The 72089-nt window shown below is 43.7% G+C and overlaps 1 non-coding gene across 1 annotated transcript; it reads left to right on the top strand.

The window, feature by feature from the left end:
• The first annotated feature begins 38906 nt into the window (after positions 1-38906).
• LOC114806754 lies at positions 38907-39044 on the top strand. Its single transcript, XR_003754816.1, has one exon. It is a non-coding gene; the product is annotated as a small nucleolar RNA SNORA7 (small nucleolar RNA).
• The last annotated feature ends 33045 nt before the right edge of the window (positions 39045-72089 follow it).

Below are 72089 nucleotides of genomic sequence, written 5' to 3'. Positions count from 1 at the left end.
CGCCAAGATCCGCCCTTTCCTCTCCACCCAAATGGCAGTCTTACTGCTACAGGCTCTCGTAATATCCCGGCTAGACTAATAATAATAATGTTGGTATTTGTTAAGCGCTTACTATGTGCCGAGCACTGTTCTAAGCACTGGGGTAGACACAGGGGAATCAGGTTGTCTCACGTGAGGCTCACAGTCTTAATCCCCATTTTGCAGATGAGATAACTGAGGCACCGAGAAGTGAAGTCACACAGCTGACGAGTGGTGGAGCCGGAATTCGAACCCATGATCTCTGACTCCAAAGCCCATGCTCTTTACACTGAGCCACGCTGCTTCTCGTATCAGCCTTCTCTCTGCTCTCCCTTCCTCCTCTCTCGCCCCGCTCCAGTCTATTCTTCACTCTGCTGCACGGCTCATCTTCCTGCAGAAACGATCTGGGCATGTCACTCCCCTTCTTAAACAACTCCAGTGGTTGCCTATCGACCTCCGCTCCAAACAAAAGCTCCTCACTCTAGGCTTCAAGGCTGTCCATCACCTTGCCCCTTCCTACCTCTCCTCCCTTCTCTCTTTCTACCGACCACCCCACACTCTCCGCTCCTCCGCCGCCCACCTCCTCACCGTCCCTCGGTCTCGCCTATCCCGCCGTCGACCCCTGGGCCACGTCCTCCCGCGGTCCCGGAACGCCCTCCCTCCTCACCTCCGCCAAACTGATTCTCTTCCCCTCTTCAAAACCCTACTTAAAACTCACCTCCTCCAAGAGGCCTTCCCAGACTGAGCTCCTCTTCTCCCTCTACTCCCTCTACCACCCCCCCTTCACCTCTCCGCAGCTAAACCCTCTTCTCCCCCCTTTCCCTCTCCTCCTCCCTCTCTCCCATCCCACCCCCTCAGCACTGTACTCGTCCGCTCAACTGTAAATATCTTCATCACCCTATTTATTTTGTTTAATGAGATATACATCACCCTGATTCTATTTATTTGCCATTGTTTTTATGAGATGTTCTTCCCCTTGACTCTATTTATTGCCATTGTTCTTGTCTGCCCGTCTTCCCCGATTAGACCGTAAGCCCGTCAAAGGGCAGGGACTGTCTCTATCTGTTGCCGAGTTGTACATTCCAAGCATTTAGTACAGTGCTCTGCACATAGTAAGCGCTCAATAAATACTATTGAATATTGAATGAATGAATGGTCAGGGATCACTTTGATCAACTCTGCTGTATTGTTCTTTTCCAAATGCTTAGTCCAGTGCTCTGCACCCAGTAAACACTCAGTAAATACCCTTGATTGATTATCAATTGACCAATGAAAAAAGTGAGTGTTTCTTGATAGTTGGTGATTGAGTGATATTAGAGTGTCTGACATTGAGGATAGAGTCTTGGAGATATATATATACGCACACACAATATATGTACAGAATTTGGAAAGCTCAAACTGTATGTGTTGTGGGGAGACCTGGAAGGAGCTGGAGGCTAGAGTGGGGCAGTCACAGGCAGCAGCCTAAGAGAGAAAGATGCACAAATGCAGGGAGATGGGAACTGGACAGCTACTGGCATGGCACAGAAGAAGACTCAGATTGCAAGAAGAACCACAGGAAGCCATCTTCTCCAGAAAGTATCATAACCTTATTGCGTGCAGGGAATGTGTCTGTTATAGTGTTGTGTTGTACTCTCCCAAGCACTAAATACAGTGTCCTGCACAGAGTAAGCACTCCATAAATATGATTGATTGACTGATTGCTTAAAACCAAGAACACAAGAGAACAAAGAGAGTGCCAGGGACAATCAAGCAACAATCAACCAGTGACAAGGTGGCTCCCCAACTCTCCAAATAAAATACACCTCATGAACACCCCTGATTGACCCAAAATGCCCACAGGTGTGGAAACCTGCCTCCAGGGCAGAACTGGAGGGGGCAAGGGATAATAGAAGGGGTAAAAAGTGGACTTGGGGGACTAGTGGGAAGCTTGGGCTCCCTGAACTTTGTGCGTCTCCCAGGCTGGGTCTCTCGCAGCCCCTTGGTGAGCCTCCTGACCTCACTGAGTCAAGGGGCACCAAAATTTCTCTCCCCAGAAAATAGCATTGCTTTGGATTCCCTATATCACTCTGTGAGTAACTGTGCTGGGATGCTACAACTGAGGGACCCTTTGTTTGAGGGTTCTCTTACAGTGAAGGGTATTTTTGTGCAATATTGAGGACAGGCTTATCCAGTGGAGAACAAGATGGGCAGTCCTTCCATTTTCCACTGGACCACATCCAAGGGGTCAGCACTGTGTGGCTGTTCCTGATCCAGGATGGTGGGAAAGCTGAGTTAGGGTGGGTCTGGATGGTGTCCAGATCGGACTCCACATGGCACGGCAGGTCTGCAAGTGGGTCAAGGATCAGGTTGTTACCAAGGTTCGCTCAGCTCATTCATATTTGAAGGACAAGGTTCCCACGGTAGGAAGCAGGACACAGTAAGGACAAAGGTGAAGGTCAGGGATGAGCTGGATCATGTTTGCAGGACAAGACACCCCATGGCAGGAGGGAGGACATGATTGGGAGCAGTAGTTCAGGTCAGGGATTGCTCAACTGGATCACGTTTACAGGGGCAGGGGCCCCTGTTGTGACGAATAGTATTCGTCGTAAGATGGGTGACTAAAAGGTTTCAGGGTATATTCTTTCACTTTTTCATTTTCCTCCATCAGACTCAGCCAGTGATGGATAGAGTCTCCCTTCAGGAAGAACAGATGTCCCCAGTGCTGCTTATCACGATTCCAGAGGCATCAAAGCAGCTGACTCGCAGAGCCATGACTGCTGGTGCAGGAGGGTCAGAGCTGCAGCAATAGGGACCATATGGACAGCACCCAGATTCTCTCTCCTTCTCCTACCTTCACCCCCAGCTTCTCCCGTAGCTTTTCCCTCACCACTGCAGTGATTCGCCGAGGAGGAGATCACAAAGGAAATAGATTCACAGCCTACCTGTGCCCTGGACCCTTGCTTCCAGATTGGGAAAAGAGGAAATATGTGAAAATCCTGGGATGACAGAGCACAAAAATAATTGTGGTATTTATAAAGTGCTTATTATGTGTCAAGCACTGTTCTAAGCATAATCAGGTCCTACGTGGGGCTCACAGTCCAAGTAGATGTGTGAACAGGTATTGAATCCCCATTCTGCAGAGGAGAGAATTGAGGCATAGAGAAGTTAATTTTATTTTGTTTTTGTTTTTTGGGGTTTTTTTTACAGTATTTGTTAAGCATTTACTACGTGGCAAGAACTGCACTAAATGCTGGGGTAGATACAAATTAATCAGGTTGGACACAGTCCATGTCCCAAATGGGATTTACAGTCTTAATCCCCATTTTACAGATGAGGTTACTGAGACAAGAAGAAGTTAAGTGACTTGCCCAAGGTGACGCAACAGACAAGTGGTGGAGCCAGGATTCAAATCCAGGTCATTCTGATTTCCAGGCCCGTGGTCTTTCCACTGGACCATGCTGCCCAAGGTCACACAGTAGACAAATGACATCAGGATTATAAGCCAGGTCCTCTGACTTTCAGACCCATGGTCTTTGCACTAGACCATGCTACTTCTCTGGGATCTGCTCCTCCCAGAAAAGAGGATTTAATAGAAACATAGTGAGGTTTCCTGGAGGAGCAAGTGTGTTTTCCCAAAAAAGTAGAAAGTTCACTGTGACAGCCAGTTTTTGAGAGCACCCGGGTCAACGGTCGGGTGAGGAGAATATGCAGAAACAAAAGGGGTGGACCATTTCAAAACTCAATAATGTCAGCCTTCCCCCCAACTAAGCCTTCCCTCAGAACGACTAGGAAGTACAGGAAGTAGGCCTCCTGGGCCTCTGGTGGGAATGTTAATGAAGCCGAGAAGGGCAAGAGGCTAGCCAGACAGGAGAGAAAGTGGAATGGCAAAGGATCTCTGCAAATGATAGAACTGACCTGGGAATATCTGAGAATATCCTGGAGGTGGAAAGCTCGCACAGTAACTAAGCTTTGGAGCTAGAATCTTCTATCACGTTTCCAGGTTCTCCATAATGTCCATACCATGCTTCTGATTCTTCATCTTTGCAGCCCTTCTCGGTTTACAAGGCCCGGCCTGCCCTACCACATTCAGACAAAAAATTGGGGGCCTAAACCAAAAAACAATGAAGAGATTGAGAAGGGAAATACCCAGAACTCATGATCTTAATTCCCAAGGCCAGAGGCTCATCTGGGAGACCATTCCACTGAGCAAAAACTTTCCTCTCCTCTCGCTCTATGCTGGTGTATTGGGTGGAACTACTTATCCTTCTCAAGAGCCAATTCAGGCCTCCAACTGCTAGGTGTATCCAGGAGGGTCACACAATCTGAGCACTGAACTGGATGGACAAGTAACTTGGATCAACTTCACTTCCAATAGTCCTGCAGTTTGCTTTTCCTCCCCGGGTATGTCCAGAACCTGAATGAAGCAAACACCAAATGAATTTTTTCACATCACAGTGAGCCCATGAAAACTTGATCCTGAAATATTCCAGCCTCCAGCCCTTCTCCCAAAATTGTCCAGGGCTCATCACCCACCGCCTCCCTCTATGGTCACTATCTGGAGCTGTCCTGTGGGGTTGCAGGGCTGTTTAATGAAGTGTTTCATGTGTCCCCATTCCATATCAACTCCGAATCACTGCTTCCTGCCCAACCTTGTAGCAAAAAATAGCGAGGTCAGAAGCTCACTGATGTTTCTGCCCCAAGGCCACGTTCCCAGTAGATATGCTGGTGTGCAATCGATCATTCTATGAAGAAATATCGGCTGTCACAAAGGGAAAGAAAGGATTGGGCATTTCTCATGCTGGACCATTGGCTACAGTGTGGCTCTCCCCTCAACAAGAGACTGCTGTCTAAGGAAAAGCAGCACGGGCTAGCGGATAGAGCATGGGCCTGGAAACCAGAAGGACCTAAGTTCCAATCCCAGCTCCTCCACTTGTCTAGTGGGTCACCTTGGACAAGTCACTTTACTTCTCAATGCCTCTGTAAAATGAGGATGAAGACTGTGAGTCCCATGTGGGACATGGACTGTGCCCAACCTGATTATCTTGTATCTACCTCAGTATTTAATACAGTGGTTGGTACATAGTAAGCCCTTAATGAATACCAATAAGAAAAAGGCAGTAGGCTTGTTTGGCAGTCCCGGGAAGAGAATGCCAAGTGCTATTAAAAAATGGAGGACATGGCAGTCCTCTCTACAGTGATTGCTTGGCTGGTCTTTCCTCCCGTGGCTCTCCCCCAAGTCTTTTCTCTGTCCCTCTCTTTCCCGGACCAGGATGGTCACCCCCGTGGGTTGCCCCTACTGTAGTCGGCCGTTGCTGTGAGCAGCTCCTGCTGGCTCCTGATGCAGATGTGGGCCACTTCACCTCTGACTGCCAACAGAGGTGGCAGTCAGAGAAGAACTAGAGAAGCAGTGTGGCTCAGTGGAAAGAGCCCGGGCTTGGGAGTCAGAGGTCATAGGTTTGAATCCCGGCTCTGCCACTTGTCAGCTGTTTGACCATGGGCAAGTCACTTAACTTCTCTGTGCCTCAGTTATCTTATCTGTAAAATGAGGATTAAGACTGTGAGCCTCACGTGGGGCGACCTGATTACCCTGTATCTACCCCAGAGCTTAGAACAGTGCTCTGCACATAGTAAGCGCTTAACAAATACCAACATCATCATTATTATTATTATTAACAGAGCTCCCTTTATCTTTTACTTTGACATTTTTTCCCTGCCAGAACAAATACCTCCACTCCCCACAGCCCCACAGCCTTTTCCACACATCTGACCCCTCTGGGCTTTACCTCTTTAACGGCATCCCACCTCATCACAAGACACTACCCGTTTCCCTCTAATGGAAGGGTTCCTTCATTTTTAATATAGGCCATATTTTTCAAAGAGTTATTTTGCACAGAACATCTTGTGATAACACAGATACCATAACACACAAGATTTAACAGACTTTAAGGCACTCAATCAGCTCTTTGCATCCTTCTTATCCACTCTTCTCTTCAAATACATTCCAGCTCACATTCATTATTCTACCTTTATTCAACCTACTCACTGTCTCTCGTCCTCATCTCTCCCAATGCCAACAATGTCCTCATGTCTGTGGATGCCCATCCTCCTCTGCATCAAATAAAAACTCTTTACCATCAACTTTGAAAGCACTTAAGCAATATTCTCCCTCCTACCTAATTTTGCTGATCTTCTACTACAATCCAACATGCACACTCTACTCCTCTCACACCAATCTATTCTCTGTACTTGGATCTCATCTATACCGCCACCAACCTCTTGCCCAAAATAACAACAATAATAATAATGGTATTTGTTAAGTGCTTGCTATATGCTAAGCATTGTTTTAATCTCCCTTGGTCCTGGAATTCCCTCCCATTTCATATCCAACAGTCCACCACTCTCCTGACCTGCAAAACCCTCCTAAAATCACATCTCCTCCAAGAGGTCTAACTAAACACCTTATTTCCTATCCATCCTCCCTCTGCGTCAACTATGAACTTGGAGTTGTACCCCTTAACTACTTTGATACTCACCCCAGCTCCCAAGATCTTCTGTAAATATTTTCATGCTCTGCTATTTCCCCTATCCCTAATCTATTTCAATATCAAGTGCTTCATACAGTGCTCTGCACACAGTAAGCCTCAATTGATACTACTGATTGAACGATGTCAATCTCCCTCTGTAGACTGTAAGCTCCTTATGGGCTGTGATTGCATCTACCAACTCTGTTGTATTGTACTTTCCCAAGTGCTTGGTACAGTGTTCTTCACCCAGGAAATGCTCAATAAATTCCATTGATTGAATGATTGATGTCCCTCTCCTTACTCTCTGGAATTCCCTCCACAATCTTCAGAGCTCTTCTAAGGCTACATCTCTTTCCAGAGAGTTTCCTGATTAATCTCTTATCTCCCCATCTTATATCCCCCAAATGCCACTTCTGAATTTTTGCATTCCTAATCATTTAAGTCCTCACAACCACCTGAAGTACTTTTGTACATGTCCCACATATTCCATTATTTACGGGAATGCATCTATCGATTCTGTTGTATTGTATTTTCCCAAATATTTAATACAGTGATGATGATGATGATGGCATTTGTTAAGCGCTTACTATGTGTCAAGTACTGCTCTAAGCGCTGGAGTAGATACAAAATCATTAGGTTGGACACAGCCCATGTCGCACTTGGGGCTCACAGTCTTGAACGCCACTTTATAGATGAGGTAACAAGGCACAGAGAGGTTAAGTGACTTGCCCAAGGTCACACAGCCAACATGTGGATTAGAACCCACTTCCTCTGACTCCCAAGCCCGTGCTCTTTCCACTAGGCAAGGCTGCTTCTCAGTATAGTGTTCTGCATATAGTAAGTGTTTAGTAAATATGATTGATTATGAACTACCAGATACACAGACCCCTTTTCCTTCTACCCCCTATCTGGAAATCACTTTTTGATTCTGTTTTCCCTGCTAGATTGTCAGCTCCTTGAAGACAGGGTCCACATCTACTATCCCTATTGTATTCTCCCAAGCACTCAGTATTGTAATCTGCAAAGAGTAAGCACTCAAAAATATCATTATTTGATGGTTCTCCTCTTATATTTCTAGCCGTTCATTCTCGGTCTCCTTTGCAGGCTCCTCCTCCCCCTCCCATCCTCTAACTGTAGGAGTTCCTCAAGGGTCAGTTCTCGGCCCTCTTCTGTTCTCCATCTACACTCACTCCCTCGGTGAACTCATTCGCTCTCACTGCTTCAACTTTCATCTCTATGCAGATGACACACAGAACTACATCTCTGCCCGTCTTCTCCCCCTCCCTTCAGGCTCGTATCTCCTCCTGCCTCCAGGACGTCTCTACCTGGATGTCTACCCGCCACCTAAAACTCAACATGTCCAAAACTGAGCTCCTTATCTTCCCTCCCAAGCCCTGTCCTCTTCCTGACTTCCCTATCACTTTGGATGGTACGACCATCCTTCCCGTCTCTCAAGCCCGCAATCTCGGTGTCATCTTTGATTCGGCTCTCTAGTTCACCCCACACATCCAATCCGTCACCGAGACCTGCCAGTCTCATCTTTATAATATCGCCAAGATCCGCCCTTTCCTCTCCACCCAAACAGCTAGCTTACTGGTACGGGCTCTCATAATATCCTGGCTGGATTATTGTGTCAGCCTTCTCTCTGATCTCCCTTCCTCCCGTCTCTCCCTGCTCCAGTCTATTCTTCATTCCGCTGCCTGGCTCATCTTCCTGCAGAAACGCTCTGGGCATGTCACTCCCCTTCTTAAAAACCTCCAGTGGTTGCCTATCAATCTCCGAACAAAACAAAAACTCCTCACTCTAGGCTTCAAGGCTCTCCATCACCTTGCCCCGTCCTACCTTACCTCCCTTCTCTCTTTCTACTGCCCACCCCGTAGGCTCCAATTCCTCTGCTGCCCACCTCCTCACCATCCCCCATTCTCGCCTATCCCGCCATCGACCTCTGGACCACGTCCTCCCACTGACCTGGAATGCCCTCCTTCCTCACCTCCACCAAACTAATTCTCTTCCCCTCTTCAAAGCCCTACTGAGAGCTCACCTCCTCCAAGAGGCCTTCCCAGACTGAGCTTCCCCTTTTCCCTCTGCTCCCTCTGCTGCCTCTCTGCCCCCCTTCACCTCACCTCCCCTCAGCTCAGCCCCCTTTCCCCCCCTTTCCCTCTGCTCCTCCCTCTCTTCCTTCCCCTCCCCTCAGCACTGTGCTCATCCACTCATTTGTATATATTTTAATTACCCTATTTATTTTGTTAATGAGATGTACATCCCCTTGATTCTATTGTTATTGTTTTTGTCCGTCTGTCTCCGCCAATTAGACTGTAAGCCCATCAATGGGCAGGGATTGTCTCTATCTGTTGCCAAATTGTACATTCCAAGCACTTAGTATAGTGGTCTGAACATAGTAAGCGCTCAATAAATACTATTGAATGAATGAATTGTAAGGTCTTCAAAGGCAGAGACCATGTCTACTAACCCTACTCTTCCTTCCCAAGCACATAGAAGGTGCTTAACAATTACTACTGATTGCTTGGGATCTGTCCTGCATGCAGCAATGACTATTTAAGACATGACGGAGGTTCATTTGATGCCTATGACCCAGTGATGTCATGCTCTTCTCTAGATTTGGAAGGGCAGTAGTTGTGAAATTTTAAACTGACTTTCAAAAAACAATATTAATCCTTTTCCTCCCCTTATCTAATCTTCAGTCCGAACCAGCAAAAGTTCACAATGTTCTAAAGATTCATAAACACTCGGTCCCTGCTTCACCCACCTTCCACTCCATCAGGGGACGGTGAGACCTTGACCCCATGATGCCCAACAGGAAACTAGGAAAGGAAGATGAAAGGGAAGCAGAGAAAGAGGAAGGGAGAGGAAGAAGGAGGGAAGGGAGGAAAGATGGACCAGGATTGTCTGGCCCGTGTGTGCTGGCTTGAGCTAGTGACTGCAACACCGGCACCGGTGTTCTGCCAGCTCTGCTGTGGGTCTGGTAGAAGAGCCCAGCTCTGGGACACTTCTGGCTTCTTGTCCTACAGAATTTCGCATAAAACTATCCAGTGGAAGCACCCGTTAGATGTGATTATTGGTCTGGGGAAAGCCAAACATGGGAAGTTTAGTGCTTCTTGTCACTGGACCAGAAAGCATTCAAACATCTACACAAATTTTCGAGTTGTGTGGCTCTGGAGTTGTGTGGGACTAAAGTTTCCTTTTGGCCTATTTTGGGGATCAATCAATCATTCAATGGTATTGAGTGTTTACTATGTGCGGAGCACTGGACTAAGCGCTTGGAAGAGTATAATACAAAAGAGTTGGGAGACACATTCCCTGCCCACCCCTAGTTTACAGCCTCAAAGGAGATACAGATATTGACATAAATGATTTATAATATATAATTTAAAGAAACATAAATACTGTGGGGGTGAGGCAATTATCAAATGCCTGAAGGTCACAGATAATAATAATAATAATGTTGGTATTTGTTAAGTGCTTACTATGTGCCAAGCACTGTTCTATGCGCTGGGGTAGATACAAGGTAATGAGGTTGTCCCACATGGGGCTCTCAGTCTTAATCCCCATTTTACAGATGAGGTAACTGAGGCACAGAGAAGTTAAGTGACTTGCCTAGGGTCACAGAGCTGACAAGCGGGGGAGTCGGAATTAGAACCCATGACCTCTGACTCCCAAGCCCGGGCTCTTTCCACTAAGCCACGCTGCTTTCAATCATAGATCCAAGTGCACAAATGATGCAGAAGGGAGAGGGAGTGGAGGAAAAGAGGGCTTAATGGGGGAAGCCCTCTTAGAGGAGATGTGACTTTCTGGATGTGTCTAATAAACCATATTGTGGCAATTTCCCAAGTGTTCCTTCCTCTACCTGGTCTTTTTTCCCTCTCCCGCCTCCTTTAATAATAATAATAATAATGTTGGTATTTGTTAAGCGCTTACTATGTGCAGAGCACTGTTCTAAGCGCTGGGGTAGACACAGGGGAATCAGATTGTCCCACAGGGGGCTCACAGTCTTCATCCCCATTTTACAGATGAGGTAACTGAGGCCCAGAGAAGTTAAGTGACTTGCCCAGAGTCACACAGCTGACAAGTGGCAGAGCTGGGATTCGAACCCATGTCCTCTGACTCCAAAGCCCGTGCTCTTTCCACAGAGCCACGCTGCCTTTCTGTCCCTTCGTGATCTGGCCTTGCTGGAGCCCTGTCATAGCAGCCTTCCTCAGGGTGAAGGGATTGTTTCTACCAATCTGCCTTAAACTCTCTCCCTAAATTCACAGAGCTCCCCTTTGTTTTCAAATCTTTTGAACTATGACTGTTAGGATGATATTGAACATTTAATTTAGTACAAATTATAGATTATGACACTGATTTTTGTAACACAGCAATTAAGGCCACGTGTTTCTAGGGGAGGCAGCATACAGTTCTCATTCTCATCACCATTTAATGAGCTATTTGGAGAAGCATGGAAATACGATGATTTATATTTAATCAAAATACACCACAAAACTAGGTAACCTACTCCTGAGAGTGTCACTTCTGACTCTACATCAAGAATATTCAAGTCATATATTCGTTTCACATAAAGAGTTAGCAAGTGGCTTTAAATTATTTTAAATTTCATTGTTTCAACCGTATGATGCAGATCAATTGTCAGCAAGTGTTTGGCAATGTTCATTCAGTAAATTAGGAAGAAGCCAGTTTCCCAGAACATTCAGGGAAACCAGGAAAATGAATGTGGCAGATTTCTAGAATCCCACAACCCAGATGGAAATCCTGCATGCCAGTTCCACCCAGGGAGCTCAGTGTTCTCTCAATATTGTACAGAGCCATTTGGTCTAACCTCTTCAGTCCCTAATGCCCAGGATAACCATTTCCCTAATCGCCATGGTCTAGTGAACAAGCATGGGCCTGGGATTCTTATCTCAGCCCTCCCACTTGCCTGTTGTGTGACCTTGGGCAAGTAACTTCTCTTTGCTTCAGTTTCCTCAACTATAAAATAGGTATTTAATACCTGTTCTCCTTCCTACCTAGACTGTGAACCCATGTGGGGTTATTCTAACCCCATTTAGAATAAAACTTGACACAAAGTACCTAATAAATCCAAGCGGTATTTTCATAGGCAGAGTCGCTGCATTTCTCAGAAAGGTTGGCTTGGGGGAAGGGCCATCCTGCTGAACTTGCCCAAGCCATCAGGGTTATGGACGAAAACATAAACAGCTGAGGATTGCAGCACACTGGGGAAAGGGGTGGGATCTACCCTGCAGGAAATCGGGCCTTGTCAGAGCCTGGGTTACTGGGGCACCTGGCTTGGGGCAGCAGGAAGCCAGGGTCCTAACATGAATAAATTGATTCGGCTGCAGAGCATACTTCCAGCAATGGGGTGAGTTGGGGCTGCAAATGCTGAGCAGCAGGCTTAAACCTGTTCTTCACTGAGGCCATAGACCTATATCATTGCTCCAGTCAATCAATCATATTCTGTGCACGCTTATTGTGTGCAGAGCACTGTACCATGCAATAGATTTGATCTATGCCTCATCCTCACCCCCACAGTATTTATGTACGTATCTTAAATTGTATATTATAAATCATTTATTTATGTCAATGTCTGTTTCTCCTTTTAGAGTGTAAGCTCGGGATGGGCAGGGAACGTGTCTGCCAACTCTTTTGTATTATATTCTTCCAAGGGCTTAGTGCAGGGCTCCGCACATAGTAATGTAATAATAATATCCCTGCCATCTTACAGTCTTCATCTATTGGTGCATTTCTTAATCAGGCCATGGCTTTTACCGAGCATTTACTGTGAGTGGAGTTTATTTACTGTGTCGCTCGCAAAGCCCTTTATGGTTTCAGGTGCCTCTTGACACCTCATATTCCAAAAGCCTGTGCTCATGGACACAAGCCCCCTCGGACTTGCTCCACCCCAGGATGATCTGACTGCTCTCGTGATTTCTCCTCAGTCCACGACTCTTTCCTATTGAGTGGCTTCAGTTGACCTATGTTGGTCGCCCTCCCAGCTCACCCACAGTTCTTCAGTTCACCATACAGCGTCTGCTGAGCTTCCTTCCCATTGTCCATCACCATTCTCCAGTAACTTGTCCTGCAAAGTGGCCGCGGAGAGCACTGACCTAATGCTGATAGGGAACCGAGTCTCCCCATGACAAAGCTTGTCCTGCCACTGGACGTTGAGTAGGACCCACAGAGGTCGGTGGGGAATCTGTTCAACAAGTTAAATGTGCCATGACCTGTTGTGAGGCTCCCTGAAATGGCCAAGTTCAAGGTGCCTCCAGAGCCAGAGTCTGATCTCCCTGGAACTAAGGGAAAGGATCATTACTAATATTAGGCCCATTAGGCCAGTCCAATGAGGCACACAAGTAAGAATGTGATCATATGGCCTAGGCCTAAAAGAATGCTCTGGAGTGGACCTAAGCAATACTTAATGAGCTCTGCATTTCCTTGTTAAGCATTGTGTGAAGTCCCCTTAGTCACCTAGAGGGAAGTGGGGAGGAAGCTTGAGGTTTTGCTCATAGCTGAGTGACCTTAATCAAGAGCGGAGGAGTTCAGGATTGACTAGAGGCTATCACTGAGGCAGCATAAATTCTGCAGGTATATTTTGGGTTCTGCTTTAAGTAGTTACACAAATACATCCATCATGTGTGCATGCACACACACACACAAACGAAGTAAGAAATGAGGTACAAACCCAGTGGAGACACTCAGCAGGGGTTAATTCATTCATTCTTTCATTCAATAGCATTTAATGAGTGTTTACTATGTGCAGACCACTGTACTAAGCTCTTGGAATGTACAATTTGGCAACAGATAGAGACAATCCCTGCCCAGTGATGGGCTCACAGGCTAATGACAGCTCTTGGAGGCAGATGACCTTCTAAACTGCCCTCTGCAATATCCCATTTCAAAATACTTGGAGAAAGACATCACCAAAAGGGAAAAATGGAAAAATGAAACTAAAATAATTATACACAGCTCCACACCCACAATGCAACATGCACCCTGTCACTCCGCCTTAAACTTTTTCTCTTCAAGGGGAAATAGACCAGAACATTTTTCATCAACCTCTGGTCTCTGTGATTTGGTTTCTCAGGATTGCCCAAAGATTGCATCATCAACACTGATGAAAATAGCTGCCTTGCTGAGGAGCTATTGCTAAACGAATCCTGTGTAGAATAAGATTCAACCAGGATATCAGTGCTGGGGTACATACAGGGCTTAGTGGAAAGAGCCTGGGTTTGGGAATCAGAGATCATGAGTTCGAATCCCAGCTCTGCCACTTGTCAGCTGTGTGACTGTGGGCAAGTCACTTTACTTCTCTGTGCCTCAGTTACCTCATCTGTAAAATGGGGATTAACTGTGAGCCTCACGTGGGACAACCTGATGACTCTGTATCTCCCCCAGCGCTTAGAACAGTGCTCGGCACATAGTAAGCGCTTAACAAATACCAACATTATTATTATTATTACAGGGTAATCAGGTGCCTGTCTTACATGGGGCTCAATGTCTAAGAAGGAGGAACAACAGGTAGTCTCCATTTTATAGATGAGAAAACTGAGGCACAGAGAAGTTAAGTGACTTACCCAAGGTCACACAGCAGACAAGTGGTGGAGATGGGATTAGAACCTACTTTTGACTCCCTGGCCCATGTTCTTTCCACCAGGCAACACTGCTTCACAGCTTAAACCTTTCCTCTCCTTCCCACCCATCACATGTTTTAGAATTGTTCAATCAAGCAATCAGTCATATTTATTGAGTGCTTACTGTGTGCAGAGTACTGTACTAAGCCCTTGAGAGAGAGCAGTGTGGCTCAATGGGTAGAGCACAGGACTGGGAGTCAGAAGGACTTGGATTCTAATCCAGATCTACCACTCATCTGTTGTGTGACCTTTGGCAAGTCACCTCACTTCTCTGTGCCTAAGTTATCTCATCTGTAAAATGGGGATGAAGACTGTGAGCCCCATGTGGGACAGGGACTGTTTACAACCTGATTATCTTGTATCTACCACAGTAGTACAGTGCTTGTTACATAGGGCTTAAGAAGTACCATAATTATTATTATTATGTACCATAATTATTATTATTATTCAGTGTTTAGGACAGTGACAGCATTTAGTAGAGTGTCTGGAACATAAAAAGTGCTTAATATCTTAATCATTATAGTTATTACCACATAACAAAGAGGAACATAGTTATGTTACCTGCCCACAACAAGCTTACAGTCCACCTATAGTTGTTTTTCCATTTTGCTTGGTTTCTATGCCTCGTCCTTGCCACACTCCTGATGCCCACCTCAAAGAAGCTTTTCCATAAGAGAACGTAATGCTATAAAGTTGAAACTGATGAGAGGTTATGCTGAAACAGGGTGGATGTAATCTTAGAAACATTAAGTGATTTTGGTTGAAACTCAAAACCCCCCAGGAGTCGAGGACAGCCTGAATAGACATATTTTGGTAATCTTGGAAGAAGGAAGTGCAACTTCAGGGGTTTGGGAGGAGACTTGGAAAAGGGGGATTGGCATTCCAAAATAAATGCCAGGTCCCCTTTATTCTGGATTCCTGTTCTGGATTCCTGGTGACTCACTCTTATTTCTGAATAATGTTTGGAGACTGTAACTAAGAAAATGAACAGAAATTTTAGCTTCATATCCTCTATCTGAAGCCAATTTGAAATGCAGAATACACCGATCTCCCAAGTCTGAAGGGGAGTGTTCAAGACTAGGGTTAATGAATGCACTGTTCCCCCAGATGTTCCATCTGTGTTCCAGAGCAGGAGGACGCTGGCTCCGAACCAAATCCAATTCTTATCTTCCCGTAAGACAGTACCAGACACTCAGATTTCATCAGTATAACATCTGAGGCACCAAGACAGTGGATCATGGTTGGATGAGCCTATATTCAATCCATTTTACTCAAGACAGGACAAATAAACTATGAATCAAAACACTCAGTGACTCATATCAAAGGAATAAATTGAAAGTCAACACTTGTCCTGCATATAATCTAGCTGAAAAAGAGTTCATAGTCAGAAATTTATCACATTAAACACCACTGCTGCTGCTGTTGTGTTGCTCTGGTTTCTTATATGAATCTCTAAATGCTTATTTGAAATTCTGAAGGTCCTGTTAAATCTCTTTTTTCCCCCCACTTGGGAATGAGCAGTCCCTCTTTCGGATCATGGAAAAGAGCAGGGAAAAAAGAACCAGAAGTCATGCTGATTTTACTTTGTAGCTGCATGCAATTATTTTACTAAGTAATTAGCAGAAATAGCAGGGTGGTCATCGCTATAGTAGGAGCCAAGGAAATCCTTGGAATTCTAGCAGTCCAGGTCCCTGGCCTCACAGGGGCTAAAATCCAGTTGGGGAGGCAAGCAGTCAAGAAGATGAATTTACAAGTAGAAAAGAATTTATGTACATAAATGAAAGTGATCAACATAAGTTAATATATAAGCAAGTTATGAATGCACAACTAAGCATGTGTCTGGGTTCTGAGGATTAACCAAGATAGAGGCGGGAAAGGGAAAAGGTTCACAAGGGTAGATAACCTAAACTCCAGGACCTTCAGCCCCGGATCCCCTCTGGATTCTGCAGAGGTCCCTCTCTCCTCCGGCTCGTGGACCACCCTCCTACTCCTCCCCAAGTTCACAGTAGGTACAAATGATGGGGAAAAGCCATATGTGGAAAACCGGAAATGTTGTGGTGATTTGTTCAGGCACTACCCTGTTTCAAGACAGGGGTAATCAGAGGTCTACCGTTCTGAGCATTCTGAGTCCACCCCAAGGTAAACAGAAAACTATTGTTTCCAAGTCAATATAGTGCCTTGTGCATGGTGCCCTCTGTTTAGATGATTTAGAATTTATTCCTGAGGTGATGTGAGGATGCTCTGCTCCTTTTTTTTCTTTTTTTCTAATGGTATTTGGTAAGCACTTACTCTGTGTCAGGCATTGTATTAAGTGCTAGGGTAGGGAAGATACAAGCTAATCAGATTTTCACAGTCCATGTCCCACTTAGGAGAAGTAGCCATGACTTAGTGGAAAGAGCACGGGTTTGGGAATCAGAGGTCATGGGTTCTAATCCTGACCCTGGAATTCAGACTGTGAGCCCTAGGTGGGACAACCTGATAACCTTGTTTTTACCCCAGCGCTTAGAACAGTGCTTGGCACATAATAAGCATTTAACAGATCCCACCGTCATCATTATTATTATTATTTGGGGCTCACAGTCTTTATCCCTATTTTACAGATGAAGTAACTGAGGCAAAGAAAAGTTAAGTGACCTGCTCAAGGTCACACAGCAGACAAATTCATTCATTCAGTAGTACTTATTGAGCGCTTACTATGTGCAGAGCACTGGACTAAGCGCTTGGAATGGACAATGGAGGAGTCCAGGGCCATGCTCTATCCACTAAGCTTTCTCTTTGAAATTGTCCTTCGAACTGTCTTCGATAGTTTTGCTCTGGCTCCTTAGAGTACATCTGCCTCAGCACTGCTGGCAGTAAAGTGTTCTTCTTGGCTTGCCTGTCCATGATTCGCATGCACGCAAACACAGACACACACACAAACACACACACACTCTTTTATCTGGCACATGGTTTCATCGACCACAGGCACCTGACAGTGTGAGTTTGCTCATTATCAGCCACATCATTCTCAGTCCAGCACAGGAAGTGAGTGGCAGTCCATCCTGCCAAAATGGCAGCAACTGTTCTGGCCAGTAAAGAGACCAAAGTGGAGTGCAGGGCTTCAAGTGGGTCCCCAGTGCCCTGCGATCTTGGAGGTTCAGGGGGCTCAGGGACTCAGGAGACTTGGGGGTCCAGGAGAACGGGAGCCATGGGGATCATGGTGCACGAGGGCTCACACCCCTTGGCTAACAGCCTGGCATCTCTATTTCATCCAAGAGAGCCCATCACCACCACCACCACTGTAACCACAGCCCCTAGCAACCTGCCACAACGGGGGTTTGTTGCAGTTGGAAAGGGAGGTCCTGACCTTTTGTGGAAAAAGATGAAAAAAGAATATTTTATCAGCATTCTGAAACTCAGCTGCCACACACACGGCTGCTAATGATCAGGCAAGGAGGTCCACCTCTTCCAGGAACTTGAGAGTTTGTTGTTTTGGCCAGGGACCTTATTAGCAGCTAACTGCTGAGAGATGAGAAATGAGAGTGGGAGCTGTGCAGGTGAAGTGAGGGCTCCTCAGCCTGCATTCATCTCCATGCACTCTGGAGTTTCCACCAAGCTCTGTTTCACCAAGCAATTACTTCCAAATGAGAGTCCCAGGGAATTCTCCATCAAAGAGTGATCATTTTATAAGCTGAAACCATGTATCAAATGTTTCCTCAAAAGTACAGACCTCTTGCAAACAGTGAATATCATTTAAAATGTGAGGACCTGTCATTTATAATCCTGCTAATTACTGATAACATGTTCTCACCACTTAGAATGACAGATTAAATCTTCTAATTTATTTAATGAACTTTCAAGATTAACCAAAAGGTATTTGTGTTAGGTGCCTTGAAGGATGACACATTGTCATTAAACAATGAAAAACGACAAGGTTACTCACAAAGATAGATTCTCATTTGTATCATGAAAATAAGGAGAGATTTCAAATGTAAGAAGGAAAAAAGGACTCGAGGGAGATGGTGAATTTCTTAGGAATCTGTGTTCTTATCACTTCTACCAAGATGAATTCTAGGCAACTAGGTATAAGGGTTGTTATTCAAATTAAAAAAGAAAACTCAATTATGACTGAAAATGTCATCCACAAAGTCAAAAACCAAAACTTGATGTTTAAAAAGTCATGGTAATGGAACAATCCATGTTAGCAATAGGGCTAGAAGTGAAGTCTAATGCTAGAATCTAAAGTGGAAGCTTAATCATTGATATGGTCAGAACTTAATTGATTGATAATTTTAGTATTGGCCAACTGGATGTGTCAAGTTTAAATTATAATTGAATTATTAGTTGAATGATATCAAATATTTGTTCTGAAAGAGTATTATAGGTAAATGACAATAGTCAGAAAATTCACAAATGTGACTTTAGCCATTTCTTTTAACCAACTTCTTCACCCAATCCTATTAGATAAAATATGTAATAATGATATTTTTATGGTATTATGGTATTTTTCAAGTCCTTGCTATGTGCCAAGCAGTAGAGTAGGCCCTGGGGGAGCCTCCAGGTAATTAGGTTGGACACGGTCCCTGTACCCCATGGGGCTCACAATCTGAGTAGGAGGGAGAACAGATAGTGAACTGAGAGGGAATTTAAATGATATCCTAAAGTCACACAGGAGGTAAGTGACTCTGCTGGGTTTAGACCCAGCCCTCTGCTCTTTCCACTGGGACATACCTCATGGCTGTAATTTTCACTTCATTTTTCTACCAGTGGTCTATTCTGCCTGGTGATGCACTGATGGAATCAAGAAGCTCATACTGTCATGAAGGTCAGTGGCTATCAGCTGGACATCCAGCTGAAAATCTCCAAAGGAGTGAAATATAGTCAAGCCTTCCATTAGATCCTTCCGCTGGAATCCAACATAGATATCACATCTGACTTCTCAAACACCTTCATAGCACCACGAGACAGCTATCAATCTCTATCTTTTGCTCTCCTTCCAACATGAGCAAGAGGTTACTGACATTTGACATCCTCCTATCCTTCCCTGAGCACACGACTGAAATGACCAATGGGCAAAAAAGAATCCATGTTACAGCATGAGCCTGTAAGGGTAGTCTCCTGTCACTCACACATGCTTGGTGTGGCATTCTATCTCACCATTGGCATTAAAGTCTTATCTTAGCCTCTATTTATAGAAAACAACTTCTCTGTGAATACAGCAGTATGCCAGGTCAGTGTAGCCCAAGACCCGCTTAAAAGGTAAGACTGAGACCGCCTCCCATCCTCTACCAGGTTCTCTCTGCCTCGTGTGTCTTTCCTTCTGGTAGAAGGTGAGTCCTTAAGATGGCTAGCAGGTTGCTCCCCCACCCCATGCTTCTCCCCTTCTTCATGATGAGGACCATCCACTGTGGACTTGGGACAGAGCCTCTTAACAGCCTTATTTGCAAACAGGAGAATCTGTGCTTTGGTGGAGATCACCATGATCTTGGATCTTGCCAGCTTTAGCGGATGGGCTCATTAATGCTTTGCTGGTTTAAGCATGTTAAGCTCTGCCCACCGCATGTGACGTTTAGCATTTACTTGGCAAAAGAGGCCAAGACGACGAGGTCCTGGACACAACCAGTTTAATGGAAAAAAGCAATACATCCCATCTTGGTATGGGAGAACTGTTGACAGCAGCACATATACAAAATCTCACTTAAATTAAAGCAAGGAGAGGGTCCACTAGCACAAAGATCAGAAGGAAACTTTGAAGGATGCTGTAAATTACAACTTCCATAATGCAGCATACCAATATCCTGTTGGGAAGGAGCAATGATGGACAGATTGCCTGGTATGTAGTTCTTTTCGAGCAAAGGCTTAGGAAAGTTTGTGAGATTCAGACACAGAATCAAAAATGACCCCATCACTGCAAATATCAAATGCAACAGCTGGACTCACAGCAGTGTTTTGTTGTGCTGTCTGCAAAGAGATATGTGGCCTGCACTGGTCCTTGTGGCCAAACTAACAGACATGGAAAAGGTTGGCCGGTAGAGTTGCCTTTCCATACCAAGGATGGATTCTTTTATTGGCACAGTGGACAGGAACAGATGATGAAGTGGGAAAAAGTGATCATTCAGGCAGTCAGCCAATCATATTTACTGAGTATTTACTATGTGCAGATCACTGTACTAAATACTTGGGAGAGTACAGTATGACAGGCACATTCCCTGCCCACAGTGAGCTTACAGTCTAGAGGGTAAGACAAACACTAATATAAATAAAATTATAAACATGTTCATAAGTGCTATGGGACAGTCAGTGGGTGAGGAGGCCGCTTGTGTTGTTGCGGGGGGGATGGTCACCAACTCTACTAGAGAGAGGATGACAGATATGGATGAGGTTTCAGAGGAGGAAGTGGCTGTACTTAATGCCCTCAGTGGCTACTACTGGTCACAGACACGGTCTGTAACCCCCTCAGTGTGCTGCTCCAGGGTGTGGAGGTGCTAATTCCACTAACGATGAAGTCAATCCAGTAGGGGATGGCTGGAAACTGCAATGGGCATAAGGGCAGCATCTCCTATCAACCAGTAGCTGGACTGCAGAATGCAGTCAGCAACTCCCATGGAAGGTTGCAACTGGCCCAGGGCAGTGAAGTATCTGTAGCCTCGTGGAATCAACCCAAGATGGGAAACTCTGTGTGTGTTCCTTTGCTGGCTGAAAGTTCCCCATCACAGAATGAAACTGGGTACCTGTTCTCATACAGTAGGCTCTAAGCTCTGGAATGGCATCAGTATGGCAGACTGTAAGCTCTAGACTACAATCTCATTGTGGGTAGGGAATGTGTCTACCTATTCTGCTCTATTGTACTCTCCCGAGTACTTAGTATAGTGCTCTGCACACAGTAATTGTTCAATGAATACGATTGATTGTCTCCCCTTTTTAAACTGAGCCCGTTGTTGGACAGGGACTGTCTCTATCTGTGACCACATTGTACATTCCAAGTGCTTAGTACAGTGCTCTGCATACAATAAGTGCTCAATAAATACGAATGAATGAATGAATGAATGAATGAATGACAGGTGGACACTTCCAACTGGCAGCCGGCTGGGAAATGCTTTCTTGTCTTTGGGAGCATTTAGGACCTGGTGACATGCCCTGGCCCCCTCTCAGGATCACCTCAGAGAGTTCATTCATTCATTCATTCAATAGTATTTATTGAGCGCTTACTATGTGCAGAGCACTGTACTAAGCGCTTGGGATGAACAAGTCGGCAACAGATAGAGACAGTCCCTGCCGTTTGACGGGCTTACAGTCTAATCGGGGGAGACGGACAGACAAGAACAATGGCAATAAACAGAGTCAAGGGGAAGAACATCTCGTAAAAACAATGGCAACTAAATAGAATCAAGGCGATGTACAATTCATTAACAAAATAAATAGGGTAACGAAAATATATACAGTTGAGCGGACGAGTACAGTGCTGTGGGGATGGGAAGGGAGAGGTGGAGGAGCAAAGGGAAAAGGGGAAAATGAGGGTTTAGCTGCGGAGAGGTAAAGGGGGGGATGGCAGAGGGAGTAGAGGGAGAAGAGGAGCTCAGTCTGGGAACGCCTCTCGGAGGAGGTGAGTTTTAAGTAGGGTTTTGAAGAGGGAAAGAGAATCAGTTTGGCGGAGGTGAGGAGGGAGGGCGTTCCGGGACCGCGGGAGGACGTGACCCGGGGGTCGACGGCGGGATAGGCGAGACCGAGGGACGGTGAGGATGTGGGCGGCAGAGGAGCGGAGCGTGCGGGGTGGGCGGTAGAAAGAGAGAAGGGAGGAGAGGTAGGAAGGGGCAAGGTGATGGAGAGCCTTGAAGCCTAGAGTGAGGAGTTTTTGTTTGGAGCGGAGGTTGATAGACAACCACTGGAGTTGTTTAAGAAGGGGAGTGACATGCCCAGATCGTTTCTGCAGGAAGATGAGCCGGGCAGCGGAGTGAAGAATAGACTGGAGCAGGGCGAGAGAGGAGGAAGGGAGGTCAGAGAGAAGGCTGACACGGTAGTCTAGCCGGGATATAACGAGAGCCCGTAACAGTAAGGTAGCCGTTTGGGTGGAGAGGAAAGGGCGGATCTTGGCGATATTGTAGAGGTGAAACCGGCAGGTCTTGGTAACGGATAGGATGTGTGGGGTGAACGAGAGAGACGAGTCAAGGATGACACCGAGATTGCGGGCCTGAGAGACGGGAAGGATGGTCGTGCTATTAACGGTGATAGAGAAGTCTGGGAGAGGACCGGGTTTGGGAGGGAAGATGAGGAGCTCAGTCTCGCTCATGTTGAGTTTTAGGTGGCGGGCCGACATCCAGGTGGAGACATCCCGGAGGCAGGAGGAGATGCAAGCCTGAGTTACCAGTACTCTATCAGTCTCGGCTACAGGAAAAAAGTCAAGCAGAGGCATTTCCATTCCTAGATTAGGCAGTGGCTAGTGAGTGGCAGGCAATCTGCTACAAATCAAAACTTACCTGTGCTGGGCAGGAGCAGCATAAGAGAGTGTCAAGGGCAGAGACTAAAGTTTACTGCATGGGAGAAGGCAATGGTAAGCCACTTCCTTATTTTTCCAAGAAAATTCAATGGATATGCTACCAAAACAATTGCAGATGGAGGTGGGGTGTTCTGGGAGAGATGTGTCCATGGAGTTGTTATGGGTCAGAGATGACTCAATAGCAGAAGACAAGACAAGAAATGCCCCACCAGCCTCTGGAATCAACATGGTCCATGATGGGTCCAGAAGGTGGTGCCTGACATTGATGCTAGTTGGAGAGAGGGGTGTTGGCCAAACCTGACTATGGCCACCAATCCAGCAGAAGTGGCTTCTCCAGCCAACTGGGCCAGTGTCCCCCTGACAGTGGTTGGAACCTATTTCCCTCTGCAGTTGCACTCAGTCCCTTTAGGTCAAATCAACAGAGACTTTTCTGCCAGGCCAAAATACCCAAAATGAAGCAGCAATTTGACAAGGAACCAGTTCATTTGAGCTGAATAGACAGCCCAATTGGGTCATTCAAGCAAACAATTCCATCTTGGAGTCAAAATTTCCAAGATGATTTGTTTTGTGAATCAAATCTATTGGATAATTGTGACTTTTCATATTACCTTGTGCCATATAGCCCAGAGCTGAGAAATCCATTAAGTTTGGACCTCTCTGCTAGGTGAATATGTTACCAGGTATCTTCCTAAAGACTTAAAAATTATTAAATTGTGATTGATGATCACATGTTTATTACTAGGTTTAGTTCTATCTTTATCTCACTAATATATCTTCAAATTTATTTATGTATTTCTCCATAATAAAGTTGACTCAAAAACAGAAAAGAAAATAATTCTTAGATTTCGTATTCCTCTCAATTCAGAGTATGGGGGATGGATTTCAGGTTCCTTCCTTCCCAGTGACACCCTTCTCGTGTGTGTGTGTGTGTGTGCGTGTGTATGTCAGGGTTATCATGCCTGATTCCTTATAACATGCTCTTCTCAAAGCTTCTGCGTCAAGGTGAGGACTAACCTCTCTGTTATATTTGAGAGAATATAACAGAGTGAATAGAAATGATCCCTGCCCTGAAGAGGCTTACTTACAATCTAGCAGGGGAAACAAACACTAAAATGATCCGCAGACAAGAAGGAGTAGGAAAAAGTTATATAGTCCTGGGTTTGTGCTTAAATAATAGAGTGTGTAAAATGTGTACAGAAGTGTTCCTGGAAGCCTCAAGCACACCAAAACTGGGTCTTTTTGTGAGTGTCCCAGGCCTAGATATCAGCCAGAAATAATTTTTTGTAACAATGCTCATAAACCTGTGAGTTGTAAAGTCTCCTAGGGGTCACAAGTGTAGTCTGACACCAGCTCCGGTGTTTTTGCAAGCATGATAAACTAGAATGAGTTGAACAGTTTTTACTCTACCACACAGCACTGTTTGGGAGCTCCAACTTCAGGTGTCAGAGAGAGGGGTTGTTTTGGACACTGCCTGGTCCCAGTCTCCACGGGAACATGCTCTCCCAGGCCCATTTGGCCATTCCCAGCTGCAAAAGCAGCATTGCCTAGTGGATAGAGCATGGACCCAGGAGTCAGAAGGACGTGGTTCTAATCCCAGTTCTTCCACATGTCTGCTGTGTGACCTTGGGCAAGTCATTTCACTTCTCTGGGCCTCAGTTACCTCATCTGTAAAATGGGGATTGAGACTATGAGCCCCATCTCTTCCAGGGATGTCACGTGGCCAGATGCGAGAGCCCAGTACCGACTCATCCTGACTCACAGGCACAAGCTCCCGGGTCAGCAGCTGCCAAATCCAATCAGGTTCAGGTGTGACTCAAACAGTCCCCAGGTCTCTGGACACACAGTACCACTCCCCATTTCAAGGGTTTCAAACCATGGATAGCACAGCATGGCCCCTGGCAGTGTGTGTGTGTGTGTGTGTGAGAGAGAGAGAGAGAGAGAAAGAAAATGTGTGTGTGTGTGTGTGTGTGTGTGTGTTGGGGGTGGGGTGGGGGGTTATTCCTTGCATTCCTATGTTGAGGAAAGGGGTAGGACCTCATGAGTCCTAGCTCTTGGTGTATGTGTGTGGCTGTGTGTGAATGTTGTTATAGTCTGCAGTGTTGCAAAGACAACTCTTGGCTGTCCAGGTGTAACTGCAACAATGTGGTGGTCCCTTTGTTCATCCCAGAGGAGAAGGCAGAACAAAGACCATTTGCTCTTGTCTATGATTCTCGCCAGTGGGGGCAGCAGGGATGAGCCCATTTTGGTTGGGACGAAACTGGGCTGGGCCGAGTAAGATCCAGTCGTAGACTGGGGAGAGAGTGACCCTAGATTTTTCATCTGCCAGGGGCCTCGGAGGCAGAATTTTCCTCCGGTCTCCTCAAAGAAGGAAAGAGGTTCAGCAGACAGCGCAGCTGGAATTGAGGTGGCTGGTGCTGTTCTTCCTCTCCTGCCTCTTTTCCCCTAAAAGGGAAGGAGTGAGGTCATTGACAGGTGGGACCAGAGTAGGGTCCACCCTCCTCAACCCATCCGGGAAAATGGGACCAGCCCATACATCCCGGTTATCTGGCAATGCTCTCGTGTTTAAATGGGGCATAATTCCATAATGTATGAGTAATTCATAAAATCACATTTTGCATTTAAGTAAAACCATACTGTGCAATGTTTTGCCTAACTTCTGTCCAAAATAAGTCTACAATAATGGTTGCTTTCAGTTTCAGACTGTACAAATAAACACAAGAGATTTGTCATTAAGAGTATTGAGGAGCTGCATAGAGTACATGTGTTTGTCAATTTCATTAACCTTTCAAATTAGGTATTCAGAGTGTGCTAATGGCAGCATAACACATCATTACATTATTCAATGTAATTTCATGGATATTATGTATAGTTAGGAACGTTAGAATCTCTTGTCTTTACAGCTGTTAGAAAACCGTATACTCTCTCAAATCATGTGAGATTTGTGAATACCAAACTGCTGAATCCACAGCACAAATAATAGCCCCCACTTGGCCTTGAATTCTGATCAGGGTGCTGGGTAGCTCTAGGCAGCAGCTTCCAATGGCAACAGCCTCGTTAGCTGCCAGAAATCCCACCCCAAGTCTCAGTGCTCCCCATCACCCCTTGCAGCTCATAAGCCTGGTGGACAACCGACCTGACTGAACACTTTGCTTTGCCTTGACCCCACATCCTTATGCCCTCCTTTTCCCACATCCACGACTGGAAATCCCTATGACCTTATCTCCTCAGTTGATCCTGACATTAGCAAATGTTAATGAAATAAAAATGTAGTTCACCTGAATTCAGGTTGAAATCATTATAAAACAGAGTTTTGCTACCATTTTGAAATGAAAATCCGCTATGTAGATCAGGAAATTGAGGAAATTATGCTTGATTCAGTCATACAGCAAGTCACTGCAGAAACACAGACCAAAGTTCAGGTACCATGGCTTCCTCTCCAGTGACTTCTTCAGTGACCTTCTCTCCTATGGCTTTCTCTTCTGGCCTCTCTGACGACCTCCCCAGTGTCCTCTCCTATGACCGCACAAACGACTACCTCTCCAAGGCCTCTCTGATGCCTCTCCAATATCCTCCCTAATGGCTTCTCCAATGACTGCTCCAATGGCTTCCTCCCAATCAGTCAATCAATCAATTGCATTTATTGAGTGCTTACTGTGTGCAGAGCAATGGCCTGAGCTTTTGGGAGTGTATAATACAACATTATCACAGATGCATTTGTCTATCTCCAATGACCTCTCCAATAGCCTCCAAGATGCTCTCTCTCTCTCTCCAATGGCCCCATAAATGGTTTCTCCCAAGCACATTCCCCCTTGAACATTCATCACTGAAGTGAGCAAAAATGAAAATTAATGAAATAAAAAGGAAACAGTCCCTTCTCATTCATGACAAAAACATTTCCCATATTTATCTCCTATAACTTCCCCTTCTTTCAACACCAAATTACAGGGCTTTAAAAAGTGTCGTCGACAATATGAATTAACACTTTAATATTTCAATGTAAAACCCAAATTTATCCTAGACCTAGTTTTATAATCTCAGACCCAATCTTGGATAGGGCCAAATCACGAGCAGTTGGAGACAACAACAGCAAAAGACAACCCAGCCTGATATGCAACTACTAAAAATAGGGCAACTTGAAAATAGATGCTCTTTTTCTGAATGTTTCAAAAATCATCCTATAAGATCAGTTCATAAGAAGGTTGTCTATATAGTTTTTTAAAGACAGCACATTCTTTCCTTTATTCCACTTAATTTCTCTGCCAATTCCCCATTGCCCTTTCTGCTCTCATCAACCTTAGCCTATGTACAAAACTCTGATCCAAAATGATTCCATAATTTGGTTTTCCCATGAAGCAAAAATACTGACAGTGCCTTTACTATCCATGTTATGATTTATTTCTTGACACACTTTGTGTGACTGTGGGCAAGTCACTTGACTTCTCTGTGCCTCAGTTCCCTCATCTGTAAAATGGGGATTAAGACTGTGAGCCCCACGTGGGACAACCCGATTACCCTATGTCTACCCCAGCGCTTAGAACGGTGCCCGGCACATAGTAAGCGCTTAACAAATACCAACATTATTAGAGAAGCAGCGTGGCTCAGTGAGAAGCAGCGTGGCTCAGTGGAAAGAGCATGGGCTTTGGAGTCAGGGCTCATGAGTTCGAATCCCAGCTCTGCCACTTGTCGGCTGTGTGACTGTGGGCGAGTCACTTAACTTCTCTGTGCCTCAGTTCCCTCATCTGTAAAATGGGGATTAAGACTGTGAGCCCCACGTGGGACAACCTGATTCCCCTGTGTCTACCCCAGCGCTTAGAACAGTGCTCGGCACATAGTAAGCGCTTAACAAATACCAACATTATTATTAAATCCCCTTCCCTTTGCCTCCAAATTCTTTTCCTCACAGTGCCGGTTCTCATCTTTTATCAACCACAGTGTTTAGCAAAGTGCTTTGGCCCGTAGCAAGTACTTAATACCATTAAAATAAAACAATTTTGCACCGAGACATTGTGTTCCTAGATTTCCTTCTTTGTTGTACTCATCCTTTGGGGAAATTCTGTCTATACTGTCCTAGCTTGCAGATTTTCTTTTACTCAGAGTGAGAGCAGGGAACGTGTCTTATGTTCTCATTCTAGTGGACTTTCCCATGCACTTAATAGAGTGCACATGCAGCAAGTGCTCAATAAATACCTTTTCAAGTGCTACTATTCTTTGCAAGTCATGTGTTAGATTTCTCTAAATATTATGTAGCTATATATAGTTATAGATCGCATAATAGTAAATACAATTTCTAGCACTACTCCTCTCAGTACTCCCTGTTTCACAAGTCATATTATAGTCCTATGAATAATACATTTATAAAATATAGCTACATATTTAAATATCATATAACATAGGTATAATAGGAGTGTGGCCTAGTGGAAAGAGTACAGGCCCGAGAGTCAAAGGACCTAAATTCTAATGCTGGCTCTGCTGCCTGTCTGATGTGTGGTCTGGGCAAGTGACTTAACTTCTCTGTGCCTCAGGTTCCTCATCGGTAAAATGGGGATTAAATCCTACTCCCTCCTACTTGGATTGTGAGCTTTGTGTGGGACAGGGATTTTGTCCAATCAGATTAATTTATATCTACCCCAGTACTAAGTACAGTGCTTGGCACACAGTATGCATTAACAAGTACCATAATTGCTTTTACAGACAGAAAGATAGATATACATAGTGAGCTAGTCAGGCAACCAAACTTTAAATCCCCTTCCAGGTTATGATGGTGACCTCCACACTCCAAGCATGGATAACACTTTCATTCCCAAATTTCAGCAGAATTTAAAAGGAGAATTCTTCGTGTACAGAGAGCCTCCATCAGGTAGAAGCTGGAAAACAAGAGAGAAGGAGCAGCAGTGCTGCACGTTGAGGAGCAGCAGTGTGGCTTAGTGGGGAGACCACAGGTCTGGGAGTCAGAAAGACCTGGGTTCTAATCCTGGCCCTGCCACCAGTCTATGTCACCTTGGGTAAGTCACTTCACTTCAGTGGGCCTCAGTTCCCTCATCTCTCAAATGAGGATTAAGAGTATGAGCCCTATGTGAGACAGGGACTGTGACTAACCTGATTATTTTTTATCTACCCCAGCACTTAGAACAGTGCTTGGCACAGAGTAAGCACGTAAGTACCATAATTATCATTATTAAGGAGAGTTCAGAAGGGTGTGTTGAGACAAATGGCTGCTCAGCTATCTCCATATCACCACCCCTTCTTCAGCCCATCCAACACCCACCCCAAAGGCAAATCCCCTTAATAGGCCAGAAACTGCTTTGGAAGAGAAGCAGCGTGGCGCAGTGGAAAGAGCATGGGCTTTGGAGTCAGGGCTCATGAGTTCGAATCCCAGCTCTGCCACTTGTCGGCTGTGTGACTGTGGGCAAGTCACTTAATTTCTCTGTGCCTCAGTTCCCTCATCTGTAAAATGGGGATTAAGACTGTGAGCCCCACGTGGGACAACCTGATTCCCCTATGTCTACCCCAGCGCTTAGAACAGTGCTCGGCACATAGTAAGCGCTTAACAAATACCAACATTATTATTATTATTAAGAGAAGAAATGAGTCATTCTGGGAATTTTATATAGAAACTACTGACAAGACTATCTCTCTAGATCCTCTATCTTTACCCAAAATTCCATCTCAGAAAACTCCGCTGTGGAAAGAGGTCAATGAATGAACAGCCCTTGGTAACCCCTGCCCTTAGCCTTAAAGGCTTCCTCAGGGACCCATTAAAAACATACGAGTCCCCGCTTTTGTGAAAGAGACACAATGGAACAAGCTAGCCATCTCAATAAGCTTCCAAGATGGTGAATTGAGTGGTGCTGAGGAAGTAAAAGACATGATATAAAACTAAATAAGCAGGAGGATAGGCACACCTCCACTGAACTCTTCCCCACAACCAGCCACACAGTTTATTTTCCTTAAAAGAGATATCTATATGTAGCAACCCCAAAATGCAGACTGTAAGACTCCTAATGTGGTTATTTCATTACTGATTGCCAAATGTTTTAATCTACTTTGACTTTTCCTCCCTCTCCTGCCTCATCTGTACAGTGCAGACAAAATGACAGTCTCTCTTTAGGAACAAAGGATGAGCTTCAGCCTGAGACTCCGGGGTGGAGATCTTGTATGGAGGGGTTGATGATGGTGCCCGTGACTGGCACAGCACTACTCAACTCTCTCAGCCCTGCCCGTCTTGTTCCCGCTGGGGCCCGGGGTACAATGAGCACATAGGAGGGCAGGAGTGCAGCAAATGCAAAATATACACGAGGTCTTCACTCATAGGCAAAACCAGGTCTAGAACTCAGGCCAACAGTAGAGCTGCACTGACTCAACAGATGTCTAACCTAGCAGATTGAATGGGTAATAATGATGATGATAATAATAACAAAGGTAAGGCAAGAGCGATTGATACTATTCCTTATGTGTTCCAAAACATAGTCACAATGACAGTTTGTCCAGAATTGGTGCTAAAAATGCAAGTGATTTTTTTTAGATTTCCCCTATCTAAATTCTATCTTACTGTACATCTTCCCAACTTGATTGTGAACTCCTTGTAGGCAAAGATCATTTTATTATTGTTATTATTATCACTATTATTATATTTAAGAGCTTACTGTGCAATAATAATAATAATGGTATTTGTTAAGTGCTTACTATGTGCCAAACACTGTTCTAAGCACTGGGGTAGATACAAGGTAATCAGGTGGTCCGACGTGGGGTTCACAGTCTTCATCCCCCTTTTACAGATGAGGTAACTGAGGCACAGAGAAGTTAAGTGACTTGCCCAAGGTCACACAGCTGACAAGCAGCAGAGCCGGGATTAGAACACATGACCTCTGACTCCCAAACCTAGGCTCTTTCTACTAAGCCACGCTGCTTCTCGAGTGTATCAAGCTCTCTCTTAAGTGGTGGGGTAAACACAAGTTAATCACACTGAACACAATCCCTGTCCCACATGGGGCTCGCAGTCTAAGTACGAGGGAGAACAAGAATAGAATCCCCATTTTACAATTGCAGAAACTGAGGCTCAGAGGAGTTCAGTGACTTGTCCAAACAAGTTCACACAGCAAATAATTAGTAGATCTGGGATTAGAGCCCAGGTCCCCTGACTCCCAGGCCAATGCTCTTTTCACTAGGCCATGTTGCTTCTCCAACTGTACTGTATTGCACTCTCCAAGTACTTAGTCCAGTGCTCTGCACAGAGTGAGAGCTCAATAAATACCATTGATTGATTAGTTGTTAAAAAATTTACAGTTTTCCTTTCTTGATTTAACAGTGAGACAGCCTCTCCATTCACAGTGAGCATAGAACTACACCATAGTCAGATGCGTTCATTTCATTCACTTAGGCTTGCATTTGCCTTTCTCGCTCCAGCTCTCCCTTGCCAAGGGCCCTCTCACACATTGTCCTGATCTCAGAGAAGAGCAATCCACTGTGGCGAAAGAGGCTGTACAACACATCAAGTGAAAGGAGTTCAGAAATCCTGCCAGCTTTCCAAGGGAGGAGTTTATGTAGTCATTTCTTACATGGAGAAAGCCAAACCACCTGATGTCTGGCTTTGAGAGTAAATATGACATTCCAGAGTCATGCTATTTCCCCTGCCCCCATGCATCCACCCAACTTCTGTTTCTTTCACCTTATTGCTGTGTCCCTCAGGACAACCTCCTTGCACCTTGAGTGCCACCTGGCTATTTGTCCCCTTCTTAAAAACTACTTTACTTTTAGTTACCATCTGCTCTTTTCTGTTTGTACTTGAAAGGTCAACTTCATAAGCTTCGTGGGGAAAGCATGGAACAGGTGTTCCTGGGAAAATCATTTACTAAACCTTCTCTATTACTTAGTTTCTTCATCAGGAAAAGGTATAATTATACTTGCTTGGGAAGCTCTTTGACAAGTTCAGGGGAGGTTGCCATAGAAGCACCCAGGTGGGCTTGAGAACAGGGAGCCTCAGTGAAGCAGGCAACAGACAGGATAACTGGGCGGATCCCAATTCCCTTCCCAAGTCCTAAAGGTGTGTCCAGAGCTAGCTGAGCCTGGAATTGGCCAGAACTGACTGAAAGGGGTCAGGTGTGGAGGGATGAAGGGTGATAGGGATGAGGTTTGGAATGTGTCTCCACTCTGGTTCGCAGCTTCCTCTGGGAGTCCATTCTTTGTCCAATAAAGGAAGAAAGTTTCACTTCAGAGACAAGTAGGTGAATTTGGATCCTCAAGACATGTGGGGCCACCCCAGACCACACTAGAACCATCCCAAACAATCAGCAGTATTTACTGAGCATTCACTGTCTGCAGAGCAGTGTACAAAACACTTGGGAGAGCTCATTAGAAGACACAATTCCTGCCTGTGAGGAGCTTAAAATCCAATGGGGAGACAGACATAAACAGTTTGCTAATAGGAGATAGAAGTGTAATGAGAGATACTTCCCCATCTTCATAATTTAGGGAAGCAGCATGGCTCAGTGGAAAGAGTCTGGGCTTCGGAGTCAGAGGTCATGGGTTTGACTCCCGGCTCTGCCACTTGTCAGCTGTGTGACTGTGGGTAAGTCACTTAACTTCTCTGTGCCTCAGTTCCCTCATCTGTAAAATGGGGATTAACTGTGAGCCTCACGTGGGACAACCTGATTACCCTGTATCTACTCCAGCGCTTAGAACAGTGCTCTGCACATAGTAAGCGCTTAACAAATACCAACATTATTATTATTAACCCTTATAGAATCACATCTCCTCCAAGAAAGCATTCTCAGATTAATCTTTCTCTCCCCCTCCCTATCCCTCCAGGCCCTTTACTGCCACTTCAGCATTTCCATATCAAATATACACTTGAATCGTCACCTGCTCCCCGATAGCACTTGTGTACATATTTTTTAATTCTGCTGATTTCCTCCATCTGTGATTCATTTGAGTCTGTCTCCCCTGCTAGATTGTAAGCTTCTTGAAGACAGTGATCCAGTCCACTCACTCTACTGTACCCTCCTAGGAGCTTAGTACAGTGCCCTGCAAAGAGTAAACACTCAATAAATGCTATTGATTGATGGAAAAGTTCTGAGATGATAACTGAGGGCATGTGACCTGGGGGAATCATGAAAGTCCTCCTGGAGAAAGTGTGATTTCCAAAGGGTTTAAAACTTGGGTAGAGCTGTGGACTAGCAGATTTCAAAGGGGTGGGGGGGGAGTTTCAGACTGGAGGAAGGCATAAGCTAGAAGACAGTGGGTTGGAGATGTGAGAATTAAAAATGAGGTGCAGTGAGAAGGTGGGTTTATGGAGAATGGAGAGGGAGCAGGACTGTGTGTTGGGAGGGGTGGGGAGGTAGAGAGTGGCTGGGAAAGGAGGAAAGAGCTGATGGAATGCCTTGGAGCAAGAGGTCTGGAGTTCCTGTTTGACATGAGAGGAATTGCTAACCAGTGGAACTTTGAAAAGTAGAGCGACAAGTTCCAAATGATATTTTAGAAGGACTATTTGAATAGCAGAGTGAAGAACGGACTGAAGGGGGAGAAGCTTTCTAGGAAGGAAGACCGGTGAGAAGGCTGTTAGTAGTCAAGCTAGGATATAACAAGAACCTGGATCAGCCAGCACGGTGGCCATTTGGATGGAGAGGAATGGGCAGATCTGGCAAATGTTGTGGAGAAAGAACCAACAGGATTTGGTGATAGACTGAATGTGGTGGTTAAAAAACAGTGAAGAATCAAAACTAATGCCAAGGTTGCAGGCTTTGGAAATTGGAAGGATGTGAAAAACACTTTGACCATCTGGGGTCCTCCAAACCATTAGGGTCACCTGAAGTGGAGCAGGTCTTTCTTACCCTCTGCAGCATGAATCCTTGGTCTAGGACTGAACCAACCTTTAAGGGGGACAGAAGGAGACTGTTCCCTGAGAGAAGCAGTGTGGCCTAGTGGATAGAGCATGGACCTAGGAGTCAGAAGAACCTGGGTTCTAGTCCTGGCTCTGCCACCTTTCTGCTGTGTGACCTTGGGCAAGGCAAATCACTTCTCTGTGCCTCATTTACCTCATCTGTAAAAATGGGGATTAATACTGTGAGCCCCATGTGGGACAGGGACTGTCCAACCTGATTACCTTATATCTACCCCAGCACTTAGAACAGTGCTTGACACATAGGAAGTGCTTAACAAATACCATCATCATCATCATCATCATCATCATTATTATTATTATTACATTCCCAGAGGGGGAAATGAAATGGTACCTGATTTTTCGCTGGGGCTGTCTGCTCCTCCCAGACCCAAAGAGGATCAAGGACGGTCCGTCAGCTGCTGGGTGGCAGCTCTTGGGGAGAGTTTTAGTAGTTGAAAAAGCTATGGTGAAGGTGACAGATTGGTTCTCTTTCAGCTTTCTGCAGCACCTCTGGTTTGCTTAGAGAAGTAAGCCGCATTTGCCTGAGACGAAATTTGGGGGCAGAGGGTGGTTCTGCCATCAGATGATTCAGTGATTCCATCTGCTGAAGATCTCTGGATCTAATGATGCCCCGATCTGATTTAGTCTTCCAGGTTGAGGTGTTCTTTGTATCTGTGAAGATTTCAATCTTAGTGAATCTCTCAGGTAGGGAAAAGGTCCACCCACCCCACCAACCCTTTCACCTGTTGTTCACTTCTAAACTAGATTCTTTCATACAAATCTGAAAGTTATTCTATTGGTGAAGGGTTTCCCCTGTGTTTAGTTGTAGAAGACCCTTCTATGACTGGGCTAGCAGTATGTCCACTGTTCTGAGGAGGAAAGAATTGGAAACTGTTTACCTTTGACCAATGCTGCAAACGGTGGTATCTGTTAAGTGATTTCTATGTGCCAGGCATTTCTATGTCCCATTTTACAGATGAGGTAACTGAGGCACAGAGAAATTAAGTGACTTGCCAAAGGTCACACAGCAGACAAGTGGCAGGGTCAGGATTAGAACTCATGACCTCTGATTCCCAAACCTGGGCTCTTTCCACTAAGCCACACTGCTATATCCGTGTACGTGTGTATGTATGTATGTGTGTACAGGCAGACAACTACTGCCATCTCATCTTATTAATAATAATAATGTTGGTATTTGTTAAGCGCTTACTATGTGCCGAGCACTGTTCTAAGCGCTGGGGTAGACATAGGGGAATCAGGTTGTCCCACGTGGGGCTCACAGTCTTAATCCCCATTTTACAGATGAGGGATCTGAGGCACAGAGAAGTTAAGTGACTTGCCCACAGTCACACAGCCGACAAGTGGCAGAGCTGGGATTCGAACTCATGAGCCCTGACTCCAAAGCCCATGCTCTTTCCACTGAGCCACGCTGCTTCTCGATCTTATTCATCAGAGGAGAGACCCTAGGGCAGTGTGTGGGCTATTGGGCAGCTCCTAGCACCACTGCAGGGAGAGGAGGAGCCAACTATTATTACTTTCAATTACAACCACAATGGGCTGTATTTTATTACATCCATTATACTTAAAGCTTCTAATCTTAATTTCTCATGCTGAGATGGGGGGGGAATAAAAATTTAATACAAAGTTAGATAATGGAGGCACAGAAAACTTGATGTTGGATTCAACAATGGCCAATTTTAAGATATTCAATTAATAGGAGCAAGAATTCATTTAGAAAATTTACCGCTTTCCTAGCATAACCACATCTAGGTTACGTATCAGAGAAAACAGAAAAAATCATTTTGGACCCAGGAGGTTGGAGTAGTTCTGAATACAGCACTGAGCCAATTTGGCTTATTCATGGACATCAAGAACCCTGGTGTCCCCTTTTTCAGAAAAGCAGCTCAACTTGACAGGCAGTGCCAACGAACTGCATAAAGCAGGGGATAGTGGGTGGGCGGTATGAAAAGGTTTCATAACTGCTAACAGCAACCCTGTTGTGAACTAAACAGCTGTGAGGGAAACACAGGTGTACTAACACAACAAGGGCTATTCATGTCTCCCTACAGTGCACTGGCCAGGTTTACAGAGTGCAGCTGACCACATAAAACGTCAGAGATGGAAAGAAGCTGTTGATGATCTGCCACTGGAAGTGCAAACACCCACACTTGTACCCGGGCACACGAGAGCAGTCGCGCGTGTGCATACACACACACGCACCCTTGAAAAAAAGAGCACATATGCATCAGACACACTCATTCACATCAGCGGAGTGGCTTCTTTTTCTGGGATATTCTGTCTGCCAAAGTGGCAAGTGGTGTTAAGATGCTCTGTGCTGTTGTTGTCACTGTTCCTTTGACTGACAGAACTGATGAGCAATGCCCTTACAAGAAGTATTCACAATAAACAGTTCAAGAACATGACCCAGCTCAAAACCCACCTCCTCAGCTTCAGCACCAGACTTGAATTTTCCAGACCTTGGCAAATGCAATAAAGAGCGGGTTTATTTTACTCTATGTGGATGATTCCCAAATCTACATCTCCAGCCCTGATCTCTCTACTAGTGAAGCAGTGTGGCTTAGTGAAAAGAGCCCGGGTTTGGGAATCAGAGGTCGTGGGTTCTAATCCTGGCTCTGTCACTTGTCAGCTGTGTGACTTTGGGCAAGTCACTTAACTTCTCTGTGCCTCAGTTACCTCATCTGAAAAATGGGTGTGAAGACTGTTAGCCCCATGTGGGACAACCTGATTATCTTGTATCTACCCCATCTCTTAGAACAGTGCTTGGCATATAGTAAGTGCTTAACAAATACCATAATTTATTTTATTTATTTATTTTTTTTTACTTCTCTGCAGCCTGATATTTCCTCCTGCCTTCAGGACATCTCTACTTAGATCCTGTTGAAACCTCAAACTTAACATGTCTCAAACAGAACTCTTTATCTTTCTACCTAAACCCTGTCCTCCCCTGACTTTCCCATCACAGTAAGCAGCACCACCATCCTTCTTGTCTCACATATATTTAACATTGCAGTTTTTCTCAACTCGTCTCCGTCATTCAACCCCACATACTCAATGTCACCGAATCCTGTCAGTTCAATCTTCGTAACATTTCTAAAAACCTTCCTCTCCCTCCAAACTGCCACCTCATTAATCCGAGCACTTGCCCTACCCTGCTTTGGTTATTGCATCAGCCTCCTTGCTGACCTCCCTGTCTCCTGTTTCTCCCCACTTCAGTCCATACTTCATTCTGCTGCTCAGATTATTTTTCTACAAAAATGTCCAGTCCATGTTTCCCCATTCTTCAAGAACCTCCAGTAGTTGCCCATCCACCTCTGCAGCAAACAGAAAGTCCTTACTATATACTTTAAAGCACTTAATCACCTTGGTCCCCCTCTTCCCTGATTTCCTACCACAAACCAGTCCACAAACTCCACTCCTCTAATGCCCACCGACTCACCGAATCTCAATCTCGTTTCTCTCACAACTGACCCCTCTTCCACGTCCTACCTTTGGACTGGAACTCCCTCCCTCTTCAATTCTGACATATGTTCAATCTCACTACCTTCAAAGTCTCAGTAAAAGGACATCTCTTCCAAGAAGCCTTCCCTGACTAAGCCCTCATTTCCTTTTCTCCCACTATTTTCTGCATTGCTCTTGTACTAGGATTTGCACCCTTATTCACGCCCCCTTAGCCTCATTGCACTTATTTACCTATCTGTAATATAAATTATTTATTTACATTAATATCTGTCCTCTCCTGTAGACTGTAAGCTACTCATGATCAGCAAACATGTCTACCAACTCTGTTACACTGTGCTTCCCGAACAGCTTGGTATAGTGGTCTGCACAAAGTAAGTGCAAAATAAATACAATTGATTGATGGACTGATTACTTCAGAACTTAAAAGTGAGGATGGGAAGCCCAGTTCCCAACCATTCTTCAACTTGCTTCTAGCTTCCAAAAGAGAGTTCTCCAAAAATTAAGAAAAGATATGAATCCAGCTGCTTTGAAGGTACTCACTTCTGTAGTGAGGGATGGAAAACCTCTGTACCAGATAAGCTTCAGGGCAGCTAGGAAAGTCACAACAGCTGGTGTGTAGGAAGCTGGGACTGAAGTCCCTATGACCGTTTCCAATTTTAAGTCCTATGATACCACCAAAGAACCAAAATAAACAAAAGCATGAGATGATTCATCATTTTAAAATGCTTTTACATACCCCTGAGTCTTTAAAATGTCCCTTCAAATGCACACCTAAATCTCAAGAATACCAAAAGAGAAATGCATCCCCAGAAAAAAGTGACCAGCTCAACAAATACCCCAACTATCATTGTTATTACCATCCTTCCCAGCATCTCTCAAGAGATCATCTGGCTGTCATCTAAATATACCCCCTCTGACCCCATTCCTTTACACCTTCTAAAAACCCTTGCATCCACTCTTCTTCCCTCCCTGACCATTCCCTCTCTCATGTCTACTGCTCCTCTGCTTTCAAACATGCTCTCATGGCCCCCTATCATAAAAAACCCTCTTCCAACCCCACTGCTTCCTCCTATTTTCACCCCATCTCCCTCCCTGGTCCTCTTCCTTTCCAAACTCCTCAAATTGGTTACCTAGACAAGCTGCCTCCATTCCCCCCTCAAACTTCTACAATCCAGTTTCCTCACCTTCATGGTTTGCCTCCTCTAGGTGAAGGAGTGCTGATTTCGTGCTTTAAAGCTGGTAGCAAGGGGTCTCTGTTTGTATAGAGGTGGATGGACAACTATTGGGGGTTCTTGAGGAGTAGGGAGATGTTGATGGAATGTAGGTTAGGAAAAAATCCAGGCAGCAGAGTGAAGTATGGACTAAAGCAGGGAGACAGAGGAGGAAGGGAGGGGACAGAGGATGAGAAACAGCTTGGCCTAGTGGAATGAGTATGGGTCTGGGAGTCAAAGGTTCTAACAAATACCATTAAAGGAAAAGCAGTCAGTGAGGTAGTTGTTGTAATAATCAAGATGGGATAGGATAATTGCTTGGATCAGTGTAGTAGCAGTTTAGATGGAGAGGACTCAGCAGATTTTAGCAATGATGTTTAGGTAACCAATAGGATTTGGTGACAGATTTAATTTGGGGTTTGAATGAGAGTGATAAATACAGAACAATGCCAAGGTTATGGGCTTGTGAGACAAGGTTGATAGTGGTGTTGTCTGCAGTGATGGAAAAGATAGTGGTAGGACAGGGTTTGGATACAAAGATGAAGCAGAAACTCCTGCTCATTGGTTTTAAGGCACTTCATCAGCTGTTTCCCCACTACCTACCCTTGCTCCTTTCCCACTAAACCTCAGTTCTCATTCATTCATTCATTCATTCATTCATTCACTCAATCCTATTTATTGAGCACTTACTGTGTGCAGCCCCTCTCAAGGTTACACCTGGAGAGTTCCCAGTACGCTTCCAGTTTCGACTACAGAAGGGAGAGTCAGGCAGAGGCTTATCCATTCCATTCCTAGCTTGGGCAGTGGTTAGTGAGTGGAAGGCAATTTGCTACAAGACAAAACTCACCTGTTCTGGGCATCAATGGCATGAGAGAGAATCAAGGGCAAAAACTCAAGTTTACTGCGTGGAAGGAGGTAATGGTAAACCACATCCATATTTTTACCAAGATAATTCTATGGATACACTACCAGAAGGATTGCAGATGGAGGTGGGGCATTCTGAGAGAGATGTGTCCATGGCATCATTATGAGTTGAAGATGACTTGACGGCATAAGACAAGACTGTGTGCAGAGCACTGTACTAAGTGCTTGGAAAGTACAATACAGAAATAAAGAGAGACAATCTCTGCCCCAACAGGCTCACAGTCTAGATGGGGGGAGACAGGCATCAAAACAAGTAAACAGGCATCAATATAACTAGAATTATACATATTATATAGAATTATACATATTTATTCATGCATATATATATGTATATATATATATACTCCTCTCAAGACAACCTACTCACTGGTCTTTGTTCTCAGCTTTCTCACTGTCAACCTCTTGTTCAACAATTGTGGTATTTGTTATGTGCTTACTATGTGCTAAGCACTGTTAATAATAATAATAATAATAATAATGATAATAATAATTTTGATATTTGTTAAGTGCTTACTACGTGCCAAGCACAGTTCTAAGCGCTCACGGCCTAAGCAGGAGGGAGAACAGGTATTTAATAACCATTTGCCTGTGAGCCTGTTATTGGTCAGGTATTGTCTCCATCTGTTGCAGAATTGTACATTCCAAGCACTTAGTACAGTGCTCTGCACATAGTAAGTGCTCAATAAATAGTATTGAATGGATGAATTTGGCAGATGAGGTAACTGAGGCACAGAGAAGTTAAGTGTCTTGCCCAATGTCACCGTGCAGGTATGTAGCATAACAGGGATAAAGACCCAGGTCCTCTAACTCCCAGATCTATACTCTTTCCACTAGGCCGTGCTGCTTCTGAATTCAGGGGGTCTCATCATTTGATTCCCAAGAGCACTTCGGTAGGTTCCCCACCTACCACATCTCCTCAGTGGCTCAGACCTCTAAAGACTGTGACCAAGATGGTGAAAAATCTTTCCTGCACTCAACTAAAGAACAATAAGTTAGCCAGGTAAACCAACTCATGCTAGAAGCCTCTCCTGATAACCAGCTTGGCACTTATTTCAAAGGGACCTTCAAACATTTCAAACAGAAGAGAAGATGGGGGATTTGATAGCCAATTTCTTTATCGTGTTTCAGAACTGGACTGCCCAAACTGTTGCACACGGCTTCAAAGAGGAGCTGAGCCCCAGGAAAACGGTTAGAGGCGTATGACCGCAAAGGTAGGCAGGCCTCATGAGGCTGAGCTTGCACACCCTCTGGTTCCCTGCAGTGGAGCACGAGATGTGTATCTCTTCAACGTGTGGTCGTCTCCCTTCATTTAGCAGCAGCTAGTGGTCAGCGACGGAGAGCCACATTCAAGAGTGTAGTGAACCCAGGGACCAGCTGACTTTATGGCTACCCTCTAAGAACAAACCAAAGAAAGTCAGCGTCGCTCCCAAAACAGCAGAGACCAGTATCATTATACATCATCCCTATTGCCTCAACTGCCATATCACCACCACACACACAAACACACAAGGGCAGATAGGTCAATTGATTATGTGTTGGCAAAGAATAGGAAAGAAAATGCTAAAGGTGATTGAAGAGAGAAGGCGAATTGACAGTTCCCTGGAGAAATGTCTACCACTTCTTCAGCTATCGAAAGCAGGGCAGTCAGAGGGGATTATCTTCCCAAACTGTAGTTCTGAAAAATACTTTAGACACAAAGTAATAAGGTCCAAATCCATCCCTCTACTCACGACGGCTCCTTCCCAGAGTCTTCCATCATGGACACCTGCTAAAGGCTGCTGTCCAATTGACTGGTAAGTCAGGCCGCAAAGGGATTTGACTATAACCAAGTACCAAGCACAAGCAAATAAGCACTAGAGAAGCAGCATGACCTAGTGGATAGAGCACGGGCCTGGGCGTCAGAAGGTCGTGGGTTCTAATCCTGGGTAAGTCACTTCACTTCTCTGGGCCTCAGTTCCCTCATCTGTAAATTGGGGATTGAGACCTTAAGCCCCTCGTGGGACAGGGACCGTATCCAACTCAATTACCTTGAATCTATCCCAACTATTAAAACAGTGTTTGACATATTGGAAGTGCTTAACAAATACCATCACCGTTCTCAGAGAAAGCCATTCCTGCCCAAACGACCTCTATGGTGAAAGTATTTATATAGGCGGACTTGGGGATTCTATCATTTTGCCAGGACTTGACTACTATTTCTATAAGAAATCTCTCTTACCTAGAGGAACTCAACTCATTCAATTTAAATCAATTCTGGATGTTATTTAGCTAAATATGCAACCCTCACAAACAACAAAGGGACTTTTTAGGAAGCACAAAGAATCTCTTCATTCACTTTTAGGTATGAGGGTGCTGCTTTGGACATAGGTCTATCAACATCACCTCCAAAACTTTACTACTTCTACATGCACAGCCGTGTTCCGAACTTATGGAAGTTTACAAGTCAGATCTGAGAGAGTTTGATGGTCCATGGAAATACAGAGGTATAGTATCACTGAGTGTACCCAGTGGACAGGGAAAATTCCTGTCACCCCATAGGAGTAAACTCCCAGGAATTACAGGTGGCTCTCCTAACAGTTAGTTATTTCATAAAATTTGTGAACAGTTGCAAAATATAAATGAGATTAGAAAATGTGCAGGCCTTAGTTTATATTGACTCATGACAATTACTCTCCCACCCTTCGAGAGCAATACACCCTAGTGGAGAGAGCACAGGATTAGGAGTCAAGACACCTGGTTCTAATTCCCACTCCACCACTTGCCTGCTGTGTGACCTTGGGCAAGTCACTTGAGAAGCAGTGTGGCTCAGTGGAAAAAGCATGGGCTTAGGAGTCAAAGGCCATGGGTTCGAATCCCAGCTTTGCCACCTGTCAGTTGTGTGACTTTGGGCAAGTCGCTTGACTTCTCGGTGCCTCAATTACCTCATCTGTAAAATGGGGGTTAAGATTGTGAGCCCCACGAGGGACAACCTGATGACCCTGTATCTCCCCCAGAGCTTAGAACAGTGCTCGGCACATAGTAAGCACTTAACAAATACCAATATTATTATTATTATTATTCTCTGTCCCTAGGTTTCCAAATCTGCAAAATGAGGATAAGATACCTGTTGACCTTCTCCCTTAGTCTGTGTCCAATAAACTCAAATGGTTTCTAGTAATAATAATAATAATGGTATCGGTTAAGTGCTTACTATGTGCCAAGCACTGTTCTAAGTGCTGGGGAAGATACAAGGTAAACAGGTTGTTTCACGTGGGGCTCACTATCTTAATCCCCAATTTACAGATGAGGTAGCTGAGGCACAGAGAAGTTAAGCGACTTGCCCAAGGTCACACAGCAGACAAGTGGCCGAGCCAGGATTAGAACCCACGTCTTCTGACTCCCAAGCCCATGCTCTTTACACCAATCCATGTGATTAGTACAGTGCTTGGAAATAATAACAATACTAATAATTATAATGATAATGGTACTTGTTGAGCTCTTACAATGTGCCAGGCACTGTTATAAGCACTGGAGTAGATACAAGTTAATCAGGTTGGATACAGTCCCTGTCTCACATGGGGCTCACACTCTTGATCCCCATTTTGTAGACAAGGTAACTGAGGCCCAGAGGAGCGAAATGACTTGTCCAAGGTCTCACATCAGACATGTGGCAGAGCTAGGATTAGAACTCAGGTCCTTCTGACTTCCAGGCCTGTGCTCTATCTACTAAACCATGTAGATTCTCCAATATGATACCAGTATAATATATACATAAAACAATACAATGTAATAACAATATTATAATTATTATTATTACTGCCTAAGCCTCTTCAGAACACCATCTGGAAGATTGCAGGACTGTAGAAATTAGAAATCATAGTGGAAATATCCAGGAAAGGTAATGCCTAACAGAAAGGTCACAGGAAAGAAATGGTAATTGTTACTTTACTTAAACCTGATCTGAATCACGTTAGGCCTGGAGCAGAGGAACAAATTCCAATTTGCATGGTTAATATCTTAGGGGTTTTCACTAACGTTTTATAAGAACAGTGATATTTTTTTCTGGAATAGATTTCTCCTAATCAGGTCAAGGGGGCCTCTGGTCTCCTTTATAGTTCATTTAGGGTGTAGGGGAGATTGGGGTGGGGGCAGAAGAAGATTGGCCAGCTTTTAAATGGCCAAGAACCCTGGTGAGGAAAGAGATAGAGAATAGGAATAGAGGGAATAGACCATCCTACCTAACTCCAAGCAAGTGTCTTTGGTTCAGGCATGAGGCAAGAAAGTTACTCTGAAATTTCTATCTCTTGTCTGGGAGAATTGTTTTAGAGTGCGTCAAACATGAACGAGAAACCCAGCAGCCTATGTGCAGTCTGAGCTAATGCTATGCACTCTTTAAAAAGCATAAGTCTTGGCTCCAAATTGTTATTCCTCCCAGTTAGAAGGTGTTACTGTTGCCCAGGTTATGGTTGCATATTATGGGAGCTGCTAGAATATCTATTAGAATTACCATTTTTTATAGATTCATGAATCCATCCAAAAATGGCTTTAGGCTCATACTTGGCATACATTAAGTAGTGCTTGGTGGCAAACTGTTTGTAACGTACCTTTAGTTTTAATTAGTTTAGCATTTTAATTTTAAGAAAGGACTTGAAAACTTCATAAGCAGCATTTTCCATTTGTGAGTTGTAATCTGTGCCATAGTGTTATATTAAAATCATTTCTGGGGTGTTAATTATTAATTCTGTTAGAAATATTGTAAATGTGAAAGGCCATTGTGACTCATGGGGCCTCATTATGGCTCTTTCCATTGAAAATTGTATCAATTCTAGTTTCAAGTGACAGGACCATTTAATTTCTTCAAATTAGACATCTTTATTTCACACAGAGCCTTTGATCCAAGAGAATGTATTGGCTATGATGGGCCTCAAGACTCATTTTTATTTTTCAAAAAGCTTTTTTTCAACTATGTTGCCTTTGTAGGATTTGATCCATGTTTAGAAATCAAATAAATCCAATTTTTCCTTTTTGATTCCCCATGCGATTGTCTCACAGTTTGATGACAAGAGAAAAATACAGACTAAAAATCCAGCACATGCATCTGCACCTAACTTTATAAACCAAGACACCAAACATGAAGCACATAGAAATGCGCCTTTTCTCTCTTTCTATTTGTAACAGAGTGCAGTAGCTTTCGCAAAACAATCAAATCGTTCCAAATCTGGGGAAAATACACGTCAAATGCTTCATGGCAGAAAAAAAGCCATTTTAAGATAACAGGAGAGGAAAAAGAATTTAAGGGAAATTATCACCCTATGAGTACTGACTGATGTAACCTTTCTTGTGACTCAACTTCTTGCAGTACTGCAAATGATGGCAATAAATAAGCCTACTAGGAATAGATAAGAAATGTGTCGCAGAATCAACAGTAACCAGAAGGACAAAAGAGCCTTGTCAAAATCCACCAAGTTTAGAATTTCCCCCAAAATTGGAATTTGGTGAAAAAACATAAAATCCTTGTGAAAATGAACCTTTGTCCATAATCGGTGTGTTTGAATCCCAGATCAAAAGGGAGGTGAAGGTTTCGTCCCAGTTTGTCACTACTCAACCAGGCTGATCATGGGCATTATAAATCAAAGAAATCCACAAGAAGAAAGCCATAAAAACATTAAAAATTAGATGAACTAGCAAAGAGTAGAGGCCAAAAGTCAGAGCAGTTCATCAATTAATGTCAGAGGTGTTTACTGACCATTTACTGTGTGCAGAGCACTGTACTAAGCACTTGGGAAGAGTACAATACAACAGAGTTGGTAATACAACAGAGTTCACAGACTTGCATTAGCTAAGAGGAGTGGAGGGCACCCCAACTAAGAGGAGCAGAGGCCACGAGGGGAGAAGCAGTGACCTAGTGGTTAGATTCTGGGCCTCTGAGTCTGGAAGACCTGGATTGTAGTCCTCTCTCTGCCACTTGCCTGCTGTGTAACCTTGGGCACTTTCTCTGTGCCTCAGTTACTGCATCTGTAAAACTGGGATTAAGACTGTGAGCCCCATGTGGGACATGGACTGTGTCCAACCTGACGAGCTTACATCCTCCCCTGCTCTTAGTACAGTGTCTGGGATAAAGTAAGTGCTTAACAAATACCATAAAAAAGGGAAAACCTAAGGAAAAAGTCCAGAAATATTCAGCTAAGTTCTCTGTGGACAGGGGGCATGTCTCATGTTTCTGTTGTAGATCTCAAGTGCCAACTTAGTCCAGTGTGTCCATTCAGTAAGCCCTCAGTAAATATCAGTGCTTCTACTTCTATCACTAACCCCAAGATTCCTATGAAATATTCCCAAGTCTAACGTGCATTCTAATCTAATCGATTCACTTTCACTTGGGGAGTAAACCACTTGTGCTGGGAAATAAGCAACTTCTAAAGGATAAGCAGCATGGCTCAGTGGAAAGAGCCCGGGCTTTGGAGTCAGAGGTCATGGGTTCGAATTCCGGCTCTGCCACTTGTCAGCTGTGTGACTGTGGCAAGTCACTTAACTTCTCTGGTCCTCAGTTACCTCATCTGTAAAATGGGGATTAAGACTGTGAACCCCACGTGGGACAACCTGATTCCCCTGTGTCTACCCCAGCACTGAGAACAGTGCTTAGAACAGTGCTCTGCACATAGTAAGCGCTTAACAAATACCAACATTAAAGGATATTTACGTTCGCTTTCTATGAATCTTGTAAAAGGAATCATGAGGAAATCCTCAAATGACAAAACAGTCCCAATCTTCTTCTCTCTCATTATTTTCTTTGACTATATGAGCTCTCATTTCAAATTATGTTATGAGATTTTATCAACATCTGTTGATTCATTTGCTAATTAATGATTCAAGGCATACTCAGGAAAACTCAGGGTGCAATATTCAGTGACAGCCAGTTGATAATTACAAGCTTTTTTCTCCTCATAAACCTTATGAATTAAAAATCATTTTAGAACTGCCACTCATTGTTAGTTACTGAGTTTACATTTCTGAACCAAATGGACCATTCCTTTACCAAAGTGGGCAATAAACCATTACTTAAAAGTAGGGGTAGACAGAAAAGCAACAATATAACAAACATTTTCTGTTTTTTATCGAATATGCACGTCCTCAAATGTAGCCTTTTTCCAATGGTGTAGGTCATGGTAAAACTTCAAACATAAACTTACAGATGTCCTTGCCCTTCTAACTTGTACTTGAAACCACTTTTCATCTAAACATGCTACCTCAAACTGTCCTGGGAATTGGGTGGGCCCTTGCTGTGGCAGATATAAAGAGAGAACCAAGGAATCACTAATCATCAGTCATCATTATCACCATCATCGTTGTCTTCATCCTTTGTTATTATGAAGCATTTTCTTTACCACACACTGGACAGCAAAAAGATCAGGACACAGGCAAAACTAAGTAGATGTTTTCCAATTATTTTCTGTGCATGCTCAGACGTATTTATGAATTAGTTTATATAGACCTTGATATCGGCTGAAGATCCATTTTTGCTGACTTTTGCTTTTATTGCATTTATCTGTGTAAAACCCGTGGGTCCCACATTGTCCCTTTCAGTCACAAATGCCCATATTCTACTTTAATTGTATACTCCTAAGCACTCAGTTCAGTGCCCTAGAACCTCAGTGAATCCTGATGAGGAGAACAGTATTAAACCTGCTTGATGCTGATTTGTAATTTCCACCAGTGTGATTCCTATGTGATGGACTTCTTCTAGTCAGTGTGATTCTCTAGGGAATCTGGCCACCCCTCATCATGCCAACACTATAACCAACAACTTTTGGCACATTACACACCTACTTCAATTATACTGCCCTTAACAGGCTGATTTTCGTACTGTGTCTGCTTGTTCCCTTGGGAACTCAACTTTGCCAGCCATATTCGATCATGCCACCAGTCCCCCCAGATAAATTAAAGGGCTGGGAAATTAAGGTACACTGTGGAAGAACCACAGTCAGAATCCTAAATACATTTAACATTTGCTTCGTTTTGAAACCCCTCTGTTGGGATACTTCCAGGTGGTGGCTATTTTTCCTGTCTGGCAGCTAGCTGAAGGAGAAATGTGTTTACAGACTATTGACACAGATTTGGTGGCAAAAGAGACAAAACTATATTCACTGAAGTCCCAATTATTTAGGGGTAGATTGTCTAATGTATGAATTTTGAGGCTCTTGATGACTGCTTCCGCTGCATGCCACTGGCTTCCGTTCCTGTTTATTAGAACCTTCAGAAAGAGGGCTAAGACAATGCAATCCATTCTTTAGCTTGCTAACAGCTCTGGAAATAAATTTTGCAGAGCAGGAAGTTGAAACTTTTGGCAAACCGTGAGTTGGGAAGTTTCCATAAAGTCTCATCAAGCAAAGTTTCCTCCATCCCACAATACCACAGCCATGGGTCTGTCTTAACTTCTAAATCCCCCAGGTCATGCCATTCAATTAACCAATATACCTCCCAATTGCCGAGTAGGGTCCAGCACTAGAGATTGAAACATTTGTTAATGATGATTACAATGATTACAATGAAGAGCTGAGAGTGTCTACACTGGAATCCATTTAAAGAGATTGACATTTGACTCAAAATCACAGAGGTCTCCTTGATGCCAAAAATGCTTATTTCCAATCAGGGTCTAAACTTCTCCAAATTAGTTGGAATGCTTGCTGAGTTTAGTTCCAGGTTTTACAACCAATGCCAGAGTTTTAAACCTATAAAAGACAATAGCAAACTATGGGCTGGTCCCTTTTAGTGAATAGCTGCAGGGAAGAAGGGGCAGGGAGGGGCAGGGGCAAAGAAAAGAGAGAGATAGAGGGTCAAACCATGATTAATTACACCCCTTATAAATTACTAAGCACCTTAGTATACTGCTCTGCACATAGTTAAGTGCTCAATATATGCCACTAATTGTGTCCCAAGCACAGTAGCCCATAACTCACCAACCATGTGAATCAATCAATCAGTAGTATTCACTAAGGGCTTACAATGTGCAGAACACTTTACTAAGCACTATACTAAGTTCAACAGAATTAGCAGATCAGTTCCCCGCCGAAATAATGACCTTAACCGTCTAGAGGGGGAAACAGACAGCCGTAATTTGAAGATTCCTAGAACACAGTTATGCTTGCAAGGACTTTCAATTTTTCCATGAACTACTCTTGGTTGAAAGGGGTTGTTTCTTCAGTTCAGTAGAAGCTGTCAAAGAATTGTACCCCACTGAAGCTATGTTGTTGAAGGAACACAAGGATAACCTGAGAAGCCTCAAACATAGCCACTTCCATGTCTAATTCCTGTGGATTCCTTTGCCATTTTTTTCCTCTGGCTGTTTAGAAGGAAGATATTAGGCTGGGAAGGAGAAATCTCTCAGGTGTTTTCAGACAGTTCTATTTAATTCTAATTTTCAAACTTCTTTAGGGAATTTCTCCAGAGTAGACCACATAGTGATGCAAAGCAACGAGACACATTTGTGATAACCCAAAATTGCTTTGTGGAAAAAAGTGTGGTTTTAATAAGCTTGAGAAGATACACTTGAATAATTCACCAAAGCCACTCTATTAGCCAAATTTAACTAACACATTGCAAATATGTGAGGTCTAATTTACAGACACAGAGAAATCATTCTCTAAAGTAAATGGCCTCCAGATGAGAAAGTGTGCATGTCTCGCTCAATTATTTGACACTGGAGAAAGAGTACTGAACTAGGAAACATACAAACGAAAAAGAAATAATTATTTTTTTAAGCAAATTGCAAACAGTGACTGCCAAGAGAATGCCTCTCATTGCAACATGAGGCTGGGGTAAGGGGAGGCGAGGTGTTTTCCCTGGGCAGCCCCATTTCAGATCCTGCTCCCCACCGCCCACCAGTTCAATTTTCCTGAGTGGTAAATACTGTTGGACCTCCTTTACCCACTGTAGCAAGGTCTACATCAGTGGAGACGAATGCTGAGGTGTTCCTTAGAAGAAGCAGCATCATTTGAAAAGCTGTAGATGGTCTGCTACTTCTCAGAACATTCACCAGGGGCCAAAGAACCAAAGTGGGCAGCTGAGTGTAGGCACAGAGAGATAGTGGCACTGACTGTCCTGACCCAGGGGGTCCACAAACTGCAGGACATAAAATGGGAGATTTTCAGGATGAGAACATCAGTGCTGAGGAAGAACCATTTTCCTCTCTTCAGTGACACTTTCCAGATAAGCCTGGAAAACAAATTTAAATATTCAACACTCAAACTAGGAGATGGAGCTCGTCAGCCCAGGGAGAAAATACTTGGAAATCTTTTAGAAATGATGAACCCCCATTAGGAATGATCTGTGAAGTCTTAGCTCCCCTTCTGATTTGAACTGCTCCCTCAGGGCAGGGAAGTCTCTGCTATGAACTTGGGGGTGACCCAAAGTCTCTCAGTGACCCATACTCCCTCCCCACCTGTGTGCAGGTGAAGACGGGTCTTTGCCTCTGCTGCTGTTCTGCCACTTGAAGGCAACACCTGATGTTTTTCCAAGTCAGACCTGGGGCTTCTCAAGCTTTCTTGAAATCTCCACTCAAGGGGAGTCACCCCTTCCCGGCAGACCATGTCGACATCACTGCTGGGGCTGTCTCCCCTCAGGTCTTTCAGGACACTGGGCTCCACTCTATGTGTAAAATGTCTTATCCTTTGCTCCCTGGCACACTCCTCCCTGCACAGCGGGCCCAGCAAGAGCTAGAGAAAAGCTTATGCTCTGGAGACTGTTTCAGTACCAGGAAAAAATGTTCTTTTTAAAAAAAAAAACATATTAAGATAGTTACGAGGAGAAGAAAAAGAAGAAATACCAAAAAATCAGCCCTCCGCCTCCAATACTTTGTAGCTTTACGTGGAGAGGCGGTGTGACTAAGTGGAAAAAACCCAGAACTGAGAATTGGGAGACCCAGGTTCTTGGCCCTGCTATGTGACTTTGGGCAAGTCACTTGACTTCTTTATGTCTTAGTTTCCTCAACTGGAAAAAGCAGGTAACATATCTGTTCTCCCTCTCTGACTCTGAGCCCCTTCTGAGACAGGAGCTGTGCCTGATTAAATGATCTTGTATGCATCCCAGCTTTTAGCACAAAGTAAGGACTTTATAAATGCCATGATTATTGGGCACAATTACTCTGAAACCAAAGTGACTGTGAATAGACCTGGAAGGGAAGACCACTTCTGTAACTAAAATAATAAAATGGCCATTGCTGGCCATGAATTCTGCCTCTGCCACAGGGGAAACATTCTTGTTTTATCCCCATTTTCACCACCTGACACTAGTCTCTGCTTTCCACCTCACTCCTCCTGCCCCACTCCTGCTGGGTTCTCCATATCAACTTCTTTGATTGCTTTTGTCCTTTATGGTTCTTCAGTGTCCACCATCACCAGTTCCCCAGCATTCTGGGGATCAGAATGAGCAGCAGCCCAGCCCAGGCAGGTGATGACCCCACGGTCCAGGGGGACTCAGAGGTGGCACAATGCCAGGTTGGAGGGTCCAATCTGCCACTGGCAAGACGAATAGCTGAATGAATTAGAGAGGATTGAAGGGACTCCAACACCAAAACAGAGAGGCAGGCAAGGCCACTCCAGAACAGTCAGAAAGCCAGAGAGAAGAGCAGATGGAATCTCTCCTGATGGAAATAGTTCAGTGGCTGGAGATGGAGCCCAAGGGGCAGAATCAACAACGGCTCCGGGCACCTCTGAGGGAAACTGTTGCCAATAAGAATGTCGATATGCACACAATAGAGAAAGGGTTTGGGTCACAGTCAGCCTAATGACCCACACCTGCACAAGGGAATAAATACTCATTTATATTATTTATACTAATTAAATGACAGGTGTGCTCCTCTCTCCTTCCTCCAGTGGACTTTTGCAATGAACATTAAAACATATTCGTTTGGTTCCTTTATCTGAAGAAAATCAAAGGAATTTCTTCAGCCTCTTGCTCTTCTCCATCAGTTTTACATTAGGTATAGGCATATACTTTTTTATTCTTATAGGCTAAAACACTTCCAGTTCCCTGCGTAGGCAGCATAATAAAAACAGAGAGATAATAAATGTGTGAGGAGAAAAAGCATTTAGTGCATTTTCTGGAGTGCAGCCACATTTAAGATTGGAATCAATAAAAAGAAAAGAAAATGGAGTAAAAATGAGTGAGAAAATTGAAACTTAGAAATATTTCCAAGGAGGAATAGCAATTACTCCTATGAGCTCCTGAGAGATAAATCTCCCTCCCTTCTGTTTCCGATAGGGAAAAGGCTCAATGCCATTTAGTTATATTTACTTGACCACAGAATTCCAAAATGATGGTGTTTTGATCCACTTACCTTAGGCCTGGCACAGAGCACAGTAATAAATGAACCGGCCCAAGAGGCCACAACAGATGTGTTCTGAGTCCTCAGACTTGGTCTCGCTTCAGTTTCTGGTTGTGCATGTGTTTTTTTCTAATATAGTATCTGTTAAGCACTTACTATGTTTGTACTAAGGGCTGAGGTAGATAAAGCTAATCAGGTTGGACACAGTTCATATCCCATGTGGGGTTCACAGTCTTTGCCCCTTTTGCAGATGAGGTAAAAGGGACACAGAGAATTTAAGTGACTTGGCTAAGGTCACACAGCAGATAAGTGATGGAGTCAGAATTGGAACCCAGGTCCTTCTGACTCCCAGGCCCGTGCTCTATTGACTAGACCATGGGGCAGAGTCAGGACAGGGAAGCAAGTAGACCAGGGCATGGGTAGGGAGGGGAGACTAATAGAGAAGAGGGGTTTGTCTTAGCCAACTCACCTCTATTGCTTGGTTGCTCTTCCTCCACAAAAGGACACTGTCCTGGTTGGCCCCTAGAAGGGTCATGTGCAGAGTGGGGAGGGAAAACCCCATGATCGGGGCCCTCTTCTGGACCAGGATAAGCCACTGCTGAGTCAGACCAGTGGCCCACATGGCCCCCAGTGTTGTGTCTGGAGTGGCAACCAACAATGGCAACCAAAGGCGCTGCGGATATAGTGTAATTTACAGCCACCCTACCGGGCACCATCCCCATCCCGCGGCATAGACGTGACCATCCAGTTGCTTTGAAGAAGCAGCAGATCAGTATTTCACCACATTACTCAAGAAAGGTGACTTCCCAAGCAGCAATTATCCATGAAAGGGATGACATAATGGGGAAAAGGCAAGCCATACGGCAAACAGGAGGACAGAGATACCCAAGTCCTCCTCTGCCTCTTCTTTAATATAGCTATTTCTTCAGTGATTTGTAGCTGCATTCCCTATTCCCTCCTCTTCGCTGCAGTGTAGAATAACGCCTAGCAGATGGGAGCCCAGTTTTCCACCAACAAACTCCCCACTGCTCTGCCTCTTACCTAGATGCTTCCCTGGAGGTCCACTGATGTCGTTGTCAGTCCTGGGCCTAATCCAGCCGCAGTCGTCATCACTAGGAGCGATTAGGAATTAGGCGGCCCTCAAAAATATGCACTCCTGAAATTAGGTCTCAAATCAGCATTGTTTTGCTCACTTTAACTGTTGGGAGCTTAATCTCAGAGAAACTAAATTCAAAAAACCAACTGCATGGTGACTTTTAACAGGTGCGAGAAAGTGATGTAATCTGGAGCTAGCCAAACAAAATGGCGTTCATGATCAAGGAGAAAGAAACTCCCCTCGGGCTCTTTTCTAGCCCAAATAGAGAAAGCTGGACTTTCGGGACTTCACGCCAAGCCCCTCACTCTGACACGGCTTCACAAGCCATGCGGCCTTCTGCCATGACTGAACCTCAGGGGTTGTTGATACTAAGCACACAAGATGTTCACAAACCACAATTAGGATTCAATGAGCATATGGCAGAAAAATATCCCCTCAAAGGGGAAAAATGAAAATTGATATCACTGGCCAGTTTCACAGTTAAAGCAGAAAACTGTAAAAAAATAGATGGAATGGACTAGAGATCACAGTGACACTTTTAAATGACAGGCAGGCAAGGGGAACAACTACATTCTGCAGATTCTTTACACATTTGTCCTCTCCTCTAACCTCAGAGAGTTCTTGTTTCAAAGGGATTTTAATGGCATGTGTCGTGGTTTAAGGAGACTGACCTTAAGAAGTAGTACTAGTCCTATTTATTGAGGACCCACTTGGTCAATTCATTGTACTAGCCAAATGGGAAGAATAAAATTAGGACATTTTTCGACTACATTTCAAATGCTGCAGAATCCACACTATGGAAAGGTCAACAAAAAGTGCCCCTATATTTCACATTAACTTAACTGTCAGCAGAAATGTGCTCACCCTACATTTCCTTCTATTCTCTTCTGTGAACCCTGGGTCCAAGAGTCAGAAAGCTAATGATTATTCTCTGCAAAAAGGCAAGACACATACCTTATCCTATGAAAATAGAAATAAATAGCTTCAAAATGCAATTCTTCCTGGTCATTGTCATCCTTCAGCAAACAATTAGTAAAACTTCAGAACTTTGACCCTTTAATGTAATCACAACAGAGTTCTGACAGCTTAGGTATTGGCCACTTGATGATTCTGTGTACAGATATGTTCTCCCTATGCAGATGAGCTCTTGATTCACGTGAAATGCTTAGAGGTTATCACAATACACCTTATGAAAATGCAAAAATAGAGTGTTTTCTGGGAATGAATCCATCGTATTTATTGAGCACCTACTTTGTTCAGAACTAAATGCTTGGAACAGTAAAATAGAGTGAGCAGGCATGATCCTTTTATCCCTTTAGTAACCTACCAGAGCTTACACCCTAGGGAACTATCTGGGATATGACTGCTGTACCGAAGTGGAAGCAGCATGGCCTAGTGCAAAAAGCATGGGCCTGGGAGTCAGAGGACCTGGATTCTAATTCAGACTCCATCACAAGTCTGCTGTGTGACCTGGGCAAGTCATTTAACTTAGGAGAATCAACATGGCTAAGTGGATAGAGCACGGGCCTTGAAGTCAGAAGGACTGGGTTCTATTCCTGGCTCTGTTACCTATCTGCTGTAGGACCTTGGGCAAGTCATTTAACTTCTCTGGGCTTCAGTTACCTCATCTATAAAATGGGGATTAAATCTCACTCCCTCCTAAATCTTTGTTTCTGACTGGCTTGATAACATATTTACACTTCTCCCATTGAAGTGTATCACTGAGGGACTACTCCTCCCTCTCATTCATTCAGTTGTATTTGAGCATTTCTTGTGTGCAAAGCACTGTACTAAGCACCTGGGAGAGTACAATTTAAGAACAGACACAGAGAAGCAGCGTGGCTCAGTAGAAAAAGCACAGGCTTGGGAGTCAGAGGTCATGGGTTCTAATCCCGGCTCCACCATTTGTCAACTATGCAACTTTGGACAAGTCACTTAACTTCTCTGTGCTTCAGTTACCTCATCTGTTAAATAGGGATTAAGACTGTGAGCCCCACGTGGGACAACCTGATTACCTTCTATCCCCCCAGCACTTAGAACAGTGCTTGGCACATAGTAAGTGCTTAACAAATGTCATCATTATTATTATTACTATTACATTCCCTACCCATAATGAGCTCTCAGTCTGGGGGAGAGACAGACATTAATATAAATGAATAAATTACAGATAGGCACATAAGTTCTGTGAGGCTGGGAGGGAGGATGAACTGAGGGAGCAAATCAGGTTTACAGAGGGGAGTGTGGGGGCCAGTGGAACTGATCATCACAGAGGCCATACTCAAAATCAGTGACAGGACAAGATCACATGCAATGAAATCTTGTGACAAAAATTAATCTTCAAGTATTGAAACTAGGCTCAACTCATTACGGTATCACTAGGTTGGATATGTGGGGGAATGGATGACAGTACGATACCCAAAGAGTCATTATACAGTGAGTTAAAGGGAACATCCTTGTCAAAAGGATATCTCAGAAGAAAACAGGGAGATGACTTTCACAAACCAACTAAGGGCATATAACAATCAAGCAAATGCTGTACTTCTTTTTTTTTTAATGGTATTTGTTAAGACTTACTATGTGCCAGGCACTGTAGCAAGCACTGGGGTCGATCCAAGCTAATCAGGTTGGACACAATCAATGTCCCACATGGAACTCACAGTCTTAACCCCCATTTTGCAGCTGAAGTAACTGAGCCACAGAGAAGTTAAGTGTCTTGCCCAAGATCACAAAGTACCTAAGTGAAGGAGTTGGAATTAGAACCCAGATCTTTCTGTCTCCCAGGCCCCTGCTCTATCCACTAGGCCACGCTGCTTCTCCACTTTCCAACAGTCTTTGGAAGGATCATGAGACAAAGAGGCCAAAGTGAAAACAGTGGCAGGTGCTGCAGATAACAACATGACAGCACAACAAAGGACGGGCTTTGTGTGTATGGGTGTGTGTGTCTGTGCGTGTGTGTACTGTGGTCCTAATTATGGATCTCACATTGGCCCTTTCAGTGGCTCACATACCCATGAGTGAACTTCATCATCAGAGACACCTTCTTCGAGCATGAAAGACAGCTATGTACACATACTATTCTCGGTATACATTAACACTGTATTCTAGATCTGAACATATACATCAGCTTTCAGGACAGAAAATCTATCAGTAGCAAGGGAATGGACAAAGGAGAACAGAAAAGAGATTAGAGGATAGGCATCTGGCAAGGAATACAGGAACAGGCTGTAACTGCAAAAGGCTTTGTGGAAAAAGAAGATTGAAATGCAAATGTTAAGAAAAACACTGAGTTTTCCTTCAGCATAGGGTCCGAGGCTGGCCGTGAGACTGAGAAAGGGTAAGATACTTAATACCGTTGTTCCCACAACTGCAATAGAGAGTTGGTAAGAAGGGAGGGTGTTGGGGGTGGTGGAGGGGGAGGGGGATTATAACAAAATTCTCCCTCAGGTTTCCCTAATTTAGGTTCTTTCATTCATTCATTCAATCCTATTTATTGAGTGCTTACTGTGTGCAGAGCACTTATTAAGCTCTTGGGAGAGTACAATACAATAAACAGACATATTCCCTGCCCACTGTCTAGGAGGACGTTTGCTGTTCTAGCAAATCCTTAAATAACAACCATGTGAAAGCCAAAAGTCAACAGATCAACCATCTAATATTCAGTTTTCAACCATTTAATCATTAACAAGACTAATAATTGACCCTTCCCACCTCCCTCCACCCTAACCATCAATTTATCAGTGGTATTTATTGAACCCTTAGTGTGTGCAGAGCACTATTTGATGCACTTGGGAAAGGACAATACAATACAGTTGGTAGATATGATCCCTGCTTATAGAGGAGCTTTATAGTCTAGAAAGGAAGACAGATACTAAAGTAAATTCCAGGTAAGGGAAGTGGCAGAGTACCAATGTACCTATAGTTTCTATCTTCATCTCAGTAGCCGCAGCCTCAATTCTAAGTCTGGTTCTGGCTCCCGTCCTTCCGTGACCCAGCCCCAGAGACCTACCTCTACCCTGTCCTGAGCTAGACCCAATTCTCGTCTGATTTTTTTCAGTAGATGAGGCTGACAGGGGTTGATATTGATTTTTATACAACATCAACAGCTGGAATTTGTCTAGGTTTGGATCGTAGGCTCTTTACTGAACCTATGTTGTAATCCCAGCTCTACCACTTTCCTCTCGTGTGACCTAGGGCAAGTAATTTAACTTCTCAGTGCCTCAGTTTCCTCATCTACAAAATGGGGATTGGAAACCTGCTATCTTCCTTAGACTATAAGCCCCATGAGGGATGGGTCATCAAGATCAACTTGTATCTATCCCAGCACTCAGACCAGTTCCTGCCACATAGTAAGCGCTTAACAAATACCACAATCATTATTATTATTGTTTCTATTATTTCTTTTAGGTGACCTGGCATTCACCTGTGTGTGGTATCTAGGTCTGTGATATTGTTTCTAGAGGTTCCAGCAGGTACATGGCCCCGAGTCTAGGGACAAGGCTATCAAGACAATCAAGTGTTGCTGAAAATAACTGAAAATGCAAAGAAATGCTAAACAAAAGAGTGCATGGTTTTATCATCAGGAAACCAATTTGCTAAAAACATGATGGCCGAGAGAAACACAACCTGCTGAAAGACAATTATTATTAGAATTTTCTCATTTTAGAGTTAATGAGTTCCTTTTTTCTTCCATGATTTGCTTACATTCTTAGAAGCACATTTTATAAGTTCTCAAGTTCACAAATGAATGCTAAAACAATATTTGGAAATTAATTGAAACAATTCTTAAATAAAAGTTCAGGCTATTAACACTTGTGTATCAGTTATTACTTGGACTGTAAATCTTCAAGAGATAATGTTCAATTATAGGACTCTATTTGAGCCACTGATAAAGCATGTGGAGTCATGCTCAACAAATGTCAAAGTGTGGGCACATAATATGTTCAGACATGTATGTATGCATGTATGCATGTAATGGATCCTCTGAAAAAAATCACTTTCATCCCAGGCATAGCCTGTGTGCAGATCATTTTTGTCAGTTCCCCATACTCAAAAGATAGTCACCATCATGACAATTCACCCCCGCTCTCAGCTCCTTGTACTGGGAGGGTGGAAGGGCCAGGCCATCAACTGGGTGAATAAAATATCCTCACCATAACACAGGAGCCAGGTGCGACAGGGGAAAAGCCCAGCCACTCTGCGTGCTCAGGCATCCTCCAGCCTGAGGGTTATTAAAATGCCCTCCGTTCACCTGCTACATCCAAATCAACCCGTTGTGATTGGCATTGAAGTCTGCAAACGAGTATATTGTGTGAGCACTGGCCAGCTGGAACCCTGGGAGAATCTTCTCTTGTCAGAGACAAATCAATCATCTCGAAAGATGTCAGCATCTGCCCAAACCATTTTATATTAGAATAAATGGCAGATGGTGGTGTTTTTATATTTAATCAGTTCCACCAAATGCGGTTTCATCTCTTATAAAACTAAGCCATCTGCAGCGTGTAGGTGTTCAGATCTAGCCGAATGCCTGCTACAGAATCTTTCCTTCAAAAGGTAAAATCACACATGCTCACATTCTCTGACCCTATACAACAGTCTAAAGTCTTCAGCCTTTTTAAGAAATGCTTACATTTAAATCGTCCAAATATTTACAGTCTGTAAAGAAATGACATTGGGTTAGTCCCCGAGAATGGCCTGCCTAGCTCTCAAACACACACCCCCCACAGCTTGAAAAATTCTCATCTCAGAAGTGGCCATTTTCTTCCTCTCCAAGCTGTCATTAACAAGTGTTCGTTGTCTCTCGATTTTGACATGATTTCTCTTTGCAGCAGTTTAGGCATGTTTGCTGCCATGGTAGTCAACAACGAGAAAATTTCTTAAATCCCAAAGACGCCCACCAGCTCTAATATAAGATCTCTTTACCCCACGTCAGTAGCACACCATCTGGGTGGGGTTTGACCAGCTGCAAACTTAAGCACTGATTTCATATACAGGCAGATGGAATCCCCTCTTCTTTGGCCAAACCAAGCAGCGACTGTCTTGGCACCAGCTGGGCTCTTTACACCTTATTCATCCACAAGGAAGGAAGCCAGGTACGGTGAGCTGGGGCCAGGGAGCAGGCCAGTTCTAAAACCCATAGAGCAGTGATGAAGATCTGGAAGTAATCAATGAATAGAGTGCTTACTCTGTGCAGAGCATTGTACTGCTAGGAAGAGTACAATACAACAGAGTTGGTAGACTCAATCCCTGCCCATAACAAGCTTACATGCTAGCCCCCACACTAGCCCACCTCCTTTCCTCTGCTCTCCAGCCTTCACTGAGGAGAAGAGAGAAGGCAGATGAGTCGGTGGAGCCGAGGTTGGAGGGAGGGATGGTACCGGGTGCTGTGGAAGGGAGAGCGGTCATGGGGGCGTAGCAAACCTTCATCTTCTCGTTCAGACCAACACCGACGACCCCGTTCCTTTCCCACACCTCCCTGAGGAGGACCCCTGGTCCACCATTGTACCAAAACCCACAGTAGATCTTACCCTGAGAAAATACGGTAAATTCACTGGGCTGTAATAACAGCTTTTTTCGTAGTCATTCATTCACTTGTAGTTACTGAGTGTTAACTGTGTGCAAAGCTCTGTACTAAGTTTTCGGGAGAGTGCAGTGTAACAATAGACACATTCCCTGCCCACACTATTCTTCCCCAGTTAGATTGTGAGCCCATCATTGGGCAGGGATTGTCTCTATCTGTTTTCGAATTGTACATTCCAAGGGCTTAGTACAGTGCTCTGCACTTAGTAAGTGCTCAATAAATAATATTGAATGAATGAATATTGAGACTCTAATGCCTCTGTTCTGTGGCCTTAAAGGGCTACACCCTTCTAGACTGTAAACTTGTTGGGAGCAGGTAATGTGTCTGTTATATTGTTATACTGTACTCTCCCAGGTGCTTAGTACAGTGTTCTACGCACAATAAGAACTTAATAAATACCATTGACTAACCTACTCTCCATTATCAAAGGAACTGCCTTTCAGATGTAAATGGAATAACCCCCAGTAAATTCATATCTAGCCTGCTTTTTTAAACCCTGCAATTATTGTACATTTTTCCTCCAAATTTAGGTATAAATCACAATATTTGATTTAATGTCCCTTAGAGTTCTTAATACTGGGAAACTAATCACAAGATTATATTCAAAGCGGAGTACTAAATATCAGTAAAAATAGACTTCTTCATCAGCAGACTATTTGATAGGAACAAGAGAGACCCTCTGGGGACAGAAAAACTACATTTTTTTTCACATGCTTGCCTCATTCAACCTACTATTTTATCACACAAAAAGGCAGATCTGTCACAGTGACGGAGGCTCAGACTCTGATTGCTTAGGGCCATTATAATCCACTATGTACTGAGCACTGTACTAAGCACTGGGAAAGTCAAATACAATAGGGTTGGTTGGTTGAAACAATCATTGCCCTCAAAGAACTTACAATCAGACAAACAGTCCCTGTCCCACTTGGGATTCGCAGTCTGAGGTGAATGCCGAAGGAACAAGAAGGACCAATAAACAATAGCATCACACTTTCTCAATGTTAAAGGCCCCTGTCATGGTTCACCACATTTCAGAAGCTTGGTAACAGGCCAGAGAACATGCTTAGCAGGATATATCTTTGAAAAATAAAAACAGAATCAGAGACTAAAAACACGTGGCTACATATTAAATCTTCAATTTTTTCCAAGAACTCATGCGCATGTGCTACTGGAAAGCTCAGCATCTTATTTGAAAATAATTTGGGGGCTATGAAGGGAAAGGGTTTTCATCTCAGCCTGTGTGCCACTCTGGGCATCGGCATCGTTTTGGGCACCAGTGTGCTCTGGGCCACCATCAGAGAGAGCCACATGCAGAAAGAAGCCCACAACATGACTCCCCAGGCGAAGGGGATCAGGTGCACTGTGGTAAAGATGGACCCCTTCCTTTTCAGACGGGGAGAAGAGGCTACCAAATTGTTTTGCTTCCCAGCTATTTCCTGTGGCCTCATAGCAGTCTTATAGAGAGGCCAAGCCCTTCAGTGAGCCACGGACGGGGACAAGCAATAAAGACCAGTATTATAGTTCCAATGGACTTGGTGTACCAGACAGTTTTGATCCTGCTGCTGGAGGTACCTCCATGTGATAATAATAATAATGAGAATAATAATTGTGGTATTTGCTAAGCACTATGTGCCAGATACTGTTCTAAATGCTGTCGTAGTTAGAAGATAATCAGGTTGGACACAGTCCCTGTCCCACAGAGGGCTCACAATCTTAATCAAGCTGGTGATGACAAGAGAGCAATCTCATGGTAACTTTTGAATCTCCTCCCTCCACATCCAGTCTCTTGCCAAATCCTGCTGCATAACTCTCCTAAGATCTCTTACATTCATTCTGCCCTTTCTGACATTTTGGCTAAATTATCAAACCCTGAGTTACCTCCCATTTGGACTCCTGTAATCTTTCCCTTCTTATTGCCCCTTTACTGCTTTTTTCTCTTCCAGGAAAGCTGAAAATCTGAAACCAAATAAATCCCCCTACCATTCTGTTATTACCCTTCTACAAACACTAAACTAGATCTTCATGATCTTCCTCCTCTGACCCTCAGATTTGTCTGCTCAAAATCTTGCCAATTCCTTTCTTTCTCTAGAGAAGAGTAACCTTCTCTCTCTCTCCTCTGTAGTCTCCTCCTTCCAGGACTCTCCATGCCATTTCTCATAATCACAGTTATGGTACTTGTTAAACACTTACTATGTCCCTTGCACTGTACTAAGCACTGGGGTGAATATAAGATATGGATACAAAACTGTGTCCTTTAAGATAACAATTCTATGACTCCATATACAGGTATTTAAATTCCACAGGAAGCACGAACTCCTCTAATATTAACTGTGGTATCTGTTAATATGTGTCAAGCACTGTTCTATGCACTGGGGTAGTTGCAAGATAATCAGGCCAGATACAGTCTCTGTCCCACATGGTGCTCACAGTCTAAGAAGGGAGAACAGCTATTCAATCCCCACTTCACAGATGAGGAAACTGAGTCCCAGAGAAGTTGTGACTTGTCCAAGTTCTCACAGCTGACAAGTGGCTGCACCAATTTTGGAATCCAAACTTTTATTCTTGTGCTCTTTTCATTCAACTGTGCTGCTTATACTAAAAATTGGAATCATTTTTTTCTCCTCCGTGATGAAACTGCTAAACCCTGCCTCCCAAAATCACAAAAACAGATTTCTCTTCCAGCCTTACTGCTAACTTTTATGCTTATTACAAAATGCTAAAGGGCTAGAAAAATTCATCCTCTAAGGAAAAGGCAAAAGGATTGGAATTGCTCAGAGCTAAGGGATCGAAGGAAAATCAATCAATCACTGGCATATATATTGAGCTCTTAATGTGTGCAGAAGACTGTAGTACGTTTTGTAGAGAGTACAGTACATTAGAGCTCAGAGACACAATTCCTGTCCTCAGAGAAGCCTAAAGACTACAGAGGCAACCTTTTGCTTTATAAACAAAGAGGATAAACTTAGTGTATTGGGCACATTTAGTGTCCATGTCAACAACGGAGTTAAAATGGCAATGTTTCCCATGGTGTTTATAAAATGCTTATCAATCTGTGTCTTCATTCCTCCCAGCAATCCTATTAACCTGCGAATAACACCTTCAGTTTAAGGCAAGGAAATGGCGCTTTGCACTAGAATGCTGAGTTTGACTTTTCCAGCGTCGTCATACATCAGGAACTGCTGTGAGTTCTCTCATCTCCTCGTCCCCGGAGCCACATTTACTCCCACTACTACTGTCAGTTTACACGCTGCCTATCATCGGCAAAATCTCCCCAGGAATTTGCCACTATTTGGAAATGGAGGCCCATCAGTGACATACAGTCCCAGAATGCCTTGCATATTGTAACTTTCAAGGAATGCAGGCTGCCAGTCTTCCAGTGAAATGCCAAAAGCTGGCTTGCCTGGACTGAAGCGGTGGCAACTAACTCCTCACATGCTTGCCTGAGGAGCCGAACACCCAATTGGTGGATAAAAACACACCGACCTCTGGACCTTGAGTTCAAGGAATAGCAATAAGGTGTATTAACAGTTGAACAAGATTGGCCATTCTTTAGTGCAGCCACGAGGGCATGAGCACACAGGTACGAGTGAGTTCATTGCATTTGCTCAGGACTCAAAATCTGTTTTTAAACTAAGTGAACACTTCCTTTAAAATTAAAAAAAAAACCAACCCTGGAGAATGCAGTCTTGGGGAATTCATTCTTTCATTCAATAGTATTTTTTGAGCATTTACTATGTGCAGAGCACTTTATTAAACGCTTGGAATGTACAATTCGGCAACAGATAGAGACAATCCCTGCCCAATGACGGGCTCACAGTCTAATGTATTTTGCATAACAAATCACAGGTTTCCCTAACATCTTTAGAAATGAGAATATATGGCTAATTTCTCTCCTAACATGCAGTTACTGTTTTGATAGAGATGTATCCCAAATGCCCCAAGAGTTGTTTGTTTTTTTTAATCACTGGAAGACAACCAAGAATCAATCATTCTATCAATCATATTTATGGAACACTTACTGTGTGCAGATCACTATATTAAGCATTTGGGAGAGTAATGTGCAACAGAGTTGGTAGACACATTCCCCACCCACTATGAGCTTACAAACTAGAGGACGGTTTCCTAATCATCTGCTCCGATTTTGAAGTAATCGCATCCCCGGGTCCATTATGAATACCAGTGGCAATGTCTAGGGAAGTTGAGATTACATATCCAACTTGATATACTGCTTTGTGCATTAAAATACTTCACAGAAATCTTTTTTTATCCAAGGATAGAGATTTATTGCAGATTTTACAGAACAGGCTTAGGACAAGGAGTTTAGGCATGTTTCTGCTGGATTTTAAAAGAAAGACCAATTATTTGAATTATCCAAGGAAACAGTGAAGTTGAATATCACTGAGGAAGTTACAACATTCTCAGGTAAGAGGAGAACAAGGCTGTACAGTCTCTTCTCAGTTCCATATTGGCTCATTCATCATTGGTATGTAAAATGTTAATGTTTCTTTTTTTTTTTTAGTGGTACTTGGTAAACATTTCCTATGTGCTCGACACCTTATTAAGTGCTGGGGTAGATACAGAATAATCATGTTGGACACAGTCCTTGTTCCACATAGGGTCAAAACAGGAGGGAGGAGGATTTATTCCCCATTTTGCAGATGAGCCAACTGAGGCACAGAGAACTCAAGTGACTTGCCCATGACCTCATGGCAGGCAAATGGCAGAGCCGGGATTAGAATCCAGATTGCCAGGCTGCCAGGGTTGTGTTCTCTCCATTAGGTCATGCTGCTTCCCAACTTCGGAAATTCAACAAAGAATGGCCTTCATATTCAAATATTTTATGCATACATTTTATAAATATCTTTTTTCTGAATATATATTGAAACAAGGATCAATTTCATATTCATGGGTTCCCATTTCAGTGGCTGTAATATCCTCTCAGCTAGTCCAGAGTGCAGGCGTCGCTATTAACCTTTTTACAAAAAATATAACATTTTTGGCACCACCTGTTGGTGCATGAAGGACAAAGGAGATTAGTTCTTCCTATTTGCATAATCTTTACTGGTGTGTCATGGGAAAGGAAATAATGATGGCTTTAAGCTATTCTTTTTAAAAATTAATTCAAGATTAAAGATTTTTGTGTTCATAATATTTGTTTGTCACTCAATGAGCATACTTCAAATATGTTTAATTTTGAAATGTCACACTATCACATCACTCCTCATTTTAATGATAGGAGGATATACCCACAAATCTTTTGTGATGCAAGAAAATTGATGAGTTTAATAAAAATAAAATGACACCTCTGAAAGAGATGTGTAAGAAGGTTTGGTAGGAAGACCAAATCCTCATTTAGTAAGAAAAGTGTAGTTATCTTTATGAATGAGGGTTTGAATTTGAATAAGAATTGATTTCTTTGAAGAGAGCACGCACTTTAGGGTCCAACATAAATATCTTTGGGAGTCTTATTTTGTGGCTTCTGGTGTCCACCATCAAACAGAAACTCCTTCCCGGTGACTTTAAAGCACCCAATTAGCTCACTTCATTGTATCTTACCTTGCCAACTGGCTACTACAACCCAGTCTACTCACTTCATTCCTCCAATGGCATCCTACTCATTGTACCTCAATCCCATCTGTCTCACTGTTGACCCTTGTCCATGTCCTCCCTCTGGTCTGGAACTCCCTCTGCCTTCAGATTCAACTGACCAACATTCTCACAATATTCAAAGCCTTATTAAAATCATATTTCCTCCAAAAAAGCATTCCCTGATTAAGCCCTGTTTTCCCCAACTCCCCCTCCCTTCTACATCACCGACCCAGTTGGATCTGTACCCTGTAAGTACTTGATATTTACCCCACCCTCAGCCTCACAGCACCTGTGTATGTATCTGGAAGCTCATTTGGGGCAAGGAACCAACTCTATGACATTGTACTCTACCAAGTACTTTCATTCATTCATTCAATAGTATTTATTGAGCGCTTCCTATGTGCAGAGCACTGTACTAAGCACTTGGAATGAACAAGTCGGCAACAGATAGAGACAGTCCCTGCCGTTTGACGGGCTTACAGTCTAATCGGGGGAGACAGTCAGACAAGAACGATGGCAATAAATAGAGTCGAGGGGAAGAACATCTCGCAAAAACAATGGCAACTAAATAGAATCAAGACAATGTACATTTCATTAACAAAATAAATAGGGTAATGAAAATATATACAGTTGAGCAGACGAGTGCAGTGCTGAGGGGATGGGAAGGGAGAGGGGGAGGAGCAGAGGGAAATGGGGGGAAAAGAGGGTTAAGCTGCGGAGAGGTGAAGGGGGGGTGGTAGAGGGAGTAGAGGGAGAAGGGGAGCTCAGTCTGGGAAGGCCTCTTGGAGGAGGTGAGTTTTAAGTAGGGTTTTGAAGAGGGGAAGAGAATTAATAATGTTGGTATTTGTTAAGCGCTTACTATGTGCCGAGCACTGTTCTAAGTGCTGGGGTAGACACAGGGGAATCAGGTTGTCCCACATGGGGCTCACAGTCTTAATCCCCATTTTACAGATGAGGTAACTGAGGCACCGAGAAGTTAAGTGACTTGCCCAAAGTCACACAGCTGACAAGTGGCAGAGACGGGATTCGAACCTATGACCTCTGACTCCAAAGCCCGTGCTCTTTCCACTGAGCCATAGTAATTAGTTTGGCAGAGGTGAGGAGGGAGGGAGGGAGGCCCTTAGTATAGTGCTCTGCACACGGTAAGCGCTCAATAAATAAGATTGAAAGAATGTAAAGAGTAAGTGCTCAATAAATACAATGGAGTGATGGATTAGAATATGTCTACCAACTCTATTGTATTGTACTCTCCAAAATGCCTAGTACAGTATCCTGCACACAGTAAGCACTCAATAAATACACTGATCAATAGATTAATTGATTGATTCTACAAGAAAAGAAGAAGGCAGTTCCACAGAAAATTAGAACATATCATTCAGTCTCTTTTGGCGGTATCTTGAATGGATATTGAATATGATTCCAACTAATAAACACTGATCTGGATTGGTTAGCAACATTTATGCAGGTTTGCTTGAAGATGCAACCAAGAATATGAAAACTGAGGTTCCGACTCTATGCGAATAAGGTTTCGAATCATTCATTCCTATGATAACAGCTGGATGATGACCATGGATGACAGCTGGAAACCTGATTAGTGGGAAAACCACAGAGGGAAACTTTAAACAGGGTGAATAGATGAAATTATTTGAAGATACATTACAGCCAAACTTCATCCAGTAGACAGCTAGGAGACAGCCCCATAGACAAACTAGCTGGTCAATCATTATTAATATAATTGACATAACAATTATTGATTTCATTCTTATTTATAATACTAATGGTATTTAAGTGCTTACTATGTGCCATGCACTATACTAAACCCTGGGGTAAATACAAGGTCCCTGTCCCACACAGATCTTACAACCTATGGGAATTAAGAATGGAGAGACAGATGAAAGCTTAAAGAAGATTGCCACACAAAGACACAATAGCTTACAAGTACATTAGTGCAGCAAGCTTCCTTAGAATGTTCACAAAGCAAAAGGAATTGCCATGTATGCATTAATAATTAATAATTAATTTACCCTAATCAATCCTTTCTATGACTGGCTAAAGGTATGGCTACAATAAAGTCAACCAAAATGACTAAGGAGGGGTGAAAAGCTTTCAAAGAGAAATATTCCATCACCTGTTCATATGGAAGTCTATTGTGTGCAGAGCACTGTACTAAGTACTTGAGAGAGTACAATAGTGTTAGCAGATACAATCTTTTTCCTTTAGAAGCTTACAGTCTATTGTGTGCAGAGCACTCTTGTAAGCATTGCAAGTAAACAATAGAATCAATTCCCTTCATCAAATCTCTTGTCCCTGCCATCTCCCCCATCCCTTACCCCAAAGACCTGGCTACCTACTTGATTGAGAAAAGTGAAACTATCAGGCTTTATCTCCCTAAAATCTCCCCTGCTCCTCTCCAGTCCTTTCTTCCTTTTGCATCTCTTCAACTCTCTCACCCTTCCCAACTGTATCTCATGAGGAGATATCCTGCCTTCTCTCAAAATCCACCACCTCCATCTGCTCATCCAATCCCAGGTCTTTGAATGTTATAATAATAATAATAATAATAATAATAATGCTATTTGTTAAGTGCTTCCTATGTGCCATGCACTGTTCTAAGCACTGGGGTAGATACAAGGTAATCAGATTGGACAGTCCCTGGCCCACATGGGGCTCACAGTCTTTATCCCCATTTTACAGATGAAGTAACTGAGGCACAGAGAAGGTAAGTGATTTACCCAAGGTCACACAGTTAGGCAAGTGGCAAGAGTCCCACCCACCTGTACCTACAGTCCCAGGACTCTCACTCCAACCCCACAAAAGGTGAGTAACAATGAGGAAATGAGGAAAATGGATTTTGCAATGCACATGAAACATATAATGAATATCTTGGGGGAGAAACCAACAACTGATGGTCAAATTTGCCATCTGATCCCGTAATGTTCTTATATTATAATGTACTGCATTTTTTCCTCACTCCCTTTGCATGTAAATTGATCTACTGCATTGAAAATACTATTTAAAACAAAAGTTTGATTTATAGCCAGGCCCTCGCCTCATAAATCACACCTGCAGCGTGGGGCTCCGGGCTGGAGGTGTCCCGCTAGCATTTACCTTTTATAAATGATTCGGGCTTACCTCCCATTGTGATGCGGCCCGATACAATCACATTCTTCTCTCCCAGCATCCACTCCCGCGGTTGCTCATTATTCCTACTGGGAATTCAGACCTAGTTTTTGCAAGCCCGACAGTTGTTTTGTTTTTTAATTTTAAATTAGGAGATATTCACTTTAAAATCTGAGTTTGGGGTGCTGAAAGTTTTGCTCTCCCTAAACATATTACTGCAGGCCTTCTCTCTTGCTAGGCTGTTGCAGGTTACCTTCAGTGTTTCCATTTTGCATTCCAAACTGTGATATACGATACCTGGCCTACAAGGTAACCGAGAGATTTAGTGAGGAATTATGCTCTTCTGTAACGACGAACACTCACTACCGTGGATATTTCCCATGAAACATTCGTAATTCTGTAAGTGCTTCGTACAGTGCTCTGCACACAGTAAGCACTCAATAAATATGACTGATTGACTGTTAACTGAGTGTATAGACTGTAAACTAAAGTCTTTTCTAGCTCAGGCCTCCTAGCTCAGGACATAATCTTAACGCAGTCCCCAGGGAGGAAAGCCTTGGGACCACAAGAAAATGAAGGCCTGAAAAGATTATTCGCACATCTCCTGCCTGCCTAAAACAGCTGAGGCACAGGCAATTCTGCCTTCAAGACCCAGTCCCCATGGGAGTGAAGAGCTGGGAGACAGGATGCAGAGTGATTACATCTGGCCCTATAAGCATGCATCAGAAACATCATTTCTCTCTTAGATCGTACTTGAGATGTTAAATGATCCTACTATCAAATTTAGGGTGCAGAGGATGGTTTTGATTTTCTGCTAGCCATTTCCTATTTACCTTGCACTTCTATTTAGTGTTTTACATTACACGGATAAAGGTGTCAGGATGTGAGGGGGCTTTAATGCCTACTGGGGATAGAGGAGGGCTAAATAATAATGATGGTATTTGTTAAGCACTTACTATGTGCAAAGTACTGCTCTAAGCGATGGGGTAGATACAAGGTAATTAGGTTGTCCCACAGGGGCTCCCAGTCTTAATCCCCATTTTACTGATGAGGTAAGTGAGGCACAGAGAAGTTAAGTGACTCTTTAAGTGAAAGAGTAGGCTATACCATGAGTGAACTGGACACTTCTCTAAATTTACAATCCTTAGCCAAGTGTAAAAAACAGTTTGCGTTCGCAAGAGGTTTGCAGTACTGAAAATAATAATCTTCTGCCTCCAGAAAATTGATTTCTAATAAAAAAGCAACATGATGTCAGAGAACCTGAGTTTTTTCCAGGCTCTATCACTAGCCTGCTACTATGACCTTGGGTAAGTTACTTAACTTCGCTGCTCCTCAGTTTCTTCATCTGAAAAATGGGATTAAATACTATTTCTCCCTCCCTCTTAGATTAAGAGGCTCACTTGGAACAGGGTCTGTGTTTGGTCTGCTTATATTTTATCAGTTTCAGTGTTTAGCATACAGTGTTTAACTTGCACAATTATCATTATTATTAATACTAATATTTTCCACTTATTCAACACCTTTCAACTATAGTAATGGTAGAAGAAGTTAGTACAATCACTCATCCTATCCCGACTGGATTACTGCAACGGCCTCCTTTCTTACCTCTCAATCTGCTGCCTCTCACCACTTCAGTCAATACTTCACTCGGCTGCCCAGATTATCTTTCTAGAGAAACGTTCAGGGCATATCACCCAACTCCTCAAAAATCTCCAGTGGTTGCCTATCAACCTCTGTATCAAACAAAAACTCCTCATTGTTGGCTTCAGAGCTCTCTGTCACCTTGCCCCTTCTTACCTCACCCTCCTTCTCTCCTTCTACATCCCAGCCTACACACTCAGCTCCTCTGGTGCTAACTTTTTCACTGTGCCTCAATCTCACCTGTCTCACCGCTGACCCCTGGCCCACATCCTACCTCTGGCCTGGAACACCTTCCCTCCTCAAATCTGCCAATCACTATTCCCTGCTTGAAAGCCCTACTAAAGGCGCATCTCCTCCAAGAGGCTTTCCTAGACTAAGTCCCCTCTTCCTCATCCCCCTCCCTTTCACGTCCCCTCAAATCACTCCCTTTGCTTTCCCCCCAGCATTTATGTATATATGTATATATAATTCTATTTATATTGATGCCTGTTTACTTGTTTTGATGTCTCCGCCACCCCCACCCTCACCTCAGCTCCCCCAGACTGAAAGCCCACTGTATGCAGGGATTGTCTTTATTGTTGTATTATACTTTCCAAGAGTTTAGTACATTGCTCTGCACACAGTAAGTGCTCAATAAATACAATTGAATGAATGAAATAGTAATAATAGTGTTAGAACAGCGGTTGGCACATAGTAAGCGCTTAACAACTACCATCATTATGTCATTATTAGTAGTAGTAGTAGTAGTATTTTGAGCACCCACTTTGGTATGGTGCACTGTACTAAATACTTGCGATTTACAGAACGACGAAGTGATATGTTTCCTGCCCACAAGCAGTTTATACTCATAACACTGTGTGACCTTAAAACAATGTCATCCAATCACTCGATTGTATTTTTGAGCACTCACATTGGGCAGAGCATTGAATTATGCGCTTGGGAGAGTACTATAAAGTAGATATATACAAGCATCAAATATCAATAATTCTTTGGGAGGCTCCCTCCACCAATCCAAATGCATGTTTGGTTTGTGGCTGACTGGTTGTTGTACAATATGCAGAGGGAAATCTCTGTGTCATGAATCACTGATCAGCCCCTCACAGTCATCTCATTTTGCATACCAGGGAGTCAGAAGTTCATTATTAAAAATGCTGTGAATTGTATGATTCACCACACCATTCTAAATCATTCGAAATGAAATTATCCTGGCAAGAGGAAGTCTGACAAAAGAAGCAACATCAAGACAGGTATTGCCTTTTAACAAAATAACATCGACATTATTCTCCTTATGGACATCTAGGACTTGACTGCAAGGACAAACCCCTAGAAAGCTAAAACTCTGATTCTCAGTCTTGGATTTAAGATGCTGCCCTACAATGCAGTATTACAAAGTGGCTGACAAAGTCAAACCTCATTTCCAGGCTCAGTTAGATGATCTCAAAGTATTTTGATAGTGGACCCTATGGCACGAGAGCCCCATTTCCCCACGTTGGCCACTGCAAAAACAGGATGACCACTTACTGTATAAGCGGCAAAGAGAAGATAACCCAGATCTTTCAGGAGAATTAAAATCTTCCCCTACCATCTAGCAAACATGCCATTAAAATGCTTTCCAGGCTAGGGGGCTGGCTCTCAATCACTCAAATTTTTGGCTGCCACACCCTCATTCCTCCCACTGACCAACATATGAGCGGGAAATGGAATAGAGGGGAGCTCAAATCAGCTAATCGGGAACTCATGGAGGAGGTGGTAACTGTGACCTAGCAGAAGAGTTCGCATCATTTGAATGATATGTGCTGTGTCTCCTCAACACAGATATGGACGGTTGGCTCCATTTTCTTCTTCCACAACAGAGAATCCTGACACACTGTGCACCTGGACCTATGCCTTTTAAACACTTGATATCTACCCCATCCTCAGCCTAGCACTTGTGTATATATCCTTTTACTCTGCCATTTCCCCTGACTGCAATTTATTTTAATATCTGTCAAATAATCAGCGGTAATAATAATAATAATGGTATCTGTTAAACACTTATTATGTGTCAAGCACTGTTCTAAGCGCTGGGGTAGAGACAAGGTAATCAGGTTGCCTCTGGTGGGGCTCACAGTCTTAGTCCCCATTTTACAGATGAGGTAACTCAGGCACAGAGGAGTTAAGTGACTTGCCCAAAGTCACACAGCTGATAGGTAACACATCCAGGATTAGAACCCACAGCCTCTGACTCCCAAGCCTATGGTCTTGTCACTAAGCCATGCTGCTTCTCTACCTCCTGAGTGCTTACTGTGTACAGAGTACTGTACTAGGCACTTGGAAAGGCAATACAATAGAATTGGCTGACGTTTTCCTGCCCAGAAGGAGCGTAGGGTCTAGAAGGGGGAGACAGACATTTAAATAAAGTACCATTATGAATGTAAGTGCTGTGGGGTGACCATCAAGTGCTTAAGGGGTACAGATTCAAGGAAGGAAGAGAGAGTATGAGGTCTTAGAAAGGGAAAATCTCTTGAAGGAAGAGTGATTTTAGTAAGGTTTCGAAGGTGGGCAGAGAGATGGTTTCACACAGTGAGAGGGAGTTCCAGGCCAGAGGGAAGACATGGATGTGGGGTGGCAAATTGATAGATCAGATCAATGTAGAGT

Source organism: Ornithorhynchus anatinus, chromosome X1, assembly GCF_004115215.2.
Source record: "Ornithorhynchus anatinus isolate Pmale09 chromosome X1, mOrnAna1.pri.v4, whole genome shotgun sequence".
Classification (NCBI taxonomy): Eukaryota; Metazoa; Chordata; class Mammalia; order Monotremata; family Ornithorhynchidae; genus Ornithorhynchus; species Ornithorhynchus anatinus.
Note: the sequence above shows the minus strand (reverse complement) of the source record. Positions and strands in the feature narration are given on the sequence as shown.